General features: G+C 32.0%; 4 protein-coding genes across 4 annotated transcripts in view; 1 reads left to right on the top strand and 3 right to left on the bottom strand.

Moving 5' to 3' along the window:
• LOC120339299 (putative pre-mRNA-splicing factor ATP-dependent RNA helicase PRP1) overlaps positions 1–193 on the top strand; it is a 12,228-nt gene extending 12,035 nt beyond the window's left edge. The window contains exon 17 of the mRNA XM_039407388.2: positions 1–193. This exon is cut by the window's left edge and continues 1,253 nt beyond it. The gene's annotated coding sequence lies outside the window, so the exon portion shown is untranslated.
• A 6,070-nt stretch (positions 194–6,263) lies between these two features.
• Positions 6,264–11,440, bottom strand: LOC120339949 (uncharacterized). Its single transcript, XM_039408193.2, has 3 exons — positions 9,503–11,440; positions 7,881–8,068; positions 6,264–7,325 (listed from the first exon to the last, which is right to left on the bottom strand). The coding sequence occupies exons 1-3, from the start codon at positions 10,569–10,571 to the stop codon at positions 7,029–7,031; spliced, it is 1,554 nt and encodes a 517-aa protein (XP_039264127.2). The 5' UTR covers positions 10,572–11,440; the 3' UTR covers positions 6,264–7,028.
• A 24,403-nt stretch (positions 11,441–35,843) lies between these two features.
• On the bottom strand, positions 35,844–39,286 carry LOC120339729 (uncharacterized). Its single transcript, XM_039407917.2, has 3 exons — positions 37,839–39,286; positions 36,962–37,149; positions 35,844–36,821 (listed from the first exon to the last, which is right to left on the bottom strand). The coding sequence occupies exons 1-3, from the start codon at positions 38,791–38,793 to the stop codon at positions 36,564–36,566; spliced, it is 1,401 nt and encodes a 466-aa protein (XP_039263851.2). The 5' UTR covers positions 38,794–39,286; the 3' UTR covers positions 35,844–36,563.
• A 17,062-nt stretch (positions 39,287–56,348) lies between these two features.
• LOC120339492 (uncharacterized) lies at positions 56,349–64,781 on the bottom strand. Its single transcript, XM_039407629.2, has 3 exons — positions 63,578–64,781; positions 57,607–58,334; positions 56,349–57,322 (listed from the first exon to the last, which is right to left on the bottom strand). The coding sequence occupies exons 1-3, from the start codon at positions 64,713–64,715 to the stop codon at positions 56,717–56,719; spliced, it is 2,472 nt and encodes an 823-aa protein (XP_039263563.2). The 5' UTR covers positions 64,716–64,781; the 3' UTR covers positions 56,349–56,716.
• Between the last annotated feature and the right edge of the window lie 7,308 nt (positions 64,782–72,089).

Raw genomic sequence — 72,089 nt, 5'->3', positions numbered from 1 at the left:
GGTTGTGAGTTTAGTGCTTTTTGTGTCATTTTCATGGCCAAATGTAGAGTGAAGAGCTATATGGAATTACATTGATTTTAGCATTTGATTGATATGTTGCTGATAATGTTTGTAAACCATGACATGTGTTAATAATATATTTAATTGCGTTAAAATAAACTGCTTGCCTTCAAAAAATTCAAAAATAAAGTATAATAAAACAACTTGTAGAGTATAGTTTTTTTAAAGAAAAATACTAGCATGAAGTCAAGCATAGACGAGTACGCTAGATTCTAGAAGAAACGAGTTGAACAACTTGTCTTATTCTCCAAATTGATTAACAATCGGATGAAGCGATACGATGCTCTCCTTCTAACCCTGTTTTATCGATTCTCTCCCCTGAAGAAAACTGTAATCACCTTTCTTATCAATTACACATTCTCGTGGGATATAATTCATGTTGTTACAGCCAGATAGAACAGTGGAAACGTTTCCATATTCTAACTAAACCAAGGTTGTCGGCTCCGGGTGCCACAAAATTATTTTTTTATTGTTCGCGGGCCACAATAATGCCAAAATTAGGTAAACAGTGCAATACAAAACAAACGTTTTTATTGTGGTAACATATTGATCAGTTTTTGTCATTTATCAAGTTAAAACATGCAAAAAAAAACACCAAAAAACTTGCTAAACCTGAAAAAGTCTTTCTATGTCTATATTTAGTGTAAGATTTCGAACTCTTCATATAAGAAAAAGTGCATCCGCAAATGTAAGTGCATTCGAACATCGATAAAATTTTCAAAGCAAAATCTTAATTTTGAAAAATGCTCATTACTCACAAGATTCTAAAATGCCGTTTAAAGTTTATTCTTGTGTCACTTACACAACTTTTCGACAAGAGGTACATGAGGGTTATCACTAAATTTCTGACATTAAGGCAGAATTTTTGTAATACTGTTTAGGCTGGTCACAACAAATACCCGGCATGAATTATATTTTTATAACATTGATATTTAATCATCAGACATAGCCAACATAAGCTAATACAATTCTCATTCGATTTTTAGTTTTTTATGATGCCGAAATTGTTAGCATATATTCCCGATCAAAAAGATAGAAAGTTAGATAACGATTCAGACTGCCTGACACATCATTCAACTTTGCTAGTTGCCTCAGCTAGCCATAACACTAGTAAATTCAGTGACATTAGTGATGTAACAATATGTCAAAAGATTTTTCGGGTCAATTTTATGACCAAATAACACCAAATGCGATTTTTTGATTACTCTCCGAATGCGACGCATGTCACAGATAATGAAGCTGCGGGTCACACGTAGGCCTGGGTTTAAACCACCCTGTTCTGAACGATGAATCTTGAATTTACGATCTTTCCATTCTTTTAAAAAGCAATGTGTTCGTCTTGAACAATTTGAATATTGTTGATGATGGAGCAAGGGGGTTGTATCTTAAGGCAACTGTGTTATTTCCTCACCTACAAAAATTAATCCATTCTTGCAGTCTATTTGGTTTCCGGGAACCAACATCTTTTCAATTTTGAAGATCGGAATGTCAAATTTTTTGTCAAACTTTTAATATTTTGAAGATGAAAGTTACAATTGTATTGCTCCCTCGGGCCGTACTAGTTCCATTGCACATCAAAAACCACGTTAATATTTGCACCTATCCTGCTGAATTGATGTATTTGACAATTAAATTGAACTAAAAATCGAATCTTTTGTAGAGAAATACGGAAATCTCTCCTAAATTGCAATAACAAACGACGTCATATATTGTACAACATATTATTGTATAACACGCAAACCATGTCAATCCATCATGTGGTTGGATGCTAAATTATAAAGTTGTTTTCAAAAGTTCAATCTTGCAATAAAAGGGTCAATAAACACAATATCTTACCTGAATAGTACTTGGTTTTCATGTATCTGAAACAAATTATCGCGATTAATATCTGCATGTAAAAAAGTGCATTTTACCTCTCGCGCACCAGCACGCGGTTTGCCAGTTTTACATGTCTGAGGTCGTTGTTCACACGTAATTCATATATATATATCACAGTATTGTCAGCACGTCAATTTATGTGACAAATGTGTAATCCAGACTAAGATAAAATAAATTATATTACCTGAAAAGGAATTTTTTGGAAATGAACACTTTCTTTTTACGTATTATACTTTAACATCAGATTATTATATCTGACAGGAAGTTTGATTGAAATAGATCAGAATTTAATTTCTGTTGAATACAAAAATATTCAAAATTTCAAACTTTTGTTTGATGTGTTAAATTGTAGTTACATAAAGTCGAACAAAAAAACTCCTTCAATCGACACTTTTTGAGATGATAAAATGTAACGTTAAAAACTGAAGATGAACAAAATATAAAGTTGGATCACTGTAAGTGTTGGCATTGCAGATTAGAGATTTCAAAATCCTGAATATTGTAATGGTAAGTGATCTAAGATTTCCACCTTATTTATTGGGTGTAATCCATTGATGAGACTGGTTGAATCACAACCTCCAAACCTTGTAGCCGCCTACAAAGTTATATATATTTATGTAGATACTTCGACCTCTGAATGTTGGAGTCTGTGCTTGATATTTCATCTGAAACCGCGAAAACAAAAGATTATAATCACATCATTTCAGAACTCGTTTATTTGATTCACTCCGAAAATTTAAATTTTATTTTGAGCCTAAATATACAGTGTGTTCGGCCCTAGTCAATTTTGAAAATTGTATACACTATAAATAAAAGCAAAACCTAATACTGACAAAACAAAAAGTTAAATTTAAAGTGTAGCAAGTTCAATGATAGTGCCAAACCTACCTTAGTTAGGTATTTGGTTATATTTAAACAATATATACATGTAATAATCTAGGCTCCCGGACTTGAATGGAAATTTGCAGAACCCCTGGACAGTAATGGTGAAACTCCAGGGTGTCGATAAACCCTGGTTTGATTTTTTTTTATTTGAACCGAATTTACAACTACTCACTATAGCACACTGTCAGATACCAACATTCATACGCTTTTTTATTAAGACTTCCTTGAGAAAATCTAATAAAAGCAAATTCATAGACATCTAAAGAGAAATGAGTGTCAACACTAATTAGTATAAAAGTAACCAACTACATTCTGACTGACTGCTATGATTAGGTAAAATTATTGAAGTTTCCCATTGCTTATCTCAGGACATAGAATGATAAAAAAAATGAAGTAGATCAGTGGTTCCCAACCTATTATAGTTCGTGCCCCCCTTCCAGGGGCTTTTGGGACTCGTGGACAAGTATGACAAGTGCACAAGGGAAAACATCCTGTCATTATAAATAACCCTATCGGGTACTGTAACTACGGCGAACAGTGCAGTTATTTTATTTTGAATAAAAAAGTGGGTTAACGAAATCTTATTGAAATTATTCTATCACATAGTATCGTGGCCCTTGCACAACTGGGGTGGGGGAGAGTAGGGGGGATGTCATTCGTCTGAGAACCACTGGTCTATTGTATTTGAGTTAAATTTTTCATGATACAAAAAATCGCCTTTCTCTCCGTGTACGCTACTGGGCCAATCGCATCTAACTATTTTTGTATTAACTTTTTTGTATTTAAAATGGAATTCGTCTATAGAGCTATGTAGGGCGTTTGTATTTTTCCATATTCTTCCTGGAATCTCTAGCAACGATTTTGAAAAATATTCACTCATTCGATGATGGACAGAGGGCTGTTACATAAAATGTTCTTTCCCAATTTTCTTTCTCAGATAATCTTGTCAATTTAGCGACTTTCCCGTAGATCTCTTGGATTAAATTCGCTTACTCGATTGGGTGAAGCTTCATGGTTTATTAGTTTAAATTTTGTGCTTTGGTTATTTATCTGTGGCGTGTTTATTTTTTTATAACATATATGTCCGAAAATTTTCGAATTTATAGATCATCGAAGACCTACGCCAGTCCATTACCTGGCAATGAAAATTGCAGCGTGTCGCTTTCTACTTTCTCGAGTTTTCAGTCCAGGGATAAGCGCAGGCTTTTTGTTTGAAGTACCAATATTTTCCTCTTTTTTTATGTTACCCTCAATAGATTATTCTATTTTGAATGGTCGTTATCAAGTAGCTTAAACTGTCAGTGATTGTCGGAATGAACAAACACTAATTTTTTAAAAGTCCGTGCATGCAACAAGGATTGGGTGATGTGAGGGCCTAGGCTACGTTGGATCGTACCTCGAATGAATCACACTGTATCATGCGACGCTGCGTGGTAACACAGGTATTTTTAACTCGAATTCTCTATTGCTTAGTTGGTTGCTTATTTGACAAAAATAATGCCCTTGCATAGTTTTTCTGCTGATATATCAAGGTTCTTTGTGAAAGCGATGTCTATACCGGTAGTGAAAATTGAATGTTCATATATTTGTCCCGGCTCTTTCCTTTCATGATGCACATTATAGGTTATTAGGCCCAAGCAAGTAAATAGATTTCTACCAAACAAAAATGCCAAACTTTTCACCGAAAATGTGAAGCAAACAGTCCAAACAAAATGTTGTGTTATCATTTTATACTTTACCATTGCAAAATTTATGATGCTTATTTTCGAGTTTTCGCGGGCAGTTTTTATGTGAATAATTTTTGGTAACTACAACTAAACTAGAACTCCTAGAAGAAAACAATGACCATCGAGGTATTTGTTTTAAATATCGGAAACACAAGTATAAAAACCGACAAATAGCCGGCATATATTTTGTGTAGAGAGGTTAGAAGATACATTTTGAAATGAGTATGAACAATACAATCAAAGAGGTACATTTAATACTAACAAATTGCCTATTGAGTTCCTGCCCATGCATTATGAATACTTCATGGTGGGTATATTTAAAATTATCCGGTAATATATATTGTATATTTACCAATTTTTTTTGAGAGATTCTAGATCTCTTAGATACAGATTAATTCAAGTAGCTAGGCAATTAGCAACGGCTGTCGAGGATTACATGTTTTATACTTGCCAGATCGTCATTATCTGATTTTCTGTCAATGTACGAGACAAAAATTCGTTTCGCGCCGACCTTGAACCGTCAAAACAAACGCAACAAGATTGTATCGGCGTCAAATTGTACCTAATAAGTCCATTAACCGATTAAATGATCCCAAAGCTGTAAATACGTAAATATAAGCTGTGAATGTTTATGGGAATCAATTCTGATATCACAAGAAGTGTTCGTTCTAACGCTAATTATTCGCGATGTATAAAGCGCGTTGTCTTATTCTCTTTTAATCTTAATGATCACAGAGATATAGCTGTTACTTATGTATACATGTATACAATCGAAAATAATCGATTAAATAATACAGCACCCGCGGGTTGCGCCATGCTTAAGGCGGTTGTTTCCGAGGAAACCTAGGTTTATGTCATAATGAACAAAATTCATACTTTTGCTATGAATTTGATTCGGCAATTTGTTTTGTTATTTCACTCTGATAAACTGTAAACGGTTTAAAATTGTTAATAAATTGTTTCATCTGCGCAACAACATGAAAAGACGCAAAAACTAAATATTCTCGTAAATCCGTTTGAAGAAAGGGCGCGTACAACCACGAAATATAAATTTCGGTCTTAAAATGCGTGTCAAGGCTATATATTATTCGAATATTGGAAAAATAATCTGTCTTAATATGTATACTTGTTGAGATTTCTATTTCGGATATCAGAAGCGGACCGCCAATACACAACTAATGTAGGCCTACGGCCTACGCCCCTACAACAACCAATAACAAGTTATTGTTTGCTCTTACGTATGAAAAGGAAGTTCAATGTTTTCAAAGTAGATATCTGTTACTACTTTAAAACGTTTAAAAATCTAGAACATTTTTACACAGTACGATGTATAGCACTCGCCTATAATACTCCACGAATAACCGGAAAGTATGTTAATTAGGAATTTACCCTATCCCTGAGCTATAAGAATTGTTGATAGATTTTGTTTGAATAATATTTTTTAACACTAGTGGGATATAGTTCTAAATGTTTATGTTATCGTAACGATAGAAATGGCATTCCAATAATCTTGATATTTACAAACACTAGACGGTGTTGCTGTGCAGAATCATTTTCCAAAACGATTTTGTAATCCTTCAGCGTTGAATTACAAGTCTCGAGTGAGCTTCCTTACTTTTAAGCGTAGCTAGTTATGAGTTATACTTTATGGTTCGTACAAGCTATCTGTATAAAGTAGATATCATATTTAGGCTTTTCAATCTTCCACATACCTAAAACAGCAATGTTTTGTAATTTTTGTATATTTTAGAAATGCCTAGAGGTTTTCACTGAAAATGAATCCACAGTAGTAATAACTATCATAACATTCTAAAAATTATGGTCTTTGCGATCTATGCACCATGCTTGACTGTACATAAATAAATAATTTTTGACTCCATGATTCAAATCATGGTTGAATTCGAATGAAAATACGTAATAACAAAACAATTGTTTGACAATGACAAACGAAATAGAAAAAATAACGATAAAAAATGATGACATGATATTAAATGAAATAATAAAAAAATAAGAAAGTGAAAAATTGTAATGATAAAAATAATGCTTATCGGAACAGTGACAAATGTGAAAAAAGTACAAAATTTTTCAGTCTTATTTCTCTTTTGGTTGAATCTGCAAAGAAACAGCATTTCTATATCTGGAATAACTTTCCTATTCGAGATCATTTTATAAATACAATTCGGTCCTGCATATTGAGAAATCGTAAGACTAAAGCAGATATACTTCTGACTCTCCGCGATCTCACTCAGTGGGTAACTCTAAAAAGCATATTATAAAATGAAGGCATAAAAAGCTTCAAAAACAATAAAACTCTCAAATAATGCAACTCATTTTCTCATTGAATCAATTTTTTGATTTTGTTTAGGACACACTTTGTTTATTCGGGTAAATCCAACTGATGCATTGGTTTTTGTAACTTTTACTGGAAAATACTATTAGTTCAGTTAGGTATTCTGAATGAATATTGCCACTGCCATTTCAAAACACTTCTTCATCCGATTTCTCTTTCTTGATATGAATTTGATGTGAGTTTATTAAATTATCTGATGAATTATTTCTATTTCCAATAATCCGGTCCTGCTGTTGTTGCTGACGCATTCTTTCGTATTCTTCTTCTTCCCTGTCAATTTCTGCTTCATCTTCTTCGTTCAGTTCAATTTCATCGGGTTCTTCAATTTCGTCAGTTGGTTCCGATTTATGTTTCCTTCCGGCAGCTTTTTCTTCGATTTTCTGTCTTTTGTATTTTGTACGACGATTTTGAAACCATACTTTGACCTGGAAAAAAGAAAAGAATTTTCTTCGTGTTTGCCTTGAAGAGATAGATGGAAAAAACATAATTATCTTAAAAACCATGACCTCTGGTTAGATTACCAGTCGTCGTCGGAAATCGTAATAGTGAACTAATTTATTGTTTCCAAGCTCTGAATAACGAAGAAAGCTATAACCGACCAGTAATCAATAATTAATATATTTTTAAACGAATTGACACATCTGGTTTTGATATTTTGATACATTTATTGGTGCATAATTGGTTTTATTCACAATTTTTTCAAGTCGAACTTTTCACAGAAGTCTACATTACTAATGAAGAATTTCAATTTAAAGTCTAAAATAATACCAAATATGTATTAACGTTTTGTATACATTGAAGCATTATTATCATAATCAATTTCTTTACGACGTAGATGGTCTATTTATGATTTAAAAATGTGGATATATAAATTGTAACCATGCTACCATACTTGCAAGTAAATTTTCTCATTGTACTTCTAATCTCCTATGAATCTTTAAAAGATTCAAACTCTTTCGATAATGGTTTAGCACTATTACCTGTGTTTCAGATAACTTTAAGGAACTTGCAAGTTGTTTTCTTTCAGCACCAACTACATAATGATTTTTGTCAAATTCATGTTCTAAGCGTAGAAGCTGAGCCGGTGTAAATGCAGTCCTTATTCTTTTCGGTTTACGATGAAAAGGATTTGACATCAAAAACCCGAAACGGGCTCGCAGTAAAGGATCTAAAAAAACAGAAAAATGTTATTGTCAACAAAATTTTGAATGCCATATTCTATATGACCGTATTAACAAATTTTACACGTCGCTTTAAACAACAAGTCAAGCGATACCTCATATCTGCAAAACTTTTAAATTAATTTGTATGGATTATCATATTCAAGTTTGGGCGATTATTTAATATATTTTAATTATTGTTTTCTGTGATTTTTTTCTCGTTTGATATAGACGCCCAATGCATAAAATGCATATATATATATACATATATATACATAGATAAAATTTGAATACAACGATAATCCACTTTAATATTTACTGATATTTATTGGGTATAAAATAAAAAAAAATTGATTCATTTGAAATAATACCATATTAAATGTAGTTAACAATTGAACTATAATAATCTTTGATATTAATTAAAATTTTAAATATCATACCATATGATATTTTTTAAATTTTCTAAATTCATGATAAAAATTGTAATTGGCAGCTCGACTCGCGAACTTTGTTATGGAACTATGTAGCATCTCATTTTTCATTCGCTGAGTGGCAGGTTTTCATAGCCGCCATTTTATTATATTTCGCTGCCCGATTTTTGAAACGTTTTCACCGCCGACAATGTCAAGAAGTGCCGATCAAATATGTAATTATTCGTGAACTATAATAAATAGACGCCACTTGAAATTTTTCTTTGGACGATAAACAGTTTTCAGTACGAATTTTTGTAAATCCATTTTTGACATGTTTCGGTTTTGGAAAGCAAATGATTTCGAATATAATTCTTAATTAATAAAATGATTAATTATAGGTTTGAAAATCGAAGTTCGGTTTGAAACACTTCCAAAAATATCACTGTTAAAAATACACGGCAAATATAAAACATTATAAAGAATAAAAGTACTTCAATTTTTTTCATTAAATTAAACGATTGAATAATTCGTATAATAAAATTTATCATAAAAAAAGATGGGACTTTGAATGAGAGCCGCATAAGTTTACGTAAGTACAAATACATATACTATTTAAATTAGGGTGAATTTATGAATTTTTTGTTAGTGATCTTTTGAAAGAATATCTTTAACGAGTTGTTTTTATTACCAATAATACGACGGCAGATTTTTAAAATTGTGTTTGAAAATCGTAATTGAAAGACGTAGAGTAATTTATATCATCGAGGCATTTGGTAGCTACGTTGTCAGGCTGTAATTAATTTTAGTTTCAAAGAAATTGGCATTATCTTGATAAAGTGTTTTTTGACGACGAAAATTTTATTATGAACTTTTAAGAAAATATATTATTCGAGAAATAAAAAGATGGTTAGAGTTCGGCATGAATATTTAGGTGAGCTTGCCCATTCCCCTATTTTAATTATAATTTTTGAAAATATACATTTTGATAAAAATACTGAATTTTGGGATTAAAATAAAAATATTAATTACCGGCAAACGGTGCTGGATGAAGACTTCTTCCCTGCCTCATAAGCCATGGATTGAATGGTGGTGGAGCACCTGGAAGAAACGGGTTTCTCATTGATGCGCCCATCATTGAGTCCATGGGCATCATTGCCGCTGGATTTGGTGGTAATGACGGCATATACGTGTGTGGTATGGATACCGGAGGCAAACTTTGCTCTTGTGAACCACCGCCAATTCCCGCCGCGGCAGCAGCAGCCGCTCGAAATAAAATTCGGTCCATCATGTTACCTGGTCCATCAGTGGGCGCATGGGCCATCGGGTGCATATGTCCTTGAGGGGATATCGATAGACATCCTACCGGAGAAGGTAGTGGGCCAGAAAAGAATTGGTTAGAGTTCGGAGAGGTATGTCGTAGATCACTTCCGCTTGGCGATGTAGTTTGATGCGAAATAGGTAGCACTGGTAACATAGAACGCGATTTTTTGTCTTCTACGTCAGGTCCGTTCGAATTGGAGGAAATATCGCTCCGAGGCGACAGAGATGCGCGATGTTTATTTGAATGGGCTTGAGGTGGTGATACTGAAAATGGAAGGTGCGAAGTACGATTGATCTTTGGCGGAGAATCTCTAGTTGTAAATGTTCCATTTTCTCTTACATACATATCTTTATCTGTAGATTGTCTTCGACCAAGCGGAGAACTTGAGGAGTTTGACCAGGAATCTGCTCTATCTCTATTCCAGTCTTTACTCTTTCTATTTTTTCTTTCTTCTTGGGTTTCTTGTGCATTATCAAAGCTCGTATGCATTAATGACTGACTAAAGTGTTTTGCCGCATCTTTGTTAAACTTTTCTTCGCGGTTGCGATGAAATTGTTCAACGTTTCCATTCATGTATGGATGATGTCTCTCATGTAGTGAATTTCTTCCTGACTTACCAAAGGCAGAAACAAATATAGATTTTTTGTTTTTCAAATGATCTAATCTGTCTTTATCATCGCTGGCAACCAGAGAAGCAATGTCGAATCCCAGCTTTGTCTTTGCCATATTGTGTGAAGGTATGACGACTGCACCCGGATGATTTGGGCTTATAAGCATCGTGACTTTTCGCTCTTTTACTGCGTAACTTCGACGTCGTTTAAGCGTATTATAATTCTAGAAAATTGTTCTCACCCTCGATTAAAATTTGAATTTTACTTTTTCAACTGCTGAACAACAAAATGAGAGATGAGTTGATGTTTTGTTAAGCAACGCAAAAAGATTGGAGGATAAACATCCAATTATCTTTACAATTTTGCGAGGACATTATTTTAAAACATTCACGCCTTCCAAACGGCCCGTATGAATATTTTATTACCCGTAGCGGACCTATGACTTGCTAGTATCTTAGTTTTTTCAAGCATAACACACATTTAGTACAAACAAAAACGTGACCCTCAAATTTTTGCACCTGACACCGCATAATCGTGTAATCATAATTATTTTTAGATTCCTTTGATGAGTTCAAATGGACATAACGAACAAATAGTTTACATACAAAAAAATTGACAACAATTGAGGACCAGCCAAGCTTATTCTATTCAATTTATATTATAAGTTAATTAGTTTATTCCACATATGATCTGTATTAAGAGTTTACTCAGTCACTAACGATTTCGACTAATCTACCACACTCGAATAGGTTCGCATCTGTCCATATCAGAGTTTTGTTTCGCCACTGTTCTGACTATTGTCTTGAAAGAAAAACCTAACTGTTTCTAGTATTATGCAAGGCAATATTAACACTGTTTATCAGGAATAAATATATATATATAATCTTAGCATGTCAGTGGCCGCTTTCAATATCACTACTAGTTGACTGCCCTGTCCAATTTTGCCTGACCGTTTGCTACTGTGCTTTAATTAAGAATTTTTATACAGAACGCGAAGAGTAAAATTAAATGCGAAAAACAATTTATAAAATTGATATAATTTACTAAAAATTATGTCGACTTGAGATGAATTTATATAGTAATGAAACTCGCCCGAAGGAAATCGTCTATTTAAACACCACGACTTCATTCCGTTCTTACCCGTACTCAATCCCTTTTTCTCAAGCCGCGGAATTTTATGTCTCGCATTATCTCTCCGGGCAAAGTTTTTGTCGACGGGTTCGTTTACATATCCGACCAACGACAATTGTTATCTCTTTGTTTTTACTTTACATTTTTGACAAAAGCGATATCTAGACAAGATAATCGAAATCAGAAATATTTGTAGATAGCATAAAAATGAAACTTATCACCCGTACTAATGTCGCCTACTGTGTTGGATTCCTTGGTATAATGTTTTGAATTCGGCGATGATAGTGTATTCAACAAATTTGAATAAAAAATAATTTTAAATGATGAAGGGATCACACAGATTTTTAACGGAGAGCTTAACTAAAAAAGCTTATTTATTCATACTATCGGTGAAAATATTAAAAACGAAACAGATGAAAATTATAAGAATTCGTTCCAAATATCTTATACAAGTCTGTCATATTGAATATGAGATATGAGTAACACGAAGATATCAGGTACAAATCTAGTCGGAGTTTCTAATATGAGAGAGAGACATGCTAATTCACAAAGGATGCGAGTTCCGCCAATGTTCAGCACTTGTTCTTCTTGGTATAACTCGTTTCTTCTTTTCTTGTATAACACATGATAGAGATTACTCGATGGCACGATGTAGCGATAGTCGCCATATTTAATTTAGTATGGAATAGTTGATTTAGTGGGTGTAATGTTACGCTTAATAATTGAGTTGGAAGCGCAGTGTTTCATCACACCGCCATATCTTCCAATATGTCGTAATGGGAATGATTCGTTTTGTCCGAAAATACTTGTTATTAAACTATATTATATCATCATCTTTGGGTCGTCAACGTAACTTGAACTTCCCTGCAATACAATATTAATAGCGAAAAGTGGATGCTAGATAAAATATCGTCGGAAGTAATGTGACACGTCCTGTATAATTTTTTGAGTGGGAAAAACAACTGAATCATACACACAACATATTTTCATGAATATTGAAATAGTTTTGGTATTTTAGAGACGCATTTTTACTTTAATTGTTTTTACTATTAAATTTCGTAATGAATCAATAGAATAACCTTAGTTACTGTTTAACTCAATGAAATGAAACTAAATATTGTTCATGTTTTATCAGACTAAACGAGATGAGTTCACTCATTTTTCTTTAATGGAAGTTTTCGTCCTATAGATGCAAGTCAGCACTTGGTAGGCTACACTTGAATTTAACCGCCTCGAAATCAACCTCCACGACATTATAACTACTGTAAATTAAGTCACAACAATTGCTGTGGTTCACGCGAAGGCCCGAGAGTATACCATTAGTTGAGTAACGTTACACTGCTTGTAGTCTATCTTTATATCCTTCATAGCGGGTTTAATTTCGCCACTAATGGGAAATAGGAGTTGTTACAGGTACCAAAATGGCCCTCTTACACATCTTATTTTATGTAGGACCCAACAAGGAAAGATGCGATCTGCTGAAAAGTAAATCCCAGTTGCCAGACTTGGAATATGTCCTTTTGAAATATTTTCTTGTGTTTTTAGTTCAGATTAAGAAAAATGAATATAAATTCTATTTGACCTGAAGTTGTCATTAGTGAAGCGGAGCTTTTTCTCAAATTCTTTGTAAAACATGCAGGCTCACTGTACTAAAGCCGGGTATCGCATTTTAAAATACTTCAAAGCGTTTGTACTAATTTTATTCCATAATTTTAAGTAACGTTAGTAATAATTTTATGCACATAAAAACATTAAATTTCGAAAATTGTCGCATTTATGGCAAAAATAACGTCGCTTGTGTCGTTTGATGAATTCGAAATGGCGAATGATTGTTTTAAACTAGAAGAGTCTAATCATAGTAAAATATTTAATGTGACTATTCCAATGATATCTTGATGAACTGCGTCACTTGAAAATATTATGTCAAGTGTCATACTTTCATCTTGTTCATTTATTTTCATTATTATGAAACAAAGAAATAAATCAACCCTCTATTAATAACAGCGATGAAAGTACAATTCCATTTTATAAATTTATTTTCTTTACTCAAGTAAAATATCCATATACGGTTATCGAGTCTGTGAACGTTTAAATCCACTCTCGCCCACGACTGACGCGATTTGATTTGCTTTGGCAATTTTTTACAAAAAAGCTCTGATTTTCAAGCTGTCACGTGAATTTTAGTAGGGCTAACGCAGAATGTAAGGTTGTATGATTTCGTTTCCACACTCATTGTTATCGAAAAATATTGAGACATATATTCACTTTTGAGCTACCCATATGCAGCTTTGAAAACAGTTCAAGAATCTGTATTTTTAGATAGAAAATATAATTTCCCATAAACTGACAGCTTGCATGTTGAACAATATAATATTATGATGTAATCAAGTACCCTACTTAGACTTAACAAGTTCTTTGAAGTATTGAACTAATCCATATCAAAATGTTTATTTCCTTGTACAGAATATCTCTTACCACGCCAACTTCTCTTGATAAACCATTAATAAACATAACAAACAAATTGTTCTATAAACAAAAAGTATATTTAGATAAGTCATAAAGGATTACACCGTTTTGTAATGTTATCACATGTAAAGGTAATTTTGAATAAACATCTGCCGTTACTGGAAACGATTATCACGTATAACGTCAATCCGTATTATTTTATTTCCTATTTAGATTACTTTGCCATATATGTAATATGCGTGGATTATCGTTTACAACAACGATTCATGTATAGTACATACTTAAAAACTTCATGTTTAAGAAATTTAAATAATTGTAGGTGTCGTCGTCTCGATGAAATTCCGAAAATTTATAAAAAAAAACAAACATATTATTAGTGTTTGTAATCTAACCGGATAATTCATAAGGTTTTTGATATCTTCATAAGTTTTAAATATCACTTGAATTCACTTCATGCGAAAAGTTATAAGGTTTCCCATGTTGAATTTTTTTTTTAATATTGTTTGAAATGAAAATTTGATACGCCTATTCTCACTTTCGAGTTTATAATTAAGTTTTCACAGGTACATTCATTCTTAGCGCTCGCTAAATTATTGAGAATGATTTAGTTTGGAGAGAACTGAAAATCAACATTAGATGTATTGTATTGGATGTTTGACGAATTATCCTGTAAACGCGCCTTCGTCAGCTTGTTTTTGCGATTGGAAAAATTCATAAAACTTGGTTTGAATATCAAAATCCTTTATTATATTGTTGGATTTTTTCTTCTCTTTTGTATAAAGAAAGTAACAAGGTCTCGAAGTTGAATCAAAATGCAATCTACCTGTTATACAACGAAGCCCAGATATTGACTACAAGTTGTTGACAAATGGATAACTACTTTTCTAGCCGTCATATTAGTATGTGTTCACTCATTTTGCCTTCTGATAAATGTTCACCAATTTTCATGATAAAACATCTTCACCCAGAACAAGAGCAAAACGTAAAAATTCACCCACTATATATAAATATGCAACTCTATACGAAAAACTATTAAATAAATGCATTATTATTTTATATTAGAGCTTGTGGGTTTCATAATGAAAGTTTAGTGTTACCATTTAGCGGTCTGAATATTTTCATCGTATCTCCTATCTAAGTCAAATTGGGCCTATCAAATGACGGGCAAGCGTCCAGATTCTCAATAATTTTCAGCATTAGTTAAAAATTGCACGAAATTTATTGTTGCCATATTCTCATGTTACATTATCTTCCTCATATTAACAGCGATTTTTGTTCGATAAGAGATCTCGTTTTGAACTTTTCAAAGTTTAAACGATTTGTTTTTGCTATGAAATAAATAAATCAAATTTACAAAAAATTTCAGTTGTTAGCTCGTTGTATAAATCATTTGTATCCGATTTATCAAACAAATATGTTTGGTGCATCTCATCTTAAAATATGTAGAGAATAGTTTGAATTGAGTTGTTCTAAATGTTGTTCATAATTATGTGCATAATTTAGAGTTATAATACCAGTTTAACTAATTATGAGATGTCATTAACACGTCACATATGATAATTATTAAGGTAAAAATTTGGATATCATAAGCGTTGATAATGAATTCATAGGCTAACTGTTTCTAATATCAGTCCCGGCAGTGCAAGTTATGTCCAATTTTATTTAAAATATGAAATATATCAAAAATCTATTTGTGGCCATTTTGTTTCTTTTCTCACTCATATCGTTTTGTTATAAGATAGTTCAGTTTTGCTAACAGCAACACAGGACTAAACTTTGGCTGTGATTGCTGGCTATTTTATATTGGTGAGTAAACACATGGGATATTTCTCGATTCACTCTTGGTATTTGCTTAACATTTTTTTTGTGTAAATGAGCTCTCAAAATATAATATTGAGACTATGATGAGTTCGTATTTGAGGAAATGATTTATTGATACGATTTTATTACTTTTTATATAGCTACTGAAAAACCGGTACATCAACGTCATTTACAATTATAATTATATTTTGAAAATCTAAATACAAACCTTTCTCGAAATCGTAACATCAAAAGTTTCTTATGAACGGCGGGTCATATTTAATTTACTTTTATTAGTTGACACCATAATCATCACCACTGACACATTTCACGGGTTTAGGTCAATTCGGACATTCACTGACCATTACGATATGATTTCTCTTTATAGATAATTTGTTTTCTTAAGTGTCGCAAATATAACTGTACCTTTGATATTTGTAACCCTTTTTTTTAGTCTAGCTTTTACTGTTAGAAATAATCAAAATATCAAATATTTTTACTCGGTCATTGCCAAAGATATAGCTATCGAACTATGTTTTATGCTCGGTATAACAACAGGGAGATACGATATTAAAATTACATTTCTTTCATATATTCATATACCTTTCATTATAAATTATTACATAGTATAAACAAACTTTGTTGAACGGCCAAAATCATTTTTAGTAAAAATAAAGTAGTAATGAGTTTATGTACTATGAAAATAAGATTATATTCAAAGAAATTTTTCGTTTAATTTTCAATTAAAAGAAGAATTTTTTTTGGAATTTACATTAAATCATAATTAGTAAATAATTTACCTTCATTAATTTCTCATTTAACCACAAATGTCCGCTTCGTATCCGGATAGTTATTCTTAAAAGGTATTCTAATTATCGTTTCCGTTGGAGAGTACTGGAATGATATTATTTTGGTGTTTAGGTTAAAGGAGTTTTATAAAGCATTGATTGATCAATATTTATGTCACGTATTCTTTTGATGCTGAACCAAATTGACTCTATTCGGGACGAATGGAGTGTTTCCAATATTTTGGTTCGACCAACGGGTTTTCAATGTTTGTCCGAATGAAGCCTTATTGAGCCTGCATTTTGAGACTTTAAGAAATTATTAGGATTCATTTTGTGTTAGTTAGAAACTGGAATTGACTTGTGGTTAAGAGAAAACATGTTATCGATTTTACTCTATCAATCATCATATAGTTGGAGTTAGTGTTTGGTTTTTGAGTGAGTACTTCCCATCTTGAGTTGGCAATTGATTCCTTCGAAATATAACTTGATAATGGCGAACTTGTGAAGTACGGAGCGCTCAAACTTGTTCTGAAAACTGAATGCGACGGCATTATCAGAAATTACTTGCTATAATTGTTTGTTTATTTATTGAAGGTTATATTACACCAATTACCGCGTAAGATATGCCGACAATTGCCGATCACCTTTAATGAGGTAAAATATTGTGACGTCACATGTTTTGTTTTCGGTTTTAACCCGGAGCTAGACTATGGGCAGGTGCAGATGAACTGAGTATTCAATCACATAATCAAATTGAAATGAATGAGTGTTTAATACGACAGGAGAAATATTATCATGTCTTTAAATATTGTTAACAATATGGTGAGTCGATCATGACATCTTTCGGAATTTTTCCTGTTTTGTAAAAACGAGATAGTGATCTATTGTGTTAATCATTTTTTTGAATAATCAAATTTTCCAGAAATATCCAAAATCAGTGCAGCCACATATTGAATCAGTCACATAATATGAAGCGAGTACGTGCAAACAGTTAAACAAAAAATAAAACAACCCATGTGTCAACTTTAAGCTAATTTTAGTATGTTCTTTAAACAGGTAATCAATTTTCTACCTTGGTTAAAATTACAATAGGCAATGTTTTTCTGTTCCGTACTGAAAAGTGTACAATCTTTTATAAAAAAAAATATAGAACAATCTTTAAAGATATGACAAAATTATTTACCGCCAAAAATCAAAATTGGAATATATAAATTGTCCACCAAGTTATTTTAAGTTCCATTTCCACCGATTATTAACAATACCAAGTTACTGAACTATAAACAATGGTTAATTAATTAGTAGATTAGCACCTGGAACAGTGCACAATCCTTTGAAGCGATTTTCTGTGTAATTATCTGCTAATTAAATCTTTTGTGACCCCACAATCGAACATGTATTAAATGTATATTTAGCTCTAATAACATATTAATTAGCTAATTATTTCTGGGTCAAAAATATAGTTTAGGATTTGGTACGAACCAAAATTGAAGATATCACGCAATTACCAGGAAATCGAGAAAGTATCGCGTGCAAAGTCGAGGATTTGAAAATTTAAAAAATATCTATATATAATTGTCGATGAATAACTCCGAAATTCTGCGGTTAGAAAAACATACCATTTGGTAGTAAATGACTTTCAAAAGTCAAGAAGTCGAGGAAAGCGTGTGCCGTTACATCATATAATTAACAAATGTAGAATTTTCAACCATTTAGCCCATAGACAGACCATTGTTTGAAAAACAATTTTTGTCTAGAATCCACAGTATCTTGCCAAGAATTTCTATACCTCATTCGAGTTATAGGTTACACACAGGAAATTGTATGATAATAAAAAAAAATGATGATAATTTGAATTAGTCATGATATGTGCAATCTCAAAAGTAATCAATGAATCGTCCCGATAAATAAAGAAAAAGACTAAATGCTCACAAGACATTTATAACAAAAAACGTTTCAATTGATATTGAATACACAAGGAACAAATAAATGACCATGATAAGATCACTAAAAAGTTAAATTGGGAATGTTGTTTCAAAATTCAATTGGGTTCAATCATGCTAATGTAATACTAGGTACATATTGTGCAAAACATCAATGATTCTATTGTGTTGATGTTTCGCCAACCATTGACCAAATAAAAATGTTTCTATACTTTCCCAATGCAAAATTGTTGATACGCAAATTTTTAATGCGCGTTTCGCGGGTTTGCGCTTAAAAATCGGTTAACTCGTAACCAGTATTTTGATTTAAAATATTCTACCACTTGCCATTTAAAATTGCTGATAGTCAATTGTAGCGTAGTCTATTACTGTTTTTATGGACTAATTTTTGACTACTGCAACTAAACTAAGATTTCTCAAGAAACAAAACGACCATAAATGTATTTAATTTATTCCTGGATTTCGGAAACGCAATTAAAAACAAACAAATATATAGCAATACCAGGAAAATAAGCTAATGTCCACAACCATGTCTGAAAATTTCTCTGACTGAAGAAATGTGTACGGGCTGTTTCCAAAATTTCAATTGTTACGTCACCTTTGGCATCTTGCTGATTGGCCAATGATACGGAAATAAGCAAAAAAGTCTATTATAATACGATACCATATACTAGAAGTCATATACTAGATATACTAATACCATATACTAGAAGTCACTAGAAGAAGTATTGCGTGACAGGCATTTAGCCCACAGGACAAAGATAACCAACTTTGTATACTATTGATTTCAGTCAAATGATGTCGTAAACTAGTTCTGGGTCGAAATTGAACCCACGCTGCGTTTTAAAACTAGGAATTAAAATCAAAACTCGGATATGATGAAGGTGTCTTACCCTACTTACAACAGCAGTTTCAAGTTTGTATTTGATGATTTCTGATTTTTTTTTTCATTGAACCTCAAAATTTATGGATTTTACCATTTTTACTATTAATACTCAAAATTACCTCGTTTCCCTTTGATGTTTTGGTCTTGAACTACGGCATGAAATTTCCGTCCGAATTTGCGAAAATTGTTTAGAATTATTAAATTATTGATATAAATTGCAACAAATATACTTAGATTGCGTAGATCAGTGAAAATTTGGTCGTTTTCATGGCGATTTAACATTATTCCAATTTTAGTAATTTTTGATAAATTCAGTAAAATGCTTTCTTGGCACGCAACTAAGGTAAATTGTCTCATCGATAAATTGTTAGGAAATGACATTCACCACTTTGCTTGTTCAAACAATTTAAATATATTCCAATGTGTTATTTTTATTTATTTACTCACAAAGACTCAAGGAGAATATACGGTTCAAATACGTCAAATATTTTACATCCCATCAAATTTCTCCCATCTTTACAATGAAATGAAACAGGCTTGATTTAATATTTTTTGCAAAATATGTATGTAAGTAGAGAAGTAAGTAATAAAATTGAATAATTCGTAGTGCTTTAATCACTGCATAAAATGTGTACACTCCACCTCCATAAATTTAGATATGCTTTCCTTGTTAGATGATGCTGTGCTAAAAAATTGAAAATGAAGATGATTTTAATATTTTTATCTATGAAATAGATTTTGCGGGTTGTTAAGAAGATTTATTTGAACTTTCACAAAAATGATTGGATTGTTGCTTATTTTTTTAGTATCATGTTAGTTTTCTATTCTCATTTTACCTAATGCAGATGAAAAACTAATATTTAAATAAAACATTCCATTGTAAACAACTAATACCAAATTTTGTCAACTATTCCAAGTGTATACTAAGTCTTACGTTAAAATAATGTTGGATGTTCTGTTATGGGCATTTAAATTAAATATAAACATACACAGATTCGAGATTTTCAACCAGTTTATCATTTTATATGCACAAAGGTTTTCGAATACCAAATACCACGCTTAAAATCTCACCAACATTGCATGAATGAAAGAAAGAAGCGGCAAATATTAAATATCTTTAAAAACCAAATCGCAGCTCAAGAAAACTTTCGTTATATAATTTAGGTATTGCAATCTATGTCACTGCAAAATAACATATGTATTGAAATGTGAAGCAAAGCCTGTACTCACAGATTTTGACTTTAAATTCGTCTTATAATACATTGCTTGCGGCCATTTATCACTTGATAAAAAATTCTCATTACATGATTAACAAATAAACAAATGGCGTTTAAATGACGCACATTACAAAATGACTTTTCAGTTGTAAAAGGAGAAATTTATCTCAAAATCAATAAATATTTTTGTTTTGAAATTGAAATCAAAGTTCTACGGAAATGTGACATCAGAGATTGATTATACCAGTAAAAGTGGTAAATAGTGGTTTGAGAATGCAGCAATTTGAAAAACATGTTTGTTAATTTTCAGTGACTCTTATATTATGGGTCTAATTTTTGACCAAAGTTTTTTTTATCAGTTCGTCTTTCAATTCGTTTCTTACATTTCATCACAGGACCATGTATTAGATGAATGTTTTTTCTTGGTATTGATGAGTGTTTGTTTTGTTTTTGAAGTTTACTACAGTGACATTGCATAAATGGCAACAATAAAAACATAGTGTTAAAATGAGCTGGACTCAAACAACCTTTTTGTTATTGTATACTTCCTCATTTTCACTTTAGTTTTCAGAGAACGTTTTGATATCACGTTAAAGGTGTCAGGACACAACATTATTTTTGCATCAATGTTACTTCCGTGTTGGAGATGTGGGTGAATTTATTTTTCTTTCTTTTTTTGTTGTTACTTTTCTTATAACAATTATAAACAAGTGACGAAAACATTAACAAATACAAAAAATTGAAATATATTTTTGCTTCAGCGGTTTGTTATTGAAACCAGCAAACGTTTTTATGGCTCATATGTGCAAAATATGTTTACGGGGTTATGAACAAAGATGGGACTGTACGCTACGCATCCCGTGTTGTTATGAAACACCGTTTAAAGCGAAGTACATCAACATTGCATCAATTAGTCTAAATATAATTTTTGCATGTTCAGATTGAGACACACTTGTCAAAAACGCTATGCTGTCAAGGTCACAATGGTGTGCAATTCTGGAAGAAACTGGGTCATTTTGTTGGGGGCTTTTGAAATACACGTGTCACATACGGAAATTTTAAAAATGCAAAAACGGACATAGAGTTGGGACATAGGATTATACGCAAACAACAGAGAAAATTGGAAAAAAATTGATAATATTTATAGATAAATTAATTTATAACAAAAGTAAGTGCACACATTAATTTTAAATACAAAAAAGTCACCGTTATGTTGAACATCGGTTATCAGCGAGCGTGATCTAACTCATAGGTCGCGTGAACCAACATTGTTTCACAATAAACGCAATGGGTGACGTAACAATCGATTGCCAAAAGTCACTCATAATTTTTTTGAAACCGGGAATTTAGATATGTAGCTAAATAATGTGGGTGCAATTTCGCACTATTTCGAGACATATAATATCATAGTTAAACGCCATAATAAGCATTGTCAATTTCTTATCGCCGGTTGCAATCTGTCAAATGATATCTAATAACATAATGTATAATAATGATACGTATTTTCTCCGTCATGAATTGAGAACATGTAATGTTTTGTTTTCTTTGACAAATAATTGACAATGTCCGACAAGTACAAACAATGTGATACATTTCGGAATCGAAAATGCGTACGACAACCGCAGAGTCGCTTTCGATAATAACCGGAAATATAAATGCATAGAATCTTACTGAAATATTAAATTAAATGAATCAAGCTTATGATTACTATATCTACAGTGACTAAATTCATGGCGCAGTAAGAGTACAGTGACCTTATGTTACCATAAGGTTCTGATCGTATATCAGTACATAACACTGTACGATTGGAAGAATTATCGGTTTGGAGCACGTATTTGCATTATTGTTTTTGCACTGAAGCCAGGGTTATGGCAGAAAATTCGCAAGTACGACAACCCTAATTCGGCTACCGGATTAAATTCCAACACTGAACTTAGTTAGTTAACAAAGGGGAGGTCGTACTGACACTGCATATGCCAGATGGGTGGTGCGTCGGGTTTGATATGTCGGGACACGTACGCTATGATAGTGGTTCCCAACGCTTTGTGGCTCGTGGCCTCCTTCCATAGGATTCTAGCACCCATGACCCTCTTGTTCGCCATTTAAAAAACTGGACGTACCTTAGTCTATTATGTATTCACCACTTTGTATGCTATGCCAAAACAAACCAACGTCTGAATGTGTTCAATATACAACCAACTACAAAGGTAAAAATTAACAGAGCACCGTGGTATTTATAGTGCTATTTCTATTGGTGGATTCCATATTCCATTATTAACAAACAATCCACGCATAAGAAAGTGAAAACACCCTGGAATTAACCTTTCCATTTGATCAAACTGCAGAGAGTGGAAAATTATCTTATGAAGGAAAAACTATGCTGACAAAATCGTATTACAATCAATTTTGCGTCTAGTAATGTGACCCCTCATCAACTGCTCCTGGGAGACCACGGGCTTCCGGTTGGGAACCACCGCGCTATGACGTGGTGCACATCATTGCAAAAATGTATAAAAGATACCACACATTCTTAGGCACCATTTTAAAATAGAAAACGACTAGAAAAAAGGCGCATTAGGCGTTGAGATACCAATATAGCAGTTAATTGTTACTATATCTTTCGGTTAATGAGAGATAGTCGTCGTTATCGTGTTTTATTTAAAACTATATATCTGTTTTACTTTATTGATGAAAGCATATCATTGTCGTGGAAATGGCATTTTTAAAATCTGATGTGACATAAGCGTGGTATTCGTGTACAATCATATATGTTGCTCATTTTTAAAGCGAAACAAGACGCCACACTTACGTGTACAGATATCTCTTACGGAATTCGGTTTAAACTTTCAAATTAATATTTTAACGAGTCCTAAAACGATCGTTCTGTGAGCATTATGTGTCACAGTTACTTTATACAATATGGAATACTTAACGGGCTTTTAAAATGATTTCCTTTCACAAAAAGTGACAGGAAAAGTGCCATTTTAGATATTATTACAGCTAAAAGCTCGGTTTTTATCTGTGGATACGGATAATAAATGAAATATTAATTTAAGTCTCTGCTCTGATAGAATTACAAAAATTTACAAGTATTTTAGCGTAATTGAATAGACAATATTATACGATCACACTTAATCAAGCATGAGCTTCTGGTGAGGTTATATGTGCCACTTACACTCCAGGAATATTAGAAGCTAGATTCACGGAAATTTGTCCAAAATATTTGATTATGTCTCGACTACGAGTAGCTACCAAAAAGAGTTGGTTACATGATTTCAGATATGTTATCTTTTGCCTTATTTAGCTGTACTTCTGCGAACTCAGAGAATTTTGCTGTAAAATTCATTCATCGCGGGAAAAATTTTGTTAGTTCATTATACTCCTACTTTTGAAACTTTCACGCGAGGACCTTTAGAATTATTATTTATGTTATAAGTATATTCGATATCATAAATTTAAAAATAAATTAGAATGTGTTAATCTTATCTATATCAATCTCAGAATATATAGTATCATTAATCTTTTTTATTCAGTATGTATTTTATGGTATGAGCTAAAACCGACCCTAAATAAAATGTTGTTAATCATCTTTTATTGTGCGTTTATTTTGTTTTATAAAATTCCTCGAAATTGCGTTTTTGACACAATTGTTTTTTCCTTTTTAACCTAATTACGATGCCACACCGCCTGATCGCGCTTCAATCCTTTTTCGTTGTGTAGGAAGTCGTGTCCGATTTATCAATCTGTATTTCGAAATTTGAGAGATGCAATATTGGCAAAGAATGAATCTTTCTGTTCTCTTTAGCATACCATATATGGTGATTGTAAGTTGATGACACCGGGCTGACCAGTGCATGAACTAGACAACTCTAAGCTATACCAAATAATTAGACAATCAATGTGAAATAATAAGAAGTCAGAATTTGAGAAACTTTGATTATCAGGTTTACTGGCATTTCATGTTGAAAGAAGTTTCGAGATTTCGACCTTTGTTACTTCAGTTAACTTTCAAACCAGTAATCGCAAATAATGCCGTTTAAACGATATTTTGATTGTCATGCAAGTTTGATAATAAGCTTAACCACTTCAACCGGATAACAAACTTGTTATTTTCCGTCTTATAATTTTTGTCTGACATACATGAAAAATATGTAATTTTAATAGCATTAAATGGTAACTTTACTGCTTCTCCAAATGGCATTCATTAACAGCGAATGGTGATAAAAACCGTTTGTTTCATCTGAAATAATGTGAATCTATATTGAATTTGATGATCTTTTTTAAAGCTAGTGATGCATTACTCATACGTCTATCTTAATGATTAATAAGCGGTTTGTCGCTTTGTTATTACCTAACCACCGTTTGTAGACCGAATAATAACAATACCTGACCATCGAGGAGAGATATCGCCGAAGTTTCATCCATTAGATTTGTCACATTAATAATTGCAGGATACAACAAAGCATTTATTAACCTTCATTTGTTGAGTGACGTTTGGATCTGATGTTTTGTTAATTTCAAATCTTCCACCATGTGCGACTCAAAATAGATTGTAAAGTGGAATTGAACAGTTTTTTTAAAGTATTTTTTGTCAATATTTAATCTGTACAATCAAATATTGAGAAAATTATAAAAAAAATAAAATAAAAGCTTTGCATAATATAAAATATGACTTACATGGAATGCTGATACCGTTTTTAAATCCACATTTAAAAACAAATGATCGTATTTCCTAATTTTTCGAATTTACTACCTTTCTCTGACCGAAACGTGGAAATTTCCCTGTCACTTTGTGTAAGCAAGGGATTATAATATATTGGGTATATACATCGCTCTACACAAAGTTTATCAAGAAATTTTCTCTCAATGGTTTTGGATTAGTGACCTGCCCTGTCACAGTACTTAGAGCGGAAACATGAAATATAGAACCCTCACATACGTAGCCTATCACAGCACACCATATCTCAATAGCATGATTTCGTATTTTCCTTTAATATGTTTTTGCATCTACTGGTTTTCTGGGTTTTTTATAGATAAAATGAGACACACAACTTAGATTTCAACGATAAAATAAACACATCATTTATTATTGTCTTTATTAGTTAAGCTGCTTCAATCAACTTGAACTGATAATTACAAAGATCGATGAACAAAACATTATATCAGACATGTCGGCTCCTTTAAGAATTTTTTATGAACTTTTCCTTCAACTAAAATTATAACGTGTAAGAAAGCTTACACAATTGTGTCACAATGGGCCGATCTATTAGCACATATTTTTTGCTAAAAAGGTATTGTTTTCGTAAGATTTGTGGCTAAATTGTCCAAAAAAACAATGGCAATTAAACAATAATAAAGTGAAAAGAATTCCAACTTTGTTGTAACCACTTTAACTAATTTGACTTAAAAGTCAAGTTGTGACCGCGGCTTAGTTTCCAGGTATGTCCAAAACACAATAGACAGGCGACATGTCCTTTGTTTGCAGATGGCAATTACATCAATACAAAAGTTTTAATATGAGACTTTTCTGTCTTGTATGATTGATTTTTTAAGACATTTCAAAGCGGTTCAAGACCTTTTTCTCCAAACATGGTCAGGTAGATAAAATTTTAAATAGGAAAACGCTTTTTCTTTTTATCACATTTTAGTGTTCAAATTTAATCAGCTTGTTTATTTTGTTCCAGTCGTGATATTCACCTTTGGTAATTCAGTTAATTACATATAGTTAATTACGTAATTAATTTCGTGATCTATTTGTTATGAAATCAAGCTATCTTGTTTTGAATGCTAAGCTTTTTTTTTTAATTTTTATCATGCCTTGCTTACGCATTTTTAGTTTTAAAGTTTGCATGAAATAAATCATCAATCAAGAATAGGAATTTGCAGTTTCGATATCAAAATAATATCGTGTGTCATCTCATGCTTATTGTCAAATAAACATACATAACTAAAAATTGTTTGCTGATCTGTTTTTTCTAGCTAACATCGGATGAATCACTAAACCCACAGAGGAAAAATGGTCACATACAATTAAAAATAAAACCATTGATATCCGAAATAGTTTAAATTAATTGTTCTAAACTTATTGTTTTGAACTTAATGGTTTAAAATAAAACTAATAAAATTAGTTATTTTAAACTCATCATGCTTACAAATAAATAAATGTGAACCTGGGTAACTCGGAATATTTTTCTTCTTTTCCAAAATGAGAGAGAAGTAATTTGAATAATTAGTTTGAGCATATAAACTAATAGAATGCCTGAATTCGAGTTAATTGGACATGGTGTCCGTTGACCTATTCTAATTCATAAATTAATGAAGAAATACCAAAATACTTATTGGGTATCACGGTTAGAAAAATAATCGAATAGCACAACAGTGACATCGAATAATTATTTACACATTGAGACCTCCAAAACATAAGGCGTCGGTCATGGACAGGAGAAAAGTAAATCATTTGTCTTGGTGTCACGATATATATGATAAGTCTATTCACTAGACATTTCTCTTGTTTATGCAGTCACAGTTACTGAAATATTTTTGTATATGACAACTGAAATTTTTAACAGTGACGTATCGAAAACATGAAAAATATTTCTACAATTAATTAGTAATGCAATGCTTTTATAATATCTAAATTTATGTAAAAATTGAGTTCGCGAAACAAGAACATCGCATAACAGGCTTTAAACGTTCTCGCGCGGCAAGGAAATTATAAGGGACTTCGTTGAAATTGCCCGTTTTGAAATTAATTTTTTATGCGTTAGGCCCAATAGATGTTATAAGCGGTCAAAATTACTTCAAAACGAAATTCAAAACTTATTCCGCTTTAAGTAATTTCATCGCATCGAAAATGCAGGAAAATAACACCTAGCGCAATTACTCCGCCGCATATGCTCTTTACAACTTTTAAAAGCAATTACGAAGGTTTTCTTAAGCTGTTTCAAGAATATATCCCCTTTCATGTGCAAAATTATCTTATGACCGCTGTCTCAACCTTCCGCCATTTTTGTTTTTAGCCATGATAACTCCAATTTCGCTGCAGCGCTATAAATTTTCGACATATACTTACGAATGAATAAAAATTGGATTTGCATGGGAACGTATTTAGATACTTTTTTAACAAATTTTTCCCTTTCGCTCAAATTGTACAAAAATAAATGATTCCATGGCCATTTATTATATACCTGCATGGTTGCAAAATTTATATCAAAATTGCACTTTATGAAATGTTATAAACTTGCAAAATGTTTTTATTTTTGATTTATAATTTTATGTTAAAAATGAGGCAAAAACGTTCACCGAATATATGATATTTTGTAAAACATTTAGACTTAGTACATCAATGGTTGTTAATATGTAAATATAAGCATTTTGCAATATTTGGAATGTTAAATTGTTATCAAAATAGCAAATATAGAAAGCTCTAGCTGTTAACATTTTATTTTGTTGACGAATGTATCAAAATGGAGTTACTGAAACAAACTAGTTTTGTCTACGAGGTTGCTTCATCAGCAACTTAAGAGGAAAAGGTGTGCAGTATGTCTTTCCCGATCGCTCGGTGCGTCCAAGTTATTGTTTATTTTGGGTAAAATATAGTAAAACATCATGAATCAAGTTGGTATTTTTATTTCAAAAGCAAAAATATTCAAGAAGACAAAATAATAAAATAATACACTTAGTTATTCACATTGTATTTCTTGATGTGTCATCAATGAATCAAGTCATTCCGTATATTCATATTTCCAATTCTTTTCTTATATTATTTTTAAAATTAGAATCTTATTCACATTTCAATTTAGTGTAGCGTGTTATTGATACGTCTGGCATTGATGACACACATGATTAGTGTTCCACATTCTATTCAAATGTGCTAAAATAATTTTATTTTTGTCGAAGTTTTTGGACAATAAAAAATAGTTAATATCTGTTTATGTTTTAATTATTTGAGAATTTCACTCACAGATTTGTGACTAATGTGTCCATGGGGAAGAATCGCCAAGACGCATACTATTTTTTGCAAATGGCTTTCCTCTTCAACTTTTATAAACAAAAATCCATAGGAGCAGTCGCTCTTACATATGTAGGTACATATCCCTTATGCCGTTTTTTTCTTCTGTTTTCTTGCCAAGTCATTATATGAAGAACAAAATAACATGACCCACCGCACCAAAACAAGACTCTCTCGAAAAAATAAACGAAACTCCTATAACATGGGCACGGCAATGCCAATCATGTATGAAGTATACATCCCATTGGTCATGCGATAGAACAATTCCCCTTGCGCCCAAAATGACTACCAAGATTAGGTATAACTATCTTCGAGCGCGCCACACCTAATTTCAAATCCTTTTCGTCACATTATTATTTCATATAAAAACGGGAAAATATCATAATATGATATCAGGTATTGTGACTTTTAGATTTTATAATCAACGAGAGTAAATTCTTTTGACCGAGTTGGCAAACAAAAAATTCAAAAAAAAACTTTGCCATCAATTGAAAGAAAACTTATTACCAATTTCAACAAACGACCCCAAAATCGATGACGATATTTCGCTTTGATGTGGCGAGTGATTGTTACTAATATTTGACTTTAATCATCGATAAAAAATATTTGATTGCAATGATTTTTGATCATATCGCTAAACTGACCAAATTACTATACATTACCTCTCCCCAAATAGACGATGCATCATAAAGTAGGCAAACACTTCTCACGCAATTGTATATCATTACAAGTCTATTGCACTGTAATAAAATTGTGGCAAATTACTATCATTTGAAAGTAAATAAAGTGATTGCTCAACAAATAGAAACCGAGAGCGAACCAAGTATTGAAGTCATGGTCATATTAAATTGTAAAATTGAGTAAAATACAAAATTCAAATTCTGAACATCTACAATGGCCATAATTTAGGGAATTTGATGGCCTATAAATTAGAATATTAGCCTAACACCATGTTGACACTGAATATTAGAGAACCAGCATTCAAATAATTGTTTCATCCGAGTTCAAGTGACAATTTCGGTAACTTAGTTGTTTTGCACAGTCTAATATAACCCATGCTCTGCAGAGTTTCTATGAAAAATATACTGCAGACAATGCCATTTTATTCTATAAATAAATAAAATATATATATTTACAGTCCATAATTTAAACATAAGTTGTTGATTTACTTTAAAAAATTGGAGACACAAATGAATAAAAAAAACGCCTGCATTTTCCATTTTTTTTTGTTTCTACGGAATATCTTTGCAGTCATTCTTTTAAAAAATGAGGAATATTAAACACAAATTGGAATAATTAATCGAGCATTTTGGATCTGTTACACTGGCAAGCGGTTGAAATAAATATGAAAATTAATGCTGCTATCAAAGTAGCTTATATCTGTTGTTATACTTTCAGATTTTCCCTTCATTATGAGAGTGAGTTTCATGAGCAATTCATGACAATTCGTAACTATACATTAGTTATTGAGATTGCACATACACAATGTATACCGAGTGAAATCATTTTGAATATATAATATTTTAAGCAAGAACGTAAAAAACCTAGGAGAATGAAGCAACTTTCAACCATATGAGAAATATTTGTGGTTCAACAAACTCGAAGACCTATTATAGATTTCGTTCATAGCAAGGTCACGCCAAAAGAAAGAAAGTCATTGCAAGGAGTTAAAATAAATTTACAATTCTAAATATTCAACTTAACGGCCACCGCGAGATAATTAAAACAAGATAAACATCCTGTTATATACAATATTCTTTCTATAAAAAAGATTATATTTAGCATATAAACGGATGGTTTGAACTTTCGGCATCAAAAATAAATGGAAAAAATTGTCTTGTAAAACAAGATTAAGGCGCAATTCTCCTCGGTAACACCGAAAATTCGTATTACATATGTCATTAATCTGATGTTCATATGCAACCAAATCATTATATGTTCGAATTGTTAATTTTAAACTATTCATAATGAAAAAAGAAATTGTTAATTGACTCTAAAATTTACATGTAATAAAACAGTTAGGTGCTTCATCCACCGAGTGATGTGGTAAGAATTTAAATATTTGAATTACAACAAAATGTACATAAATATTTTTAGTTGAAATATAACATAATTACAGTAAAACGATAATCCATTGCTGAACTTTTTGTATACATTTTTTGTGGTTTTGTTGCTTAAAGTGTTACATAGCGGTCAGCGTCGCGAGATATCTGAATAATTCTCCTAATGGCTAATCATGAGGCGCAAGAAATCCATGGACTTTGCCGGAACCAATATTGAGTATCGGAAAGGAGAAGTGATAGAAAAGTTCACACAAGTTGTTAAAGTAGGTTTAATCTTATGAAATTTATATTTTTGGATTTGTATTAAACTTATCATCAAAAAATAATCATGAAAAGCGTCTATTGTTATAGCTGAAAGATTTATATAAGAAAATTGAGTGTGATTCACTGTTTTTCGTACAGAGTTAAACAGAGCTTGTGAACTTATTATTGCGACTGATATTCTACAATGAATTTTTGTTCTGAACAAATAAAACGTCAATTTTTTACGTATTTCAAGTAAAATAAGCTAAGTTGAATATTTTTAATAAATGTATGTTATCTGTTGTTTAAAAGCATGTCTTCCGTGATTCCCTTTATGAACATACGAAATTATGTGAATTATTTATTTAATTTTATAAAAAAAAATAGCTTTTTATATCAATACTCAACCAACTCTACATCTCATTCATCTAAAACGCTTGTAGGCGCTGTCGTATATATAACATGGAAATAATATCAATAATATTTACACGGATCGACTTTTTATCGACTCTTTGAGTTAGCTTTACATCAGTTATAAAACACAAAACTAGTTAAACTATAGTTTTATAACAAAACATTTTAAAATGGGTGTCTCTTAGGTTGTGCGATCCACAAAACTTTAAAAGTTTAATAAAACTTGAAAAAAGACACTTCCAATAATCGTACGAAGAAGTTGATGGGCGATGGCGGATTTACCGGTGTGGCCCAAGCACATTCCAAATCTAAAAGCACAAGACAAAACCATACTAAAGTATATCAAAACACTCGCATATTTATATATTAATCTTCTTCCCAATTAAACATTTATATGTGTAACTGGAATGGCCTTTCATTTCCCCAAAATTAAAACGTAAATCCTGTTATAAAGTTTGAGTACAGAGCTTTCCGAGATGAATTTCATGATTCATTTTCACAATGCTTGATTTCCGTAAAGTACAACTGATGTGAGATATTGGCAGCTTCTCAATGTTTTATTAGTTATGAGCCAAACGAGTAATCACTTTGCACAATTGCTAAAAATAAACAAACCATCCATAAAATATTGAATTGAAACTGAGCATCACGCAATGCAGAAAAAACAAACTCAGAATCATTTTGTCTCGTTTCAGCTGTAATTAGAGTAATGACTTTATGCATAAATGCAAACTCGTTTCAGCAGTTCTCAGTCAACTTTCCAAAGAAGCAATTATCGTAATATATATACTTTATCGCTTTGTTCAAGAATTATTCATAATTGTTTATATACGTTTATACTTTGCGGGAAAACGGCTGGACAACGTACTAATGAAATGCTAAAATACTCATTTCAGTTTCGAGTAAAGTGAAAAAAGTCATTATCTATATGAATCCTTAATTAATTGACTGAGAAGTTTTGACTTTTTAATGACCTCTGACGTTATTCCCCTAAAACTATAAAATGTTTATAAATGAAATAAATGAAAAAAAGAGTATCTTGAATTTTTTAGTCAATACTTTTATCAGTTTACTAAAATTAGCCCCAAAATAAATAAATGTACATGATCGCCTTGCAATCATGACACTAACTCACGTTATGGTATGTATGTGATAAGTCGGCAATCCCGAAATAAAATATTAATCAGTTAAACTCCGTAAAAAATTAAAATCCTCGTTCAAATTTTTCAATGTTAAATTCTTCACTATTAAAAATGCGAAAAAATGTTTCAAAATTTCTCCGTATTCAAATTTGAGGAAATAGTAAAAGTTCACTTTTCGGACTTACTTGTACTCTTACTATAGTAGTATATAAGCTGATGAACGACACGATTATTTTATTTTTTATTTTTTTCTTCAACAGTGTGACAGCAAAAAGAAATATTAATTATACTTATTTAGCTTTAAATGTAAACGGAACCTAAATAGGAAATAAAATATTAATGTTATGTTCTGTAATTCTTTAAGCAATACGTCATTATTAAATAAAATAAAAGTATATACATTTTCTATTTATATTTTTTGTCAAATCGTTCAAAATTAAGAGGATCATATTTAAATATATAATGTGGTTGCACAAATAAAGTATAATTAATTTTACTTAATTCAGAAATATGGAAAATATTAACAAAATGATTATTAATTCATTTCAATTACGATAGATAAGATTTTAGAAAATGAAATTTATATGTTATAGTTCACTGTTTTATAAATTATGCCGTTTCTATAAATAAGTCATAGTTAATACGGGACTATTAAAAATGACTTGTCAATTTCTATGTGCTTCATAATTATTAACAATTCTTAAATACTGTATTTAATTATTTTTTATCGGGTAGGAGAGGTCGATAGATGTTTAAAGAGCATAGGAATAATTCAAATTATATTTTGATAATTATTAACTAATGCATATCGGTTTGATAAAAAGAAGTATTAGTAGACTTCAATCCGGGAAAGTTTTGACACAAATTAAAATTTTTTAATTCGAAAATTAGCAAGACGCAAAGTTATTTCGCGACCTTACAAATTCTAAAAAAAATATCCCACTTCTGATAGGCGTCATTCTTTCTTGGGCTCATTTTTCATGAAATAAATCCTTATTATTCTAATTATATGATTTTGAAATCACTGTTGAGTATTTTTAATGAACTTTCGGTCGGTTCAAACACTATTTCAATAACAAACAACACACGCATAATTACCATGTTCACTTTTGTTTAAATTGTTATTATTTTCATCTGCGATAAGCCTCTCATCATCAAAAATATTTCGTGGAATATCTCATTATCATAAGCTTCTTAATATGTAATATTATAATACGGTAATGTTAAGCGTTATTTTGGATTAAGATGAAAAAACGATTCCGAATTTTCGGTTAATAAACGATGCTAATTTGAACAAGGACTTAAAAGATTATTACGTGATGTCTATGGTTTTATTTCGGTGATGACAATGGATTGACACTATTTAATTTGGGTCTTGATAGATTTCCAAACGTAATGAACTTTTGTTCCGATGTGGTTTTCGAAACTATTTTGTTTTTGAGGTTGTGCCATATACGAAACACATATTGATCGTACGTTCCGTAACGTGGTTCATCACATTAAAAAAAAAATTATAGTCCGATCCTCATTTATTTTTCATTTTTTTTTTTTGAAAATGGCTTCGAAAATAAAAAAATGTTGTCTGTGCAATTCAGAGTGAAAATGTTTATCCGACGGTTGTTTACGAGCAAGAAATGAAAGGAAAATCCAATTGATATTCTTGATCTGCGCATCTTCCTTTTTGGCGTTATCTTACACGCATTGACTATTTATCTATTTCTACTAACTTTAATTAGTTCTGGATCCATTCCCATCTCTTCCAAAATTCAAACTATGCCAATTATCTCCAAACAGTAGATAGTTTGTCACAATGGCGTCTTGTTCAATGAGAACAACCAACGGAAATAGTTACATTTTTAAAATTCAACAACGTTTAACAGACAGCTCAAGTTGTCTGAAGGCAACCTGTATTCAGCAACTCGTTTACGCTAAAACGGAAACAAGAGAACCCTGACGTGATCGTATTTTCAAACCAATTGGCGTTAAAACTAGCAATTTACGTTACAGAACAAATTTGAAAACCAATATACACAGTTTAAACCTTCTTTTATCTTTTTCTGCTGAGCGTTTGAGGTCGAGGAAACGGATAAATATTTTATGCGTAATTTCTAGGGGAAAGTATTAATTCACAAAATTACCTTAAACGAAATGGGAACTCACGATAAACGAGCAAATTGCTTGAAACTTGTGATCTTATAGAAATGATAACATTCTACGAGAAGAAATTTGAATTGGATCCTATTTCAAACATCTACATAGAAAATGTCAATATTTGGAAATTCTCTACATTTCCGCTTCAAAATTACAGTCTAAGAAGTTTATATTAGTCGACATAGAAAACGTAAATCAAAAAAACTACTAAGCAAGGTAATATTGACATAAAAATTATTCTAAGAATTGAAGTTCGTTCATAAATATCTAAACATAACAATAATAACTGATTAAGCTCTTCAGTCAATTTCAACCCGTTTTGAATTTTTTTCTCGATTTAAAAAAAAAATTAGTAATTTGAACTATATTCACGATGCAGTTATAGTTATATTTATTTCATTAATAAATCAATAATATTCAATAATAAATTTTTGCCGATTTTGTTTACATCACCTTCAATTTTTCAATCGAGACCTAATTCTAATTTAATAAGCTGATACTGGAAATGTTAACAACACTTTATAATCTTATCAAGTTGTGTTTTTGAATTACTCAGAATACATTCTTATTTAGAAATAATATACCCGACATTTATGAGTAATTTGGAACATTTGTAGGATATCTCGTTACACTACTTAAAACACATTAATGTATTGCATATTATAAAATGTCAAGGCCAAGTGTAATGTGGTGTAGCAAAAACGAACACTTTTAACATGGGAATCAAATAATAAAAAAAGTTCATGCTTATTTAACGGTAAATTATTTTATGTTCCCGTTACTTACGCATGTTAATCCTCAAGTAGAGTGAGACCGCAGATTATATACGCTGGTCAATGGCAATCGATATCTATATAAAGGTATGTTATTGCAAAACGCCTGTTCTCGTCTTACTTGAAGTATTTAGCTAAGTGTAGTTGTAATAAACCAAATATAAATTATTTTCCAATTTATTGTGGATTGTCGCAAGATCACATATTAATATTCTAATCTTATTTACGGAATGTCTACCGTTATTTTATAATAGCCTGATTTTGGTAGAAGGTGGCAACATTTGTACTATATCGCCCCCTTCCGGAAACAAAGCGAATACACAAATTTTAAGTAAAATATTAGAGTCATCTTGTTGGCGAATATTCCAAATACTTCTTTTTAGCCCGAAAGACTTTTATTTAGAACATAGTGACAATTTTATATTCTGTATTTAGTACTTTATTACAAAAAAATGAATAATAGCAAAAATGAAAGCTATTGAAAATATCGAAAAGCAATGCAAAGCAAAAACATTTTATAGCAAAACTTCATTTATGATTGAATGATATAAATCAAAAGAATAACAACAAAGCGATATTTGATAATAGTTTTATGCGAAGGCATTGATTGTCACAAGAGCGCTAAAAAATCATATCGGAACAGTGGCAAACAAATAAGAAAAAGCAAAATAAAAATTGAAAAGAAAAAATGACAAAGTTTCAACAAAAAACAAAAATTCTAGATAAAACACTTTCTTGTGGACAATTCATCAAGTGACATAATTGCTTATTATCAGGAACTAAAGTAAGGAGGATAAATTTTTGATGATAAACACTTAAGCGGTTCGAAATATAATTTCAAATATAATTTTGCTTCTTAAAATAGCATAGAAATTTATTTTGAGTGAAGTTTTTTTATCAAACCAGGCGCAAGAACCGGTATATATATAGACATAAGAAGGTAAAGGTACAATGATAACTAATAGCAAGACAAAAATATGCAAACAATATTAGTTCAAGCGAATATCAGTTAAAATAAAACGTGGAGTTTCTCAAGCAATTGGGATGATTTATGATAAAATGAAATTATAGTATTTTCTCTTTTCTAAATATGCAAACGCTATAGCTCCATCAGTTTTATTACAAGTTTATGTTCATTGCTCGTTTCGTTCTTGTTTAATATACATGATATGATTTCCATTCATTGCGGTTTCATGTAGCCTTTGCTGTTGGCGCATTCTTACATATTCTTCCTCTTCTTTATCAATGGCGGCTTCATCCTCTTCATTCAGTTCAATTTCGTCCGGTTCTTCTACATCGTCTTGTTCTGATTTTGATGTTCTTCCGGCTGCTTTATCTTCAATCTTTTGTCTTTTAAACTTTGTACGACGGTTTTGAAACCAAACTTTAACCTGGTAAATGAATATATATATAAATAGGTTTTATAAAACACATACATTGTAAATAAAATGCTAATCAAATCCGTCCTTTCAAGTCAACATTATGCATAATCCTTGTAAATTTAGTTGTCTAAAATGTAATATTTTCAAACCTGTGTTTCAGATAGTTTCAATGATCTTGCCAGTTGTTTTCTTTCTGATCCAACAACATAATGATTCCTCTCAAACTCTCGTTCAAGTTGTAGAAGTTGTCCTGGGGTAAAGGCAGTACGTATTCTTTTAGGTTTTCGTTGAAATGGATTTGCCATCATAAAATCGAGTCTATTCCGCAGAAAAACATCTGAAAATAAAGCATATAAATAAAATTCATGTCTCTACTTATGAAAGTTTAAGAATATTATTGTAAGAGAATTGTTTATTCTATAAAATGACCTTGACCTTTTGAATCGTAGCTGCGTTATAATTAATTAGTTGTTATCTTTTTAACACGATTTGACACACATTATTCGCCGTTAATTGTTTGTAATTTAAAAGATCAAAAACGTTTTGCTGCTTAAAGGCGGAACGTAGCAATTATTTCAAAACGTATCACATTTTATTAACATACTGCTCGAGTCATTTTCTCATGCAAGCTTATGCGGTAAAAAGAGTGAATTTTGACATTTTCAGAGAATCTTGCATAACAAATTAACAGTTAACCGTTTCCGCTTTCAGTTTGCAATTACAGTTTTTTAATAAAAATTACAAATTTTTACCACGGGAATAGCTTTTGTCTGAGAAGGTAATTGGACACGATTACTCTAATTAATTTAAGGATCAAAAAGTTTTTAATTAACGTTCTAATTTTAAACTTGTTGATAAGCCACTGAAACTTCACAAAGAATGTTGATTAAAAGGTTAATAATCGGTTGTGAAAGGTATGTTGCGAAAATATTCTTCCTATGGGAAGTAGGTCTTAAGTAGTGTAAGTCTAGCAAAAACAAACGTTCATTTTTGATACGTTTCGAAATTCCAAAAAATAAGAAATACCTGTGTATTGCAGGGGATGAAGAGGTGCTCCAACAACAGGGGCTTGTTTCAGTAACCACGGTGCTTGATGGTTCGGAATAAAGCGTTGCTGTCCTACTGCCGATATAGGAGGCATATGGGGAACGCACGTTGTCGGAATTGTTGGTGCCATATATGGGTTGGGTCCCACACGTCCTAATCCGTTGGCCGCTGCGGCCGCAGCAGCCGCTTGAAAAACTATGCGATCCATCATAGCCGCTGCAGCAGGATCATTGCTATACGGCGTTACTTGGTATGGGAAACCAAATGCTGGTCTTGTACTGTTGTGAGATGGATGGCATGGGTACATAATAGGAGCAGATAATGCTTTTCGTTCTTGCACTGGTGGGGAGACTGAGATTGCTGACGGATATTCAGTAGAAGCAGATCGATCCGGATGATTTTCTTCACTTTTAGCACAAACTTGAATGGGCGATTTTGTTGAAAATTGATATGAACTGGGTGAAATGGAACGCGCCTGAGGAGTGAATGCACTCACATCGTGTGAGATGTTCCTCAAGCTTTCTTGTACCTGTTTATCATGTTTGTATAAAACTGAATAGCGATTTTGTGATATTGGCGAAATTGATCTCGTTTCACTTCTTGCTCGAATTCGCTCATTCTGACTTTCTGCTTGCTTCATTTCAACATCGGTATCTGAAAAACCTTTAGGCGTTGGACGTTGTGGTTCGCGACCGTCAACAAGTCGATTTTCATCGATGTCTCGAGAACTTGTAACAATTTTAGCATACGGCTGATATCTGACATTCGATTTATCATTTGAACTGAAACGTCTGTTGGTCAGAGCCATCTTAGTTTGAGATTTTTGTATTTTATCTCTGCCTACCAAATAGGCGATGCTGAATCCAATCTTCTTATTATTCATTGTTGAAGGTGCCATATTCAATGTGTCGAGATGAGTGGGGTCCAAAACCATGATAGCTTAGCACATATGTTTTAGATATTTTATAATACAATTATTAAATGTATTTATTATCTGTTGAAAAATGAAATTAAAATTGTAAAAAATATAAGATTCACTTAATAAAACTGCTTATTAGAATTTTCATTCTTTGCAAACATTTCAAAAATGAATACAAGCCGATATGATCAACACATTTATTATCAAAACAATAAGTCAGATTTTATATTATTTGCTCAGCCCTTATGCTAACTCAATATAAATTTAAGTCCAATCTTTCTTGGCTTAGTCGTGAAACATTATGTTTCATAGTTTTGATTTACTTAATAACAAATCAAAAATGTAATAATCAACTAGAAGTTTTAAACGCTATTTACCTAATAAACTATAAAGCGCGCAGTTATTAGGGATATTTACAAAACGCGACGAAATCATTGAAAATATACCTAGTTCAATTGCAAAAATCGCTTTCAATAATTGATTCATTCACCTTGACACCGTTTCTCTAATTATTACGCTTTGACTTCGTTGTGACGAGCACGTGTATTTAATGCCATCAGGTGAAACGTTTACGTGCCTTTTTTTCTTCATCTTCGTTTAATCTCTCAAATCGGAGCTAGAATGTGATTATTATTTCATTACGTTCCTTCGTCTTTGTTTTCTCGGTGTCTAACTCAACCAATTCCTCGAAAAGTTGCTTCGTGTGACTTAATTGCACCTTACACGTGTTTATGCCTTATGAAAATACTAGTAGTGAAAGCGAACACTGATTTACTGATTGCCTAGTAATTGGTCTTCAATCGTATTTACAGTTTTGTCTTGTTTTCTGCCAAATTCGATTTCGGAACCACGCCTTTAAATTTATGCGTGGGAATTAGTTTCAATGCAGCCAGAAAATGGTCAAATAACAAATATTACTACCGAACTATTGATATCTCCCCACTTGATTCTTACTACTTTCTAACCCATTGTGTGAGCTTTAAATTAAAAATATTTGTTTTAGCGGTACTGTGATTCATAGCACACTCCACTACGATGCAAATTTTAATTGTTTGTTATGCAATGAAAATTATCGATGAAGAAAAAATCATTACTTTGGTCACTTATCTAAAAATATTACTTGACTTATGATGGTTCTTCAAGTTGAATAATAAAATTTAAGAATTTTTCTCATTCATTTACCAGCTTAGATTTACCTGCCAACCCAACTTCAAAATGTTATTTTTACATTATTATAACTAAGTCAACACATTCTCATATCGACTCCATAAATTTCAACGACTGGTGAATGGGTATTAGAATCGTGTTAATAAATAGTCGGACAATTATCAAATTGTTCAGAAAATATTTTTACAGCATATTACTCCCTAAAATTGCCTAATAACACAAAATGTGTACAATTTATAGAAAACGTATCAAAGACAGTGATTGAGTGAAGTGTTGTAATCTTTTTAGTGTAGTTTTTTATTATATTGTCACAATTAAGGGATAATTTGAGAACAGTTTTCAGGTAATCTTTACCTCGTTCATCCTACACGCGCTCCGGTGACCCGACGATAAAATTAAAAGTCAATTAACAACTTGAAACAATCAAATTTACACCTGTGTTCTGCAGTTTAACGGTCATTAAATTGTCATTTATAGCGAGTAGGAAATGTGTATGAGCGGTAATAAAACCATTTTCCATTATTCGCTTGTTTTACCGTTCATCATTTTCTCTTTTGTGTTCGTTGTAAATTATTTCAACAGATGTCACGGTGTAGAACATGATAAACAATTAGTTCGTCGGAACATAAAAGCAAAACCACCCAATAATCAAAGGTTGATATCTGGGTGAGGAATTGCACACTATTTTAAATACTTTTAGTAATACTTAATCAGACTCAATTTCCAATGTTTGTGACATTCTTAATATGTATTTTACGTAAAATAAACCAGAAACATTACTTTCTTCATAAGCCTAGCACTTCAGAAGACAAACGTATTTGATTTTTAATCTATACTTAGTGTTCCTATAAGTGCGTTCCAAAATCAGATCATGCACACATCCATTTTTGGTTGGATTCATTCAAAATATATATAGATTGAGCAATGATATGAAATATGGTCAGATGTATGCAAACTTGAATATCGTGTTGAATGTAGTGAGTTCTTTTTTTAAGGTACCTTTTTCAGCATTGCAACATATAATAGTAGTGATGGGCAAAACAAACGACGTCATCATTTTGAGGTGATTACTTTATTATTACCGTGATAAGTTGTCTGATGAGTCACTCTCATGTGAAACTTAATTATTTAATGACTTTTTATGGCACGAAATGATATTATATTTCACTTTCTTTTTGTCTCTAATCCACTAAACAACAATTTCTGGACACGATTATTTATTGAAAAGTCGTGAGTCAATTCAATACTAACATATGTTTTAGCTCCAAACTATATTTGAAACGCTTTTCTCAAAAGTACAGTTCTCCAGATCCATAGGTGCCAACCAGAGATATGGTCACGTTTGGATAATCAACATACAACCAGTTCAAGTTTCGATTTGGAATTTGTTAGTCAGAAATTTTACAAGAATGTACTTCTTTTACCACACTGCATCAGAGAAAGTAAACGTCATAAACATGAAACGTCATATTTAATAGTCGCGATTGCTGAAACTCTTGAACGTAGTAGGCCTACACTGAGATAAGCTATGTTGTCATGTGAAGTTTATGCAACATGCTCACGACTTCGCTTTGCATTTTATTGTGCAAACTACTCTAAACAGGGGATTTCCGATCAGTATAAGTAGTAGCTTCCGCTTAATTTTATTCTGTGCGTGAAGATATGTGATGAAAATCTATAAAAATTTAAAGTCTTAAAGAGTTGAAATGAATTCAAATTTAACATTGTGCATTTCATAGGATTTTATAATGCTTTGCGTTTCAGAATTATACGTGAAATAAAACATTTTGTCTGTAAAAATACATCACACTTTTTCTGAAAAAAAAAAATAATTAAAATATTTTTTTTGTACTGGTTGCGACAATTTTATGGTAGTTTTTCTTCTTCTATTCCCGAGCAGATAAAAATTACCAATATTATTAAAAAGTTTCAAAGGACAAATGTGGAAATCTAAACACGACTAAACATGGGTATGAGATTTTGTAAAGTTCGTAAATTGCCCAGATGTGATGCGCGCTAGTAAATTATAAATTAATATTCATTCAAATTATTATATAACTGAATTTTAACGAATCACACTTATCATCACAAAAGATTGCCTGCGTTTAGAGCAAATAAACATTTTATTTCAACTGTAAACAAGCTAGAATTCGTGAAAAAGTAATGTTTCGTTGTCACAACTGTGTTGAAAAAGTACATAAGTGGTTGCGCAAAAATAAATTGTCGTTCTAAATTCACTGATTTATATGAAGTATAATCGCATATTCACAGTTTCCCGGTATCACTTGAACAAATCCAACAACATCTCCTAAATAAAATGAATAAATATTTAAATGATATGTAAATTAGATTAGGATTCCAAACCCTTTATATCAACGGATTTCTAATGTGATCCCAGATTATCTGGATTAGGTAATGTAAATATTCTTATATTATTGTTTGATAAATTTTGTACTTGAAATCAGCATACATATTCCCTGAGTGTCTCACTTATTAAATTTAAAAGTGTATTGGTATATCATCTAATGAAAAATTTTCATAAATATATACTTTTGGTCTGAAATATTCTAACCAAAGTCAAATGATCACAACAGATGAGCTTCCCAGTTCACTTATTGCCATGGTCTATTATCACCAACTATTTTTCGTTTTTGATACTTTCACCGCTTCATTCATTGTAAATTGCTCAAGTGCCATGATCACATATCACCCCTTAGTGCGTATTATAACTTTTTTAAAGGGTCGCAATACACATATGGTGGAGATGAGAGAACTCATAAGAAAATGATAAAATAAATGTTCAAATTAATTTGTAATATTATGCTAGTTTTTATTTCTTAGTCACGAATGATTATGATTATTGTATTAGATATAAGCCAATGTTTTATAAGTAATTTCCAAGTACAAATATTATAGGAAATCTAATTAAAATGTGATTAAATCAATATTGTTTTGATTAAATTTTTGTCTGTTATATATATATATATATATATAGAACTACCTGGGAACAACTGCACACACTTAAAGATTTGAAAAGAGTGTAGTTCTAAATCAATTGATCTGAAATATTATCTGTAGATTGTTTCCCCGATATCAATTATGGAATTAATTCATTCTATAATTGATAATAAAGGAGACGAAGACTACAAAATATTTATTTAACGCCTATATTGTTCTTGATCCGAAATGCATACAAACCTAACTGCATATAACAACAAGTAGTTTTCAATTAAATAAGAACCTATATATGTTTAATCCCCATACTTTTTAAGAATCATTGGCGCCAAATTCATTTGACTCTATGACATCTAATGCACACTAATACTAAAATAGTAATCGAATTCAACAAAAATAAAAAATAAATTACCCGAATGATGTTGGAATTTATTATGACCTTTTCCAAATAAATGGCGACATAATGAACGTAATTAGAGTCTAATACAATTAATATTTAGGACATTCAAGTATTAAAGAGTATCTTTATCATAATTTGCTACGTAATCGTATATTTAATACACCTAATGCTGCATGAAATGCATGGTTTTGCTTTTGGTAACTAGAAATTAGATGTGAATTTATTTTACAGTTCTTCATAATTGTGTACGTGTATTTAATTGAATAGATAAATATCTTGTTAGTCGCTAATTGATATGAGATTGACAAGTTAACAACCACTTTCTCGCGCAATAAAAGTTGGATTAGATTAATGAGAAATAATTTATTTTCAGTTTATAAAAGAAATGGCCGCATCGTAGATTCAAAATGGTTCTGACATATGAAGTTGATCTATCAAATTTCAAAAAGATGCGCAAATTTCGGTCAAATAACTACATAATGAAAATTTTGCCCGTATTGTTGCCATAATGATTATATCAGGTACAAAAACTATTTTGTTTAACCAGTTTCATCAATGAATATTATTTTTTAATAAAATTGAATTTATATCACAGTTTTAAACATGATAATGATGCATCTACATATTAGAATATGCGTCACATAACGCGCGACTGAGTATGTTATAGTTATGCTTGAGGCATGTTAACGACATCGTCAAACATTCAATATATATACTGAAATCGGCGACGATTCTCACAAGATGTCTTTAGCATAATGCAAAAAATTCTCAATAACATTCAAAAAGAATGGAGAATATTTATTAATGATAATGCATCATCTATGGAAACTATATTGACAGTCACATCTGTCAGTAAGCATCGTTTTGTTATTATGTTGTTGTTTCTTGTTAGCCATCATTCTTTTCTTCCGTTTCTTCTTTCACATTAACTACTGAACCAATTGTTTTGACATTTTCAGTGGTTAAAGATTGTGTCTGTCGCTAGTAGGCTATACCTTTAATTAATTTAAAATATTTTATTTTTGTTTCGTTTTTTGTGTGTGATGACCTCATCAAAAATTGAGCACCTTGTGGCGGTTCCGTGTTCGCTATCTGGTGGTCAGGCGCAGTCGTGAAGGCTGTGGACTGTGGTAACGGTAGTCGACTCCGACGTCAGATTGCATGCCCGCACTACTTCGTTTTGGCCCTCGCGTTCATGTATTTGCGCATTGCTCTCTTGTTTATTCATTTAAAGATGTGTTTTATAATTGAATATTTTTTAAATCTTACCTGTATCACTCGCAATCTCCTGGATAATTGTAAGTAAGACGGGAGTTCATTAGAATGCCGTCTAATTGGTGTAGCATTCTGGGTACTTCCAAAGTTATAATTTTATTTTAATTTTCCCCATTTTAGTTCTATTACGAGTTTGGGCACTAGCCAAGTGACTCCCGTAGTATTTGTACAAGAAATTATGGCCTAATCCTAACCTGATACACCTACTACGTTCCGGTGTCCGCCATCTTGATTCACAGACTTCGGGATTACCGCATTCTGCACTTTACCCATGGTTTTCACTAATGAAGAGAAGCAGTGTCACAAAATGCATAAGTGCATTCTTTTTTTACAGACATAGGTCATAAAATGTACCATTTTTTTGGTCGTCTGCTTATTCGTGTTTATCGTCAGGAGTTTGGTCTAATCTCAATTTGAATTAATGAACTAATGTTGTGTGTGTTTTGTAACATATTCTGGTTATTTCTAATGTATATATATATTTAGGCCTACTGCTTTTAATCAAAACATTTGCATTCGTCGTGGACAATGCAACTATGCGCAAAATAGCATGGTGACGAAATGTCACAATATTTGGCAAAAGCCAATTGCCCCAGGCCAATTTTGATATTTTACTTGCTTCTGATATGTAAGCGCTATGAACATTTCTCATATAAAATTATCCGCAAAACAATAAACATTAACTAATAATGCGTTAGAGTCAATTTCTCGATAGCACTTCAGTTTTCTCCCAACAAATTAGCATTATTATGTACTAGATAAACGTTCGCGAAGGATCTAGAAATTTGATTACTTTCCACGTATGCGAGAACACCAATCGTAATATACACGATTGAAAAAAATACGGAAGGCGAACTATTTATTTTTCTGGAATCATATCTGGGTCTAACGATAAGTAAACAGTATTTTGTTGATAAGGGCACTGAGATGTGTTTGCTGTTGTTGCTAGTTCATCGCACAAAATACCGCCCCCGCTTTCTCCCAACCGGAAGTCTGGTTTCTGAGTTATATAATGCTATCAGAACTATTTTTATCACAATGATTTACCGTAAAGCATGTTGTTTCAAACAGCATCGCCACGTTCATCTCCATCGTTTTTAAAACGTGATGCGAAGTTATCTTGCTTCGTAAATTTCTTGTATTGAGTGCGAAATCAGCGACCACAACAATAAACACAACTGAAAGATGATGTTTCATAAATACATCAAATCCTTGAATCCGCGTGGGATGTGAAAGATAATAATTATTTTGCATATCTGACTATCGTGACCTTTTGTGAATTATTTAGAATTGATAAAAAGCGCGGAATGGTTTCCTAGTTGGACGAACTAGTTTAGCTGCAGCCAGTGCCTAAATTTCATTGTCTCCCAACAGAATATATCCGAATCATGAGCGCATTGAATCTTAAATTCCCAAATATTTGACTTATATTGGTAAAAAAAAATTTAACAACATGCACATATTCGTACTAGGCAAGATACTCGAAGTCACAACAAACCAAATTTATGCAATGAAAGGTTGTCCTCTTAGCCTTTATATTTCCGAATAGCTCTGGGGTACTGCATCTCTTTTCAACATCGGGTGGTGCATGGTGTTTCCTGTACAGACTCTCTTATCCTATCTCATCTATCTGAAGCTTTTTATATTAAGGTTTCTTTAACACGAAATGTATGAATCGTTATTGTTAATCTGGACGATTTTTTATTGATGAAATATCGCCATTTCTCTCCAACTGATGGACATTCTTTTCGGAAGGAGCGCATTCGAAAACGCGGTAATTTCATCCTAAAGTAGGAGGATGTTGACACAGTTATTTGACTTTCTTATTTTGAGTATTGCTCTCTTGTTTCAGTTTCGGATGTATTTCCATTGTTATACTTTTATCACTATCGCCATGGCTCACTTTTTGTTTCTGTAATTTTCATAACAAAACTTCACACAGGCATATTTATCATCGTATTTCATTTAGCCTGTAAATTTAAAATCATTAAATAGTAATAGGAATTGTGGACGTCCAAGACGAGTGGTTTTGGGGTTCCAGCCAAACTAGTTACATCTATAGTTGTTACATCTAAACCAGTTAGTTACGTCTAAATATCGAGGATTTATACTTTTGGACCAGTTCTTGCCGTGAAACTCTATGTGATATTTTCACAGTTCAGATGGATAGCGTCTAGCGTTATAGCCTACAGCTTTTCTCGAAAAGTTTGACTTTAATTAAAAAGAATACCACAGTCACTTTTGCCTCCCATTACTTCAGGCACTCTAAGACAAAAATGATCAATCTCAGAACGAGAGCACATCAATTCTTGCGAACGAAACCCTAATATATTTTTGAAGCCCACCGATAAAAAGCTGGACAAGATTAGGGTTGCCATGCGCCAGATTCTCCCTGGACATGTCTGGGATTTTAGTGACCATATCAGTCAGGGAGAAATGTTGAAAAGTTCTTAAACGGCGGTATTGTTCAACATTTTATATAATTAGTTAAATACCCAAACCTTAGTTTTTGAAATTTTGGAAATCTAACGGCAATATTTACGGTGAGATTTGTTTAGGGTCAAAGATTAAACTTCGTAAAAAATTGCCAATTGTAAATTTACTGATGAGATGAAGGCATCAGCAAAATTCTTAGTTTGCTAACCAGGAAATTGTCTCCGTTTTAAACAACGGTGTCGCTGATCTCACTTCTGATAAACATTACAATGAAGGAGCTTCCTCATCAACTTGAGCGACAAATTATTTTGTACAGATGAGACAATGAAGAAAATTTCAACGCTTAAATAGGCTACAACTTTAAAGATTTGCCTTGTAGAGAATTCGTTGTGGTTTTCCAACACAAATTTGTTAAAGAGCCTTTAATCTTCGTAACAAAATACGTATAGTAAGAGAAAGTATTGTCTTATACTTCGAATTACGAGACTATATTTGCCTTGAAGTCTGTCGTGTATTAATTCTGTTCTGTAGGCTTATATGTTTTTATTAATGTTGTTGTTTTCAGTAACAACTCGCATTTGGTTTAGTATAATAAATCAATTTTGTTGTTTCGTTTGTTTGTTCCTTATTTACCCGACTCTCAAGGTTAGGTGTCAGCAACAATGTGCTTGGATCCATTTGGCATATATACCGTAATAAAAGTGTTTTACTACAAAAATTGATAGACATGACTGACTGACATAAATTTGGCCATACAGCGATTCAGTTCACGAAGATATATTTTTGAAAGCTATTAAAATAGAATTGTTACCTGCTGTTTACTAGACTTCTCAAATTCAGATAAAGCCATGTATTAATAATATTGGCGTCTTCGCGGGACATCAAGTGCTGATGCCAACCTTAAGATGGCGTGAAAGAGCTTTATTCTTTGTTAAAAAAATATATAAATATTTTCATTTTCTAGACTTATGCGTTTTATAATATTGAACACGTATGCCTCCACTGTACGCCGGGTTTTCTGTTATTCGTGCTAAGATATATTGAATTCTAACACAAACAAACATAAAATGCATTCTGACCAAACGAAAAAAGTATTGCTCGTTTATTTTATTTTTGCTAGTTTTCATGTAGGGACGAAATGCTGGACCAATATTCAGCCACCGTTTTGTCAACGTATACAAAGCAAAATATTAATGTCTGAAATTTTGAAATTTAATAAGAAGTTTTCTGTGCGAAAATGGATAAGGAAAAATTGAGGAACTTATGAAATAAAGAACTTTGCAGGTGCAGGCTGATGTTTAGGCACTTTGCGACGTTACTATAATATATACCTTTCGGTGTCTCTTGACAATAAAGCATCTAAAAATAAATTATTGTATTGCCCAAATAATATTTTTGAAAATTACATATTTCTCTATATATAATTCTTTAAATGCTGAAATTTGGATATAAAAACTTTATATCCAATTTTATTACCCAAATGAAGAGGATCCTGGGGTATATGAGAACGTTGTTGGCACGCTTGCAGAAACAGCACCCTAATTCTTATTTCAAGTTAATATTTTATTTCGATTCAGCTTTCCAAGAGTTGCCCTTGTGTTGAGTTCATAAAATTTGCGTCATATTACAAAAGATGATATATATCATAAGGTAAAATCATGAATTATAAAAAATTGTACAAACCCTGACATATAAACACTGCTCACGGTGAAAAGCGGTCTGAATAAATTGGAAAAGCCTTAAAAATCTATATAAAGGAATGAAACATGTAATGGAGGGAAGCAGTGAAACTGTAATAAAATTTAAAACACTCAAGTTTTGCGATGAGCTTTTTACAATTTGCAGACAAATAATTTTTAGATGGTAACAATAAAAAATTATCTATTCAGAATACCAAAATCAGAGGATTATGTGAAACAACATTTTGTGCAAATTAAATTAATAAGAGGTCTAAACTTGGTAACATAGTCTGTTCCAAGCAATAAGTGAATATGGAATATTTTCTGGTTTTAGCCATGAATAGCCATCATTTTTGTTTAGTAGCGATAAAATATAAACTATTCGGTTCCTGTACTAGATAACGTAGTTTGGACTCTGAGACCATACGGAAATCGGCCTTTAACCGAAGACATTTAAACCTAAAGGATAACATCGCCTTTGTATTCCATTGAGACCAAAAATAATACAAAACCAAGCATATTTCATTCAATAAACAGAAACATATTTGTGATCGACTCTCATTCATCCAAGAAGGAAATGGGTTAATAAATCATGTTAATCTAATTTGCGATCGGTCACATTCACGATTATATTTATTTTTGAGAAAGTATACAAAAACCATTTAATGGAGTATGACATGTTCTCATTTATTTAAATCCCCTTATTTCGATGTAAGAATTTATCTCTTGTGTACGATTGACCATTGTGGCAACATGGGAATACTCGAAAAATCCATCGCAATGCCACGCTTTTTATTTCTTAAATGTTAAGTGTAATCTGTAATATGGCAATTATCGTCGATGCTCTTTGAAGGAAAGAACATCATCTCCCGCAGTTTTAATTTTGGTGGTCAAATAGAAAAAAAAATCACAAGAAATGGGGCATTTGGGCGGATCGATGGTGGCTCATCAATTTTTCATGCAATGTGCATTGGAGGCCGTGACGACAGCGCTAAACGGCAGAAATTGCAATTTTATTTTCGCCTAAATCCCGAACGAATTAAGTGAATGTGACGACAAGCGATACTTTGATATTGGCAAATGGGGTCGATGAACCATGATGGGCGGTAAAAGCAGCAACAGGCTGAAAGGTCGTCAGCTTAGCCTCATACATAATGTAAATTCACGTAATTACTTCAGTGATTTTAAGTAAAGGACATTCGAAATAGCTTTTTAACACCCACCTAATCCTGTGAAAATAATAAAAATTTGAATCGAATGAGAAAACTATGAAATCCTTGTAAGATTACTAATAAAAAATAAAATAGTTCTTAGTGTAAATAGCAATTTTTCAAATTTAAAACAGTTCATACCATCATAAACTGATTAATTAGAAATTGATTTGACACCGGCCATGGTGTCATTTTGTGGCCATGTATAATGCTACAATAGGCAGCGGTTTGAATTTTGAAAATTGTTTTGAAACGCTTGCTAAACAAAATTACCCTGTTTAAACGATTGTACAAAAGTAAAAAATTAGCCTGATTAAAATCGACCTTTAAGTATCATAGACCATCGAGATTCAGAACAAGTGTTTGGTGCATGTGAAGACTATTAATATCCAAATTTGTTAATTATAAAGAATTTTCTTTGAAGAGCATAATTTTTTTTTCATCGATAAATTGACAAACTTATCTATTAGTTTACTACGACATTTTGCAAAATGTTTTATTCTCGTGTTCACAAATTTTTAAACAACTAAGTTCGATGATTGTATTTAATATATAAAACTGAAAAGTATTATTTAAAATTAGCAATGTTGGAAAATTTGAAATGATCTAATTTCATTACACACATGAAAAGCAATATCTAACTCAAGATCATTACGAATAAGGGAGTCTTCTCTGCAACTGCAACTGAGTTTGGAGGTTTGACGTTGGGTATGAAATAAACCTACCAGATCTTGAACTTTGGTTCTTACCTACGACAAAATAAAGATCAATAACGAGATGATGACTAACCACAGTACCATGTGGAGGAAAAGTTTTCAAACAGCAACCCAATATTACATCTTATTTTCAGGTGATAAAGAATTCGTGTTTTTCCTATGTATATTGTTATAAATAATTTTAATATCCATACTGTTTTTGATATATGCTTTCGTCTTTTAAAGCGGATTGAAGCAGAGTTTTATGAGTTATTATCAATTCTTTACCGTAAATTACCATTCATCGTTAAAGGGTTAACACAGCTAAACTCGACGCAAACAAGCCAGCAAGCAAGTAAATTTTGCGAGTGCATACTCATTATCGCTAATCGACCAATACACGGGGCGACTTTTTGATCACTTTATTTCAGTCATACCATTTTCTTTGCCCCTGCCTCATCGAACATTGATTTTACGCCATCGCGAACGTGCCCATGGGATCCGACAGATAGTACACTGCCAAGAGTGGATATTAATTCTTCGTTGCCTTTACTTTAAACAGCCGCGAGTCGGATTTCATTAACTCAAGAGAATAATTAAACTTTGGAAAGTGTTTCAAGAATGGTCGGAAGACTTTGTTTGGATAGAAACAATACATTGAATATTTTCAGAGAATTTTCCAACAAGAGAATATTTCGTAGAAATGAAATGACATTTTTATATTAAAAACAAAATTTGGATTTAAATAAAATTACAAAAAATCACATAAAACATATAGTATTTAACACCTGATTAAAGTTTCCTTAGCCCAAACGTGCATGAAACTTGATTTCGAAATTATTTATATCGAGAGTCCATAGTCAGTGAATAGCATACTGATATATAAATAATGTTAGTAAACCTATTTCTGTTTTACAGTTTAACTCTAAAATTTCTCTATTTTACTGTTTTTTTTAAAGTCATCGTTTAGATGATATACTATTGTCGCATGGGAAAACACCAATTAGCTTAAATGAGTTTGCAGGATAGATTTAATGGCTTAGTGATGTAAGATGAAACAATGTGAAGACAAGACTTGTTATGAAAACACCATAGATTTTCTGCCAAACAGGAACATGATTCCAAGATTAAACATTTTCTTCATTTGCGTTAAGCCGTGACACGAGGTGATTTATTAAAATTTGCGTTGAAATTTATTCACATATTCACTCATTTTTCGAAAGATCAAAATATTATGCGACCCTGCGATTTCTTTAGAGCAACGAAGATCGCGGAGAGCATTTTACTTGAAGAGTTGAAAGCCGAGCTGGGCGATTCCAAGAAAGCATGAGATGGTCTTTATTTTCAGAATAAAATGTTTTCAGTACTTTATGTTTTGAAAATGGTTAAATTTCACATCAAAATTTTATAAATTTTTTTTTTAAAGAAAAATCTTCTCACAGAATATCACCTTTCAACTTGTTGCCAGATCATAAAATAAGAACCGACGCGGTGTGCAGGTTCATTCACATACAGTTCCATATATTTATTTATTCGGTATAACAAACTTAGATTTCAGAGTTTGAATAACAAATACTGTCACTGCGTGAAAAGGATGTTTTCCGTAACCAAGTCTGCAACACCAGGATGTTTGAATAAGAAAATTTCAAAAAACACTGAAATCACAGAATAAGGTTTTTCGTAAGCATGTTTGTATGTCAAAGGAAAATCATTATGTTATTTTAACATATTTCTTTATTACATATAATTAATTATACATTCCTCTACTTCCTGCTTTTCTAATTGAAAAAGATTGATTCTTTCTCTGTTGAATTCTAACCTTCACGATACCGACGACCTTATCCCATGCTTCAACTTCACTCACTTGATTTGATCATGTTGTTCCTCCCCTACACCGGTTTGCAAATTTGCTGAACTGTTGCTGTTACAGCTTTTTCTCATTGAGCACAGTAAACAAATGCTTGAAATATCAAGAGTTAAACAGGAAATAATCATTACGTCTTGCTTTTAATCAAACAAATCCTCATATTATATGTATCAAGTGTCCTAATAATTAACAACACTAAACATTCTTGATTCTTCATGAAAATCACGTTCAATTCATCAGATGGTTATTACTCGCTGACGATTTTTAGTTTGATTTCATGGAAATTATTTTCACTGGTATTTTCCAACGGACTTCACATTTTATCCATTTCCACAAAGGTGCGTTTTAGTCGCAGAGAGGAGATAAACTAGGCGCGTAGACGGATTTTAGTTCTAATTTTGCTGCATATTCAACTATATATATAGGAGAATGCAACATTCAAATTTTTACGCGGAATCGCTATTGATGGGCATACACATCAACAACAAATTGCTTGGTGTATCTTTCTCACTACATTCTCAACAAACGTCTGACGCGATTTGGTCCGTAATATTGCTAAAGCATTGAGCATTTTAATTCCCATCGAATGTGATTTGAGTCACGTCCTCATGGCCTCGCGCAGGGGTAATGAATAAATTGTTTAGACACTGTCCCCGCAAAACATGGATGTGTGACTCTTAGGCAAAATCTTGTCTGGATAGAATGATAAACATTCCATAAAAATTTATCACGCAATAATAACTCATATATAATATTTTATTAAATTATTAAAAGTATGCGCCAAACTTTATAAGTAATTATAAAATAGCGTTAATTAACTCAAAGATGACTGCTGTAAATGTCTTCCGACTTCGACCTAATGGATGAATCAAATCGTGTTCAATCTCTCCCGTTTCAGATTTGAGATTTTATATAATTTCTCTCGCTTTATTAAGTTGATCTACGTTTTGAATAATTCATTTCACTTCGTCTTTCTACGCCGTTAATCTTACAATAATTCTATGTTATTTAATAATTTTATGGAGGCTTTTTAGAAGATTGCTGAATATTAAAGGAGATTTTAATTTGCTTCGATGAAATTGAAAATTTTATATTCAATATTTTCATCATTATAATAATAATAACTTTACGGTTTATATGTAAGTATTGACGTTGAGCGTTAATGTTTCATGAAAAATTTTAAAATTAAAATGAGAGCAAAGGAAATGTTTTATCCTCGGGTGACATCAAAATTTACATATTTTTCTGCATAATTATTTCCTAATTAATTTTTAGATTTTACGAATGACTCAATTCAACATTATTTCTCAATCCATTACTTTACCCCTCGACGTTTAGAATATCATCGAATGAGTCTTTGCCAGAATATGCAAATCATATGTTACCTTTTCACTTTTTATTTTAATTTTTGTAACTAATTTTCATAACTACATTTATATTTCACACGAAATACGAAAAATAGGTTTTCTATTTGGTTTTAGTTTTCTATACTTTTCTTTTACAACCGAGAATCATAACGATATTAAGCAAAATATAAAGCAGCGCGGTTTTGTATGAACTATTTCATACTTTCACTTCCGGAAAGATTCACGTTAAATGTGAGGAGCCAATAGACGATGTGTACATTGAGTGACCTCTGAACTCACCAGGAAACCAATATCCTGTAACTTTCAAATTAATCGAAACTTTTAAAATGATTATTAAAAATGAATGATGCTTAAGCTTTATACGATAAAGCTTTTTACAAATATATTTTAAACAGGCTATACCATTCGTTTAAATTTCATTATTCAAGAAAAATAAATACGCTTGTAAATATATTTGTCTACGAGGATAAAAACTCAATAATTCACCTGAATTATTAATGGGATTTTGCCCCCTGATTTATGCCTGCTGTTCAAATTACTAATGAGACGATTAGGACGTTTGCCTCTTATGTGAATCTTTATGTTGCTTTTAACGGCAATAAAAATCAATTTTGAACGAATATTGTGAATTGGAGCTGAAATAATTTGTCAAAATGATTATATTTATTTACTTCTCAAGTTAAATAAGCGGGCGGGCATTGCACGCTTTTCGAGGTTTAGCGTGATTGTTCAAAAGCACAAAACTAGTTAGAAGTTTACTTTCTGAACATACAAACTAATCATAACGTTTAGTGATTTAGATGCAGATCATATACAAACTTCTTCACAGGTTTGCTTAATTTTTGGAATTTTTAATAACAACCAGAGTTAAAATGGCGTAAAATAATTTGAATCAACAGAACATTCGATATCGGAATAATGAAATGTCTACCCAAATGAAGACTGCGTAGTGAACCTAGATGAAAATTCAGACATTTGTTTATGAATTTTGTCATAAATGTTTTGATAAGATCGTCGTTAATAATATCTGAAAAATACACAATTTACAGTGTTCACCCTGATTCATTCGTGATTTAGGTTGAAAAAGAAAAGTCATACCATATGATTATAACATGACCATTTGATTTGCCTCGTTATTCTAATATCAACATCGATGAACTTCATCTGTCTTCCAGGCTTGAATATGATCAACAGTTGTTACGGAAGTTTAAACAATTTACGCTAAATCAATTTTTAACATCCTGGTTATTTATATTATATTTTCTAACATCCTGTTATTTTATATAAAACAATTTTGTTACCTAATTTTCTGTCACTAACTTTATATGAATATCATCAAAGATGGTTGGAAAAATGTATAATTTAACGTTGATAAATGAGTAAACGTTGTCCTTTCCAAAGATGTAATTAACATAAGCAGGAAGCAGTATTCGATAATTTAATTACACAAATGTATACGTGAATCTATAATATAATGCAACATTGATTGTTAAAGTAATGGCTAATAGATGAAAATACAATTTTGATTTTATGTCATTAAAATATTTCTTTTTTTATTGTTGTTATTTCTTCTTATAAATATCTAAATTTTCAGACTTTTTCTTCACTTTTCATTCATAACAAATTCACTCAATAGCATTAATGATGAGAACGGCTGTGAATAATTATTTGTGATTTTCATGAGTTCCGGTCACTTCCAAACGGGTTGTTGCGACCTGTGCTTGATCAACTATTACAACCTTTCCTCGAGTATTTGAGACATATAAAAATATGCAGAAAAAATCAAAATGGTTTCTTTTATTTACATATATTTATATTGTAATACTGACCTATTTGTTTAATGTAAAAAAATCATAGTTATATTATCAGAGAAGTTAAATAACGTACCGGTTTTCATTTTACGTTTCGCCGCATCATGGGTTTTGCAACATTCTGGACTTTGGCTCATTGTTCGATATCATGACAAAAATATATTAGATCAATTGTGTAATAATTTTAAGGATACATTTATAAATCTCAACCAATCAAATTAGATTTTTAAATTTTGAGGATTGAAAATATTTATGTTTTTTTTTCATTTCGTTACTCCATCTTTGTTTTTTTATTTCCTGTTTTCTGCGAGATGATTTAATGAGTTGACAAAATCGTTTCACGAGTAGTTGTGCGAAGCTTGTGAAACCACAAAAAACCGTGTAGGAGATTCTAAACTCCATTAAAACAAATAAAATATGTATGGTAATGTATCAAGAATATACCACTTGTTTACATTGACAATATTTATATAATATTTTGGAAAATCAGGTATTTTTGCAATTTATTATTCTCGATTAATTTTGCTCAGAACCACACACTGGTGTTGAAGACATTTATTCTTTATGTTTTATTAAATCACCCTGATCCAGGTAACCGCGGTGGTAATCACTGTTCATCACGGTAATAACTTATATATTCTAATAGGAAACCGTCTGTTGGAAAATGAGCAGCCCAATAATTCATAACTACTACTGGTAATAATTTATAACTGTTAATATGCTGTATTATGTATTAATTCTGACTTTTCTTGTTTCCGAGAAGTGATGAAAAAATCATAAACAGTAGTTGTCTGTTGTGCTGTCTGGTCGCAGTTCTTTTGTAAATGTTAACTACTGAACCTATTTGCTCTCTACAAAAATATACGATATGAATCGTAACTATAATTCGTCGAAGTTGTATATCGTTCCTAGTCTTCCTTTTCTTTATGTAAAATGATTGATAAAATACGACGGCAGTCGACGTTTGGAACTTATAATTTCACAAAACACCCCTGAATACAACATATATAGAAAAACAATGTATAGTACAAACAATGTTGGTGAGAAAACGCGTGTTTATCCATTTCATGTATCTCTAATTTTCACCGTCTGAAGTCTTGCATTCCGTTTTGTAAAGTTTTCTTGGGACATCAGAATCGGACGCGGCTACGTCTTCTTCTGTGTTATCATGTCTGCTTTCGTCAATTGATTTTTTACTTTCCCGGTTAAAAGATTCCGACATTTTAACAATGGGAAGCTGTATGTTCAATGGTGAAACTTTTCGCTCGCTCGTAACGTTATATATCATAGCATTATCCGGCACATGGTTGGGACCAGGAACAGCTGAATGTGCCATCGGCCAAGGGAGGCCGCTTGGTTTTCCAACAAAGTGAAGTTGTGGTGGGAAGGGTGCACCGGGATGTATGACAGATCGCATTCTTGGATGGATCGGCATATGTTGGGGATGTGGGTGAGAAAACGATGCTGCCGTGGGGTTGGGGTGATGAGGCTGTAAATGGGGCTGTTGTTGAAGAGGATGAGAGTACGGATGAAAGTGACTCGATAAGGATCCGAACATTGATCCACCAGCCATGACTCCGGCCACTGCAGCCGCAGCGGACATCCCAATTCCAAGACCGTCAACATCGGTGGCGATTTGCCTTTTCCATTTGTTTCTTCTGTTTTGAAACCATATTTTGACCTGAAAGTTATAGGCATTTACAAATATTCTGATGGAAATGAAATGCTAAAGGTTCAGAAGTGAAAGTATATAGATATTTCCACACAAAGAAGATATTTTCAAGTGTTCCAATTTCAAATGTGTATATATAGAGTAAGCTTTGTAAGCCTAGATTTCAAGGGGTTATGGATAAGAAAACAAAATCTATGTCACTATATATAGACATCGGTTTTCTAGAATACCACAAAATTATTGGAAAATATTATCGATTACCGTACAAATTGACAATATCGAATTAAGTTTACCTGAGTTTCTGTCAGATTGAGATTCCTAGCTAAGCTGGCTCTTTCCGAACTGCTGAGATATCGTTTCATGTCAAACGTTGATTCAAGTTGGTATATTTGCGTACGAGAAAACACAGTTCTGGTTTTCTTCTTTCGAGGTTCACACGACGAAGACATCGAAGATGTCATAGGCGGCGATGTAGTTGGACTTCCTAAAGATTTCTCCGTCTTATTGTCCGCCTCGTCGAATGAATCGGCTGTTTTTTCTTCCATGTCAGAAAGTTTTTGATTCTGACTTAAAAATGAAGTGTTTTGTCGACCATTTTGATACGAATATGTGCTGGAAACGCGAGAGGTTTTTGAATACTCACTGTGATTATCAGTCATAAATCCACTCGCACGAGAATTAAATTTTGTGAAAGATTTCTTTAGATAGTCTGCGCCTCCATTAATAGGATTTGGTCGTCGAGGTGAAAACTTGTTGCAAATTTCCTCTGAAGTTATACCTTCAAGTCCAGGGTTTGGAGGACTTTTTGAAAATCCTTCACGACTTATTCCAGCAGAATGTATTGCATTCGTTTCTCCATTGCTTTTTGTTGAATTCACCGTACTGAAAGCTGACGAACAGGTTGAAATTTCGGAAGATGAAGTTGTGAAGATTTTTCTTTCCTTTTCGCCGTCCGATGTCCGTCTTGTCGCTAAGTTTCTTGATGGGAATTGATATTTTGAAGTCGTTGGTATGTCCCACACTAAAACAGAAATATTTCAAATCAAACTTGATTGTTTTTATAAATAATTGGAACAAAAAGAGTACATCAAACACAGAAATAAAACAATAATATTTTTAGAGTTTAGGCCTTGAAACTCATGGAACCGCAACCTATACATATTTGGGTCAAATGTCTGAAATAAAGTCCCTGACATTCCCGCCTTGAAAGGGTTGTGTACAAGCGGTAACTTGACGTACTAAGAAATTCATCATTTTAGAGATGCATGGCGATAAAATACACTTATATGTTTGTAACACATGCTGTTTCACTTTTTATTGCATTACTCAGTATTTATATCACTTCCATGCCCAAAAATATCTCAAAACTATGTTAAACATATGTAGTATGATGAATGTACCTCAAGCGTTTATTGCTCAATTTTATCAGGGCTGATGCATCAATGACTTTTAAATTTTATTCTTAGTAACAGTACAGTTTTTGTTAAAAAATTTCACTTTTGCCGTATTTGTTTAAAATTATTCGATCAAAAAAGTTGTCAAGTGGGCCATTACTCATATTTTCATTAAATGCTATTTACCAAACACAAAACCGGAAAAAATTACGCTATCGGTTCATTAGTTGCCCAAATCGGGATTAATGGGCAATTTATTCGCGAAATAGCCACAGTCGATTGAACTCGCCTCAGAAATCGTTGGACCGTTTTACTCGATTTTTATTTGAGCTTAAGTCGGAAAATTTCAATAAAACTTCAAAGGGAAATAAAGTCCATGGTTTTTTCAAATGATATATTGAGTCGTAATACGATATATATGGATAAATATGTCTGACAATCAAAGAGCTAAATTGGTCGTTTATTTTGTGCGGAAAAATTCATTTTGGGATAAGTATCAAAAGGGGTTGTGGCGCGGTACAACTTTGGCGTGTTTACGTGTCACTCAATATTCGCGCATGAATGATCTTGAATATGTACAAACATTGCATGTCTCACGTTAAATTTTTTTTTTTGCACTACCTTGTACGTACTTGCAAGGTCTCATTTCCAATACAAAGAAATATAAAAAGAAAAAAAAAATTTAAAATAAAATATGCTTCTCGCTTACAATATTCAATCATAAAAAATTGTAAAACGAACTTGGAAGCTGAATATTTTCTTACATCAGCTACAAAAACACGCCTGGGAAGGTAGTGGAAAACAAAAAATTATCCATCTTTTTAAATAGGATTCGTAAATTAGTTATAGAAACTGGTAAAAATAACATCCTGCTTGCTATTGTTGATTGCAATAAATTTCTTCATTATGGAGCGTTTAGAAACTGCCAATCTGTTTCGGTCGAAGCTCTTGTACTTACTCAAAAACAACTTGGAAAAATACTGAATTTTACTCTTTATTTAACAGTTTAATTTACACCAACTCTAGGTCATTAACCGTAATTACTTCACCGGTTGATTGTTTTATCTAAGAAAGTCAATTTCAGTTCAAAACTGCTTTGAAGATAGTTCTAGCGAAAACGTGCGTTTTTAAAATGAGTTTGTGAAGCCGCCAACAAATTGTCTGTTCATGTGGACTCTGTTTTTACGATTTTGAATGAAAACTTTACAATATAAGTAAGGCGTTCTTTCCTTATTTTCTAGAAATGCCATTTGGTATCGTGAAACATATTAGCGCTATCACGAGTTTTGCAACATCTCTGACCAAATTACAGAAGAAGAAAAACTGAATTTCATTTAGCAGAACATGATTTAAACAGTCTCTATAAATATACTATGTTCTAATTAATGATGATAATTTATAGTAATTTTTGCAAGGATACTTTTATAGCCCTTTTTTATCCTGCGAGAATGATAGCATTATCTATTCAAAAACTGTAAAAAATTTGAATTGTTACCCAAATTTAACACACACGTATAAATTCTCAGATTCCTAATCAGGTCTCGTCATCATTCAGATCCAGACGATGTTCAAATCATAAGTGGTCTCCGACATGTTCTGTCGACAAACTCTTCTATATGTTTACGCTAACACAATTTTCTAACCTTTTTTATAAAACCCCTTTTTTAGAGTTCAAACAACTTCACTTCTGGAAATACCAGATAAGTAAATTGCTTTTGACAACTACGCATATTATTCATTAACCACAAATATGTTTCATACTCTTTTTTTCCAACACCACCATTTTGTTTCATCTTTAGTGAGATTTGAATGTATTCCACCTTGACTGGACTGAAGTTCGTCAAAGTATGTAATTTTTGATATTTTCAAAGAATATCATTTTTACTATTATGAACTGTTTAACTGATGTGATTCATTATCTTTGTATATAATAATGTAGAGTTGTATATAGTCAGTCCCTGGTTTCGCCTTTCAAAATGCAGTTCATAACATTTGATTTAAGTTGCAATGATATTTATGTGAGAAGTATAGGAAGAGCATGCACAAACCAAGTTAAACGGTTAAACATGAGAAATGGAAGTATTATATAAAAGACAGTCTCACCCACAATTTAGCGACCGTTAGTAACCAAAGTTTATCAATTGGAAAAAATAAATAAATGATCTAGTACAACTCAATCCGAAGATTTGGGTCACAAATATATGATTACCCTACACAATTTCAATTTGATTTAAATTATTCAAATTCAAATTTAAACAATGCTAATTAGACGGGAATCACCTCAAATAGATAAATAAAAATATAGCTTACAGATGTCTTCATAAAGTTAGTGTAGCTTTTATATTTATCAAAGATATGAAATTAATTGAATTGCTTTAAAAAATAGACTTTTAGTCTGATAGGTTTTATACCATTATAGAAACCATTTTGTTTCATATATTCAAAATATATTTTCATTTAGTCATAAAATTTTGTTATTATTTTTTTTCTTCTAATTTCGTCCAAAAATCAATTAGAAGTTTTCATGTTCATGCATACTAGAGCGTTAAATCCAGGTAAAAGGGTTGGGCTGACTCTTTACATCATCTGAGCAAGTCTTTTGTAGTGATTTCTGTAATAGTTTCTCCCATCCGTACCCAAAATGGAGCGATTTTACGGCAATTTCACCCAATTTAAGGCCCGAGATCGAGCCGGACGACCGGTCAATTATAATTTCGATTGATGGGGGTTAGCGCGTGCGTGGTCGCCTAATGAGAAACAATTGCCCCACTTTACCCTTCTTGAGATTAGTCGATATTATCATGTTTGAGTGAATATTTTACTCTAAAAGGTTTCAAGCCGCTTTGTTTTGGTAAAAACTCGACCCGGACCGCCACCCGCGCTTAATTTTGCATGTCATCAAGCAATTGAAGCAAGCATTAAAAATGGTGAAAAATTTAACCAGCATTTAACCGAAATCTTTCCCTCTTTGAAGTCGCAATGTAGCCTCTGTACGAAGTATAAGATGTTGGTCTGTCGGGCAATCTAGTGCGGACAATCGACAGTGGAAGTTCGACAGAAGACAATTGATCTAAGTTACTACGACGAAACGACGAAGATTGATATATTTATTCATTTTTTTGAAGCATGCACAAAGTAAACTGATTTTTAGTTTGGGTTGATGACATTCAATCATAGTTCAACTGTTTCCGTGTCTATTAGAGATATATTGACTCAAAGCTTCAAAGGCGACCTCTAATGCGAATTAATCCCCGAAAATGAGCGGGTTTAGTTGTCTCGTCCTTTGAGGTTTGAATGCCCTTATTAAATTAAAGTAACCCATTTATTTGGCAAACCGCTCAAAAAAATTTTAAGTGCGCAATCATTTTCTTAGATATTTTGGACCTGAATAAAATTAAGTTGCAAAACTGATTATTCTCGGCAAATATTTCATAAACCCACTTTAAAGAGCTTCAATATTTTACATGCATTATTATAACAAGAAATAATAAAAAACTAATTTTTACCATTTCAAATTCTCTATTTAAATTTACTCCCCTTTCATTTTACCTAATTCCCATTCATTTCTCAAGTTTTTGAATTCAGATTTCAAATATAGAATAAAAAATATTTTGGAAAAAATATTGCATATGAGAGAATAAACTCGAAAGCAGCTTGTGGTTATACAAATGCACTCAAACTAAATACAACCCATTGTTATTATCCATTCTTAGTAGAGAAAGAACACATTACAGAAGTGACTTTTTGTGCTGTTATACTTATATATAAAGTTTCAAAATTACTTGTGATCATAAAAGTTTAAGTCTTCTAAAAGTTTTGTTTGTTGTAGACGTTGTTAATGAAACAGATTTTACATCAATATATAATGTTTTGTTTATATACAACACATAGAACAATATTAAAACAAAATTTAAATACATAACTTAAAATTGAAAACCCATGAATACAAATTTAAGTTTTTAATTATTTGAATTTTTGATCAAATGATAAAATATGACAGCAACATACACTTGTTTGAGAGCATGTCAAATATCTTTGCGTTTGTAAAAATGGACAAAATCGTTTGATCAACAGTCGAGTGCGATTCATTGCTCATGTTCGACTGTGCGGAATGTCAGAATATGATAAAAGAGCATTCATTGATAAATATTAAAATTTTGTTCGCCCGCGCGCTAATTTCACATTTCCAATTTCTCTTTTTCCGATAAATGCCAATTTGTAAAAAGGATATGACTAATAAACATTTTTTTAGCGTATCATTGATTTTTACAAAATTGTCAAAGTGTAAATCGTTTAGGTCATATGTTGGTCTACTCCATTTTGCTCAAAAGGTTAATTTTATGTCAAACCTAACCCACAAAATCACTAGTCTTTGTATTTTTCTTCTGAAGCAGCAAGTATAGGGTTATTAGAAAAAAATACCGCGGAAAAAAATCTTCTAACATTTAGATTTTTTTTTAAAGTAAAATCGACTCTGCATCCAATTTGTATTCATCAAAATTAATTTAATCGGAATTTTTTATTGAAGATGCTGCAATGGACTATTGACACTGAATTTTTCAAATTACTCTTTCAGCAGAGTTGTTTTAGAAGGTGACTAAAAGAATAAAATTTAAAAAGAATTTCTACTTATTGCTTTTTTCAGTATGCAAGCTGAATTTGTCAACTTGGAATTTTGAAAATTTTATATAAAATTGAATGAGTAAATTTTGGTAAAAAAAACTTTCATGCCAGCACTTTCGTAGAAAAAAAAATATTATATAATAAAAAAAAATAGAGCAATTTTATAAATATATCTATGTTAAGCGAAAAATTTATTGAATTCTAGGGAAAACATATTACTGGAAAACAGTCGATCTAAGTTACATACCTGGTTTACGCTGAATGTTTTCCATAGAATTTCTATCTTCATGTGTTTGAGACGTTCTTCTACTTTCTAAAGATTCTGAAAACTGGTGATTTTCTGCTGCTTCTTCACCTGAGAGTTTTGGTTGTGCAGAACCTAATAGACTCAGTCCTCCAAAGTTTGGGCGAGCATCTTTCGCCCAAATTTGCTGCAACAATGCGGTTGAATTCGCTATTTTTCGTTGCTGAAAATTTCTTTGTTGTTGTTGCTGTTGTTGTTGTAAATAAAAAGCTTGCAATGGATTTCGACATCTACTTTGAAGATACAAATTTCTGGCTCGATACGGATATGGATGAGTCAATCCGGAAGCAACTCCGGGTCTGTGATTGAGCAACAGTTCCTGCCACATTCGCAGGTTTGCTTCATCCGATCTTACTGAACCAGCAGCCAAAGCTGCTTCTCCATAATACCCGTATAAAGCACTGGCCCAATTGTTCACATGTTCTTGGCCTGGAACTTCCAATCCTCCATTAAGTTTTGAGAGGTATAATGCTTTGGCGTATTTGTCGTTTTCGGCGTCGCGCATATCTACTAATGATTTTGGTGGAATTAGAGTATTTTCATGCTTCTTATACTCATGGCTCCCATCTTTGAGAGATGGAGAAAGAGAATTGAGATAGTTGATCTTAGTAAGATTGTACTCTGACATTTGTTGTCCTAGCATTCCTGCAAAACATTTGACTTTTGCGATTTTTCTTGCAATTTCGTCCTCATTTTCATTGTTGGGTACAGTTTTGTCCATAATGTTTTTTACGTTTTGCTCTTGTTCCGTCGTAGGAGATGAAATATACTTTTTGTATTGATCTTTGTTTAATTTTTGTAATTCTTGTTTCTGCATTCCCAAAATCGAAGCTATAGAGAATTTCCCTTTCATCATCACGTGATTCGGAAATCCATTGACGTCATCTTTATCGTCACTTTCACCCGGCTCGTCAGTTGTGGTGTGAGATGCATTCCCCCCTTGGGAACCTCTGTCCTCGGAGTTGGTGTCTGACATTTGCCCCGGTGAAGGGTCTTCAAATTCAATGACACTATTTTTACGACAAAAATTGTTAGTCTTTTCGTCTTCACGTATTTCTTTTTGTATCATTTGCGACTCCATTCGATTTTCCTTCCCTATTACAATATTGAATTTTGACAATTGATCACAGGCACAAGGAAAAGCAATGTGTAAAATTATCTTTAAAATTTAGTTTTCTAATCACATAGATTTACTAATATGATAAAAAGAAATATTATAATAAGATCCCTGCAACTTAACTATATGTTCGATGCTAGGTTTTTCATTTTAATGATGTGGTGTGAAGAAACTAAAAATTATTTTAGCTATTTCAATTCTGTACATTTTTAAGTTATTCATTACATATATCAGAGTTGCAAATTGACAGGTCTGAATGACGATAATGAGCAAAACATGATCTATTTTGTGTAATACATCACATACTTTTACAAATATAACATTCGAAATTTAATTGATCGAGTCAATCAGGATCCATTCCTAGTTTAGAGGTTCCAGTATATAATTTTCAATTTAGAATCAAACTCGATTTATCCAAAAGTCAACAAAAATAATTCTAATACGATAGAAGTAATTGATGTGAGCTCATTAATAAAAAAAAAATTTTCAAATTGTTTTCATTTTTATTTTCCTGAAAACGGGCAAATGATTGAAAAAAGTCATGGTTGGCAGAGGTCTTGAATTCTGGTTGATATATCTAGTTTCAAAATCTCATACCTAACCTAAGAAATATTAACAAATTCATTTTATAAAGTCACATTAATAAATATTTATTCGCCCGCGTTACAAATATAGATATGATAAGGGACTCGAGCAACCAAAAAGAAAATGGCCGGCCCGGCATATCCAAGATTTCAATTCTTGATGGCCGCTTAAAAGACTATTTGAACCCGCTAAATTTCATGTCAGCGTCGTCGTAAATGGAACGAAATGTTGAGCTTTGGCCTTTTTAAATTTGTATACCAATAAAAATACATAAAGTTCGGTTATTCGGAAATTGGTTCCGAATAAACTTTCTAATTTAAAGCAAATTGCTTGGTGTCTGTTTTTAAGATGACAAAACTCATGTGATAATGATTACTGGATTTTCATCTAATTTAGAATATCCCTGAAAAAACATGCATTTTAGTAACAGTTTTAATAAGTTATGTTTTCAACAAAATACTCGCTTTACATGAAACGTTTTATTTTCTTTACTCTATTTTAAATTTCATTAAGAAGTTATGTCTTGCACAAAAAGGTTTTACTTTGTTGAACTAATATGCATTAATTTTGGATAAAGTATTTCTGCGCATCACGACTTTAAACGAAGTTGATATTTCAAGCTAAATTTCTCATAAAAATTGGCAACAACGGAACAAATTATATATATTTGAATTGTTTCAGAAAATTTTTCAAACGATTGATACAATAATAATGAATTACCCAAAGAAACACACGACTTCATACTAGTCACACCCGAAGTTAAAAACTGTAATTAATTATTGAAACAATATTTATTTATAATACAAAGACACTCTTCGATTATTAACTAAACTTATGGTAGAAATCAACTAAAATTTGACAAAAACCTACATACGAACCTGTTCTCATTACATATATACCACTTTCTTACCCCCGGTTGTAAATACTCATATACTTTATATTTTGCAATATTGTATTGATTAATATTCTCCTGATAGTCTCATGAAGTATGCTACGTTCGCCGAAAAAAACTCATTTTTAGTAAGGATGATTTTTGATTTATATTGATATGATAGATGAATATTTAGTAGCTTTGATCGACTTTTGTTGACCGGTATAATCTTCAATACGATGAAACCGCAAAAAATTAGTTGGAAATATTCAATGAATATAGTTGACCGAGGGGTAGCCAATAGAGAAACTTTTTTTTTTACGAATTTAATTAACGTAATTTCATAAATGGAATATGTACAACTTTAATACTTTGTTTTATTTGATCATATATATCGGAAAAAGTAATTGTATTTTCAGAAAATACAAAAATGACAGAAATACCTAGTTTAAACTTTAGTTTTGATATAATAAAATAATATAATTTGTATGAAATATTTTATATATTACTAGATCCAGTTGGAATTTAGTAATTCAAAATATAATCAAGTTAAAATGTATACATACAATTATTACATCAAAAATACATTAATTGCAGGGTAATGTCGCTATAACTCGTCTATGATTAAATAATCAAATCAAATTTTCAACTGGAAACATGAAACATTTTCATGAAAACAAATTAATTTATCTGCTGGTTTCTTCAGACTGCGTCATAAACTAACTCAATCTCGGTTCCAACACTTTTTTTTTCAACTTCCATTAAACTCTTTTAAAAAAAACATATGTATAAATTAATATATATATATCTGTTCAAATCTTTTAGTGATAATGACGAAAACTTTTACCCTTGAAAAGCTTAATTTCTCAAAATCATATAGAAGTATTGCCCACTGACAGAATCACCCAGCTTTGGGGAGAGAAGTTGAGCGTATGACGAAATCGACTTTTCAAGTGGAAATCTTATAATACAAAAGGTTATGTATACACAAAATATTTTTTCCTTCCACGAATCTTCCATCTACCCTCTCTTTTTTCAAAAACCAATCAATATCTGCCTTTTTAATATTATATCGAATTCGATTTTCTCATTATCGCCATTTTAGTATATTTCAATTACCTAAAGACCTGTTATTCATACCATATTACTAAAGATCGACCAAAACAGTATATAGACTAATTAAATAACTTAACATGGATCAAACGTAAATCAAAGCTAGATTGAGTATTTTAAGTGTGGGCCATATTTGTCCCATACTAGATCGAATGTGGAATAATAACAATATATCAACATACTCCTTTCGGTACAAATACTTCGTAAATGGTGTAAACGCATCTGCTACGCGTGTCGGTGGTGTTGCTTCTCTACTTGCGAAAATTGAAAAAAATCGACATCGGAACTTCGCGGCAGATTACCGGGAAAATTTGAAAGTCGTAAATGTGATATATACAATATGGTACCCATTCAATATTTGGAATGGTAATTACCTAAAGTAAAATGCAATAAAATAAATGTGAAGGATGCAAATTTCCCATATTATTTTTGAATTGATAAATTGAGTTGGGTTGAAACAGAAGCGTGAGAATTTCTAAGAATTTGCTGCACGTATAGTAAAAGCATTTTGGGAATTACGCAATCCAGTCATTCTCCTGAAAAGAAGAGGAATAAAAAATGGATAGTTCAACACATATTTCAATACGTATTTTACTTTTCCCTATGTTAAGTTTGAGTCGCCATTATTTGATAATTCTCTTTGTTGTTTTAAATTGTTTTAAATTCTGTATATCCGTGGAGTCCGTATTTCCACAATTAAAAATATTTTAAATTTCAAACAAGTTCAATCTATCCAAAATATTCGTTTATATTGGCGATGTGGCAGATCTGTTAGGTAAGCGATCGTCGTATTTTAGCATGGCAAAAAATCTCTTTTGTTGCGTCATGTATGCTATATACTCATGCACATGCGGGTTTATGTGCTCAATTCTATTATTATCATTAACTAATCTATAATCTAATATGAAGGGCTATTATAACACTATCAAAGTCAATTAATCATGAACGGTGATTTATGATTAGATAATATGCAAATATCTTTCATAAATGGAAATTTCAAATTCATTTAAACAAAATATTGAAGACTACTGTAAAATAATTGTATGATATCTAATACACATAAAAAAATATTAATTGTGTTTATATATTTGTTATAGAACGGTAATGGTTGAAAATAGACCATTTTTTTTTTGAATAATAACGGATTTTTATATAAATATGGAACAACGGAAAGTTTCTGAATTTTTGTATTTTTTGCGTCAAACATATTTATTTTGCGTTTGAGATTGTGGACAATAATTTTATGTATATTTATCTTTTTATTTTATTGAATATAGTGAAAAAAAGCAACGCGCGGTTTTTAAATAGCATCATATCTCAAAGAAATTTTCCCAGTTATAGTTATAATGAGACAATATACAAAAAATGAAGTGTGAAAATCAAAATTAAAAACAATGCTAGAAGTTACACTCGCGCTTCAAAAATGCCAAAATGTTTTTTCCTGTAACATCGCTAAAAATCTCCGATTTCGACAATAATGCCCAGTATTGATTCTTGTTGTAATCGCATCGTCGAAAAATTTCTTTCCCTTGATTTAATATTCATGTTAATGATTTTACGGGGCTTCAACAAATCAGCAAAATGCGTGTCCATTATCTTTTCCCTCGTTGATACAATGTTTTATAAATAAGGCATTTAAGGAGCACTGAATTAATTAACCCTTTCTTGTCAAGACAATTAAAACCTTTGTCAGATTACAACAAATCAATTCTCATCGGTAACCACAGGGTTGATCCACATCAAACATTTGCCACTGCAAAGAGTGTATACTAGTTTAGGATTCCGATACGTCACAATGGGTCGCGGTCAATTAGGAGACAATTATCCAAGACATATGGTGCATGGTAATCGACTAAATTCGACAAGGTATGTTGAGTAAGTATAATATAATAATTTCAACTTATTTCTCGTTTTTATGTGACGCACAGGACAACCGTCCATGTAATTAAACAGAGCTCTATCTATGCATGGCCAAGCGTCTATAAGCCTCGCTCAGATTCCATACTAAAATACAAAAACCGATAAAGGATGGTGAAACGAAATTCCTTGAAAACACGAATAGCGTGAAAATGTTTGGAACTTCTATATAACTTTCTTAATTTTATACTTGTGTTTAACAATACATTTTGGCTTCAAAAAACCCAAACACATCAATTTTATTATGTTTTAATAAAGTTTTAATTCCGTTCCATAATACGTAATTAAGTATTATTATTTTTAAATTCACTCAAAATTTAATTCTTAGCATCTTTTCCCAACGTAATGATAATGAATACCAGCCTATGTCATAGCGCAGTTCGGAGCGATCAAAAAGTAATGTTTTGAGACAAAAAGTTTTTTCTGACTACTTTATTGTTTACTTGCCATATAGATTTGTGTGGACGAAAAACAAATTCTACTTTTCGCTCAACATGGATCGTTTGATTTATTATGCTACAGTTGACAAGCTTGACATGATCTTAGTCGGAATGTGAACCCGGTAAGTTCAAACCTCCAATGTCAATGTAAAACCAATCAATTGTTAATGGCACTCCCGAAGTATGTGCACCAGGATGGCGCACAACCTGAACCCTAACCTGGTACACATACTATGTTCAGGTTGTGCGCCATCTTGGTGCACATACTTCGGGAGCTCCGTTAATCACTCTATTAAATCGTTTCACACAAGCCCAAGTGAATTTTACGTTTTTTTAACTATTCTTGAAGTCAAGTACGGCCCTACCAGAACCAACAATATATTGATAATTTGATTTATTAGTATAATTATTTAATACATTCACTAAAACGTTATAAATAGGAGATACAAGAGCACTCAAAGAACCATATTTTAATTACCTTTTAAATAGTGGCATATTGTCGATTTCTCACACCACCAAGCTGCTTCCCCGTAGAGGAAAATAAACAAATTAAATATTCACTCTGAAATTATGGCCGATATCCACTGGGAGTTGAAAAATTATCAATTAATGTTCTTCACTCCTCGTATAGTTTTAATGGTAATGCTGCGGTATTAGCGAAGGTTAACTAATTTGCGACTCCAATTTCTTGATTTTAACAATTTAAATTCGTTACTGCTCTTTACAAAAACTCATTTTTCTGGAATGGTATGAGTTTTTTTTCAAAAAGGTTTGATTATACAAACCTGCATTAACATTTTTGGCTGTAAATATAGCGAGTTGAAGCTTAAACTTTTTTCGTGATCTTTTTCACCACTATAGGTATATTTATCTGGTTGTTTACAGGGGATCTGCATTCATATAGTAATTAGCTATTTTAAAATTGACAAATTATATTGAATATGCAAACACTATCAGCAGTCAAAATGTCTGGGTTTCTTGTATTCTTATATGTAGATGAAACTTATCATAGCACATGATGTTTTGCTTTTATGAAAAGTCTGACCTCGGTCAGATGAAACGTCATAATAATTCATTTGTGCTGGTGCGAAACAAGACTCCTTAAAATCTGAAGAAAGATCGTCTTTATTAGGCACGAAATGTACATACATAATATGGATCATTTTGCTAATTCTTGTCATTGGTAAAATAGCGTTTCTTCGTGACTAATAGACCAATCGTTTTCTAATTTCGTTACTTGGAAATGGTTGATTCCGCTAGACTAGATTTCTGCGAACCTCGATATTTCACGCAAAATTTTTCTATTTCTATGAACATTGTGCCACCGCGTGGTAGTGCCGTGACGTACCGCCAGATCGGCCAGTCCCTATCATCCCTTCGACTGCGGAGTCGGAGTTTGGCATGTTTTCACTGGAGTGGGCGTCGAATTTCATTCTTTCAATAGAGTTCAGAGTTTTCTCAGCCAGATTTCAAATTAAAATAATTTTCCCGACTCACAGCCGATTGCTCATTGCTTCGCTACGATCTTAATGTCACCCAGGTCTCATAGGTTACCGATAGTGTGGTTAGACATGGAACCTTAGTGCTCATACATTTTGCATTGCCCGCTTGTTTTCACACCCAAGCACATGAGTCCACAAATTTTACTTTTGGATTGAAGCTGACAAAACATTGGACTTCAACTTCAAACTTTCGTAATTTAGACTCCGAATCGTTATAACGTTATATATAAATCCTTATATATTTTAGAAGTAGAGCTATTAGCGACCACCGATTTCTAAGGGCACCTATTGAGCCAGGGGTGGGCAACTTCTCTAGTCGGCGGGCCAGATGTGGAAAATTACAAAAAATACTTCGGTATCCAATCTTTGTTAAATGCTCGACACTCTCTGTCAATTTTACGTTTCTTGGGATATTTAATAGGTAATAAAACCTAATATTAGTATAAAATCTAATTCCTAAAATCTATTTATATTTAGAATCTAAATATAAATATAACTGATAACAGTAGTGGGGAATGTTTACAACGCCCTCTGCTTTGACCCTATATTGTTTGTTTACCAAGTGCGCTAAGGCAATGGACCTTTCTCCGAGCATCGACTTCCTTGTTTACTTCGTGACATTCGCCAATCAGCAAGATGCAAAAAGTGACGTAACAATGTTCCCTTTTCGCATCTGCTCAGACACTTTTCTCACTCAGACAGATTTTCAGGCGTGGTCGTAAACATTACCTCGTTTTCGCGTTTTTGAACTCTATTCGTTAGTTTTCAGTTGTGTTTCGGAAATTTAAATATAAATTAGATAAGTCAATGATCACTCTGTCTTCTTAAGAGTTTTGATTTAATTGCATTAATAAAAAAGTTAGTGTAGAAATTACTTTGATAGACTAGGCCAAAATTCTTTACCGGTATT

The sequence above is a fragment of the Styela clava genome, chromosome 9, assembly GCF_964204865.1.
Source record: "Styela clava chromosome 9, kaStyClav1.hap1.2, whole genome shotgun sequence".
Classification (NCBI taxonomy): domain Eukaryota; kingdom Metazoa; phylum Chordata; class Ascidiacea; order Stolidobranchia; family Styelidae; genus Styela; species Styela clava.
This window is presented reverse-complemented; position numbering and strand designations above follow the sequence as displayed.

Bases quoted from the DNA above. Each gene is read 5' to 3' on its own strand.
- LOC120339492 (XM_039407629.2), bottom strand. From the start codon at position 64,715: ATGGAGTCGCAAATGATACAAAAAGAAATACGTGAAGACGAAAAGACT. The intron at 58,335-63,577 runs GTATGTAACTTA...TTTCTGTTTTAG, and splicing joins AAACATTCAGCGTAAACCAG to TGTGGGACATACCAACGACT. The intron at 57,323-57,606 runs GTAAACTTAATT...TATAACTTTCAG, and splicing joins TCAATCTGACAGAAACTCAG to GTCAAAATATGGTTTCAAAA.
- LOC120339949 (XM_039408193.2), bottom strand. From the start codon at position 10,571: ATGCTTATAAGCCCAAATCATCCGGGTGCAGTCGTCATACCTTCACAC. The intron at 8,069-9,502 runs GTAATTAATATT...CTGTTTTTTTAG, and splicing joins TCATCCAGCACCGTTTGCCG to ATCCTTTACTGCGAGCCCGT. The intron at 7,326-7,880 runs GTAATAGTGCTA...TCTTTTTTCCAG, and splicing joins TAAAGTTATCTGAAACACAG to GTCAAAGTATGGTTTCAAAA.
- LOC120339729 (XM_039407917.2), bottom strand. From the start codon at position 38,793: ATGGTTTTGGACCCCACTCATCTCGACACATTGAATATGGCACCTTCA. The intron at 37,150-37,838 runs GTATTTCTTATT...CTTTATTTTCAG, and splicing joins TCATCCCCTGCAATACACAG to ATGTTTTTCTGCGGAATAGA. The intron at 36,822-36,961 runs GTTTGAAAATAT...TTCATTTACCAG, and splicing joins TGAAACTATCTGAAACACAG to GTTAAAGTTTGGTTTCAAAA.